The sequence below is a fragment of the Lampris incognitus genome, chromosome 2 (genome assembly GCF_029633865.1).
Source record: "Lampris incognitus isolate fLamInc1 chromosome 2, fLamInc1.hap2, whole genome shotgun sequence".
Classification (NCBI taxonomy): domain Eukaryota; kingdom Metazoa; phylum Chordata; class Actinopteri; order Lampriformes; family Lampridae; genus Lampris; species Lampris incognitus.
In genome coordinates, this window is record NC_079212.1 from 137,865,972 (window position 1) to 137,938,060 (window position 72,089).

Here is a 72,089-nt window from a genome sequence, read left to right on the forward strand (position 1 = left end):
ATAATCGTCACCTCTCCTCATAACCTAGCTTCTATTACTCTTTCCCAAATCTTCATGCTGTGGCTGATCAACTTTACACCTCTGTAGTTGCTACAGTTCTGCATATCGCCCTTGTTCTTGAAAATCGGTACCAGTATGCTTCTTCTCCACTCCTCAGGCGTCCTCTCACTTTTTAAGATTGTGTTAAATAGTCTAGTTAAAAACTCCACTGCCATCTCTCTTAAACACCCCCATGCTTCTACAGTATGTCATCAGGACCAACTGGCTTTCCACTCTTCATCCTCTTCATAGCTGCCCTCACTTCCTCCTTGCTAATCCACCGCACTTCCTGATTCACTATCCCCACATCATCCAACCTTCTCTGTCTCTTTCATTTTCTTCATTCACCAGCTCCTCTACGTACTCCTTCCACCTTCTCAACACACTCTCCTCACTTGTCAGCACATTTCCATCTCTTTCCTTGATTGTCCTTACCTGCTGCACATCCTTTGCAGCTTGGTCCCTCTGTCTAGCCAATCGGAACAAGTCCTTTTCTCCTTTCTTAGTTTCCAACCTCTCATGCAACTCACCATACGCCTTTTACTTTGCCTTTGCCACCTCTCTCTTCACTTTATAGTGCATCTCCTTGTACTCCAGTGTACTTTCTTCATCTCTCTGACTATCCCACATCTTCTTTGCCAACCTCTTCCTGTGTATACTTTGCTGTACTTCCTCATTCCACCACCAAGTCCCATTGTCTTACTTCCCCTGTCCTGGTGACACATCAAGTACCTTCCTAGCTGTCTCCCTCACCATTTCTGCAGTGGTTGCCCAGCCATCCGGCAACTCTTCACTACCAGCCAGTACCCGTTTTCACTCCTCCCTGAACTCCACACAACAGTCTTCCTTCTTCAACTTCCACCAATTGATCCTTGGCTCTGCCTTCACTCGCTTCCTCTTCTTGGTTTCCAAAGTCATCCTACAGACCACCATCTGATGCTGCCTAGCTACGTTCTCCCCTGTCAATTCCTTCAGTCTCCAATCCCTTTCAGATCGTGCCTTCTACGTAAGATATAGTCCACCTGTGTGCACTTTCCTCCACTCTTACACGTCACTCTGTGTTCCTCCCTCTTCTTGAAATATGTATTCACCACAGCCATTTCCATCCTTGTCGCAAAATCCACCACCGTCTGTCATTCCACATCTCTCCTTGACACCATACCTACCCATCACCTCCTAGTCACCTCTGTTTCCTTTGCCAACATGCCCACTGAAGTCCACTCCAATCCCCACTCTCTTCCCGTTGGGTACACTCTCCACCACTTCATCCAACTCACTCTAGAATTCATCTTTCTCTTCCATCTCACACCGAAATTGCGGGGCATATATGCTGGTAACATTCATCAATACACCTTCGATTTCCAGCTTCATATTCATCACTGTGTCTGACACTCTCTTCACCTCCAACACACGTTCCATAGTCTTCCTTTATTATTACCCCTACCCCATTTTTCCTCTCATTCGCACCATGGTAGAAGAGTTTGAACCCACCTCTGATGCTCCTGGCCTTACTCCCCTTCCACTTGGTCTCTTGCACACACAGTATATCTACCTTTCACTCACTACTACTCACCGGAAACTATCACCTATTTAAAGAGCTCCACCTCCAATTGATGGCTTTAATCAACCACCTAGAAAAAGGGGAGAGAAAACAGACCAACAGAAAAACAGAAAATGTCCATGAAAAAGACACATTATTAGAAGTAAGGAATGCTTCTATACACAAATAACAATGAATGATAAGTGTGCAAATTATTTACACATTTACAATATACACATAATGACTGACAATCACGGATATATCACGGATATATATAACCAAGTCCAGTTGCACTTGATTCAATTCCTTTGGATAATGAATGACAATCAACTTGTAACAAGGACTAGTGAATCATTACCATCTGCATCCAGCATTCTAGTCATCTAATCACACAGGTGAATGTAATTCACTACTTGGCAGAATAGAAAACCAGAAATAATAGGATTCCCGGAGGATTGGGAACCATTGCTGAGAAAATACTATACCCAAGCTAAATTCTGATGTGTCTGGGATATTGGCTCCTGGCTGACCCGGTGGGGCTTCAATGCCTCTGCTACACATGAGCTGGGATGATTTGGCCTTCCCACACTGTCCAGGCATCTCGTGTGTGGGAATGAGCACTGTCCCTGGTGCTGAATCATAGTGGGAATATCTCTCTGATGTGGGGCTCCACAGTTGCTCATTCTGGGATGGCTGTTTGTTTACACTTTAATGACAGGCAATTAAAATAACATCACTGCTGTCGGTGCGAACGGGTTATCAAATCAGTCTCATGAATTTATCAACCATTAATTTTGGTGTTTAATATTTTATTACTACTAACATTGATGGAATAATCAAATCAGTCTCATTAAATCAGTGTCATAAAATTATTAATTTTGGTGCTCAATAGTTATAACTGAACCATTCAAGTTGATGGAATAACCAATGTTGTACCGATTGGAGTACTTTGATTAGCAGCGGTCAGTAAATATCGTCACAAAACAGGTAGGACAACAGCTTACTTCAATTAAAATAATTTATTAGAACAATCAGTAAAAAAAACTGACTAATCAACACTAATTAACTAACTAATACTGATCAGGTGCATCAGTGATGAGCAGCAATGTAAAGATCAAGGAACAAAAATATTCTATGTGTGAGTGCGTGTGGTCCGAATGGGGGGAGGGGTGCACGTGGATGTGTGTGTGCTGCCACGCATTGGAGAGGGATGTGTGTGTGAGGAAGGCTGCACAGGCAAGATGGAGTGCAGTGAAGAGTTGTGTTAAGGTTAAGACAAAAAGAGAATTAGTGAAAGAGAGCGAGAGATCGCATGCACAATCTGTCTACCAAGAGAGCAAACGAGAAACCTAAATAAAAGTAGCAAATGAACAAAGGAGAAGTAGATGGTCCATCTAGCAAACTCTATGTGGATGAATGTGCGCAACTGAATAGCGAATTAATTCAACCAAAAGTACTTTTCTCAAGTAACAATGGAAGGACTCAACAAAAGAAAAAACTAAGAGGAAAACTTAAAATTAATGATCGGCCTATGTAACACTTCCTACATGAATCACAATTTTTATCTAGATCACGGATGATTTCAACTAACAACACTTTTCTAATGTGAGATAATTAGAGCAATTGCTAAAACTAACTCTGCAAGTAAAACACTAAGGATAAATCTTGCAACTACACCACTAAGACTAACTGTGCCCCAATACCGGCCTTCTTGAGATTGCTCTTCCGCAGCAATAAGAGGTGCATCCTTTGTTGTCCGGCGTCGAAGCGCGGGTCCAAGAAAAGAGTCTCTTTTCTCCTGGCAGCTGAAAATCCTCAATGCTCCTCCGTCCATCGCCTGATGATGTTGGACGAGTCTAAGATGCGCCTGTGTCAAGATTTAAGGAATAAAAAGGGATCCAGTTGCCTTCTCTTTCTGTGGAAACTGCATGTCTTGCAGCAAAACTTAACAGGCTATAACAGCTGATTAGCGGATGAGCAAGACTAGGTTGTCTTCCAAAAAACTGTGGCCAGCGGTTATATGAAGACATGTAGTCCTTTGGTCATCATTGTATTCCGCAGAAGCTATCCCTGGACGTGTGGTATGCACGGGTCCACATGAGAGAGAGGGCGAATTTCAAAATCACTGCAGTTTTGTGGGCGAAACTGTGTCACTGGATACAGTACTACTGTAACCAATAATACAACAGTGTGAAATGAGATGGTGGGTGGAGATCACCTGTGCTGTTGAGCAGGGAGTTATGGGTATTGTAGTCCACCGGCAGCATTTGTCCCTGCACCGCATTTATGAGAATGGAAGCGTTCACTCGGGTTCCAGGTGCCCAGGGCCAAAATTCCCGGACGCACAGACTGGGAATCAACACTTTTCTGAGAGGAGTTGTAAATAGAAAAGGATTCGTGTTTACCAACATTCTTGTGTCATCGGTGCGAACTCATCAGCTAATAAATACCACGGCCTGATGTGCAGTGGCGTCTTTCTGCTCAAACAATTTCCCCGCTCATAAAAAAAGGGGGGGAAAAGCCACTTTATTTTGTCATTGTATTCTTACAACGAATGTGTTCTTTGCATGTAACCCATCCTATTGTATAGCAGCAGTGGGCAGCTGCAGCACCCGGGGACCAACTCCAGTTCTTCTTTCCATTGCCTTGCTCAGGGGCACAGGCAGGAGTATTAACCCTAACATGCATGTCTTTTTGATGGTGGGAGGAAAACGGAGCACCCAGAGGAAATCCACGCAGACATGGGGAGAACACGCAAGCTCCGCACAGAAAGGACCTGGGACGGCCTGGGGTTCGAACCCAGTACCTTCTTGCTGTGAGGCAACAGTGCTAACCACTGGGCCACCGTGCCACCATATTATATTTAATGGATCTATCACCAATAATGGTAAGCATACTGGAGGGCTCAGAGGTGGACGAAGACAGAACAGGATCAGGAAAGAATGCCTGCAATTCTGGTTAATTTCGCCAAAGAATTCGCAGCAGATTCTCCAGAAGGTCTGAAGAAATTTTTTAACCCAAGCGCCAAACAGGACCCCTTTATAGATGTTTAAAAGTTGAGTACTTTCACAACGGTCATGTAAATCCCTGTAAACAAATGCTTGTTAACTTTTAATAAATATTGAGCGTTCACTGCTTCTTTAATCAAAATCTAAAAGACATCTAAAAGACCCTTCATGGCCTTTCAATACCATGGTGGCATTAATAAGACTAAGTAATGAACTTGACACACTTGTCGACATAAACAACACAATAACACAAATGAATGTCATTTTATGCCAAAATTAGTATTGAAATGTTCATACAGGAAATGGGTGAGAGAGACTACAAACATCATATGGTTCTAGGTAACATACGTAAATAAATACATATATACATATACAATTACTGGTTGTGATCATACTGTTGCACTGACTACATTATTCATGTCAAAAAATATAGCAATAGCAGATACATTTGACCAGCGAACACTTGTAGTATAATGGTGGAAAATAACTTTGCAATGCATAGAAATGCAGTTGTGAGATGCACAATAAATAACCGAACAATCAACTAACCTACCAATGAAACCCTCAGCTCAAGCGCCACACAAAACCCCCCGCCAAAAGCCATGTTCTGACTTCACATTCAGATTTGACCTGTTTACTGGTGCTTTATACATTCGAATTTTTGAGCTTTGCAGTATCGCCATATACAGCAGTACTTTCAGTTTATATGACTCGGTATGTATCATTCAGTTTGTACTATTTTGAGAATCGATTAGTTGTGAACGTGAAAATGATTCTTTTAAACATAATTTTTTCGTTTTGTCCACCACTAGTCAGGAAAGAGTTGTCTTAAGACATTTCTAACAGCTAACACTTCATGTCAAATGGTTCACATGAAAACCAGGATGACCGGACCTGCGTTAAACAGCACAGAAAGCAGCCAGTTTAACAGCACGTTTTTGCCGAAGGGCAAATATGCTACTTCCTGTCTTTGTGAGACTTTTAAATCTCACATTAGTCATGCTGGCCTAATAATTTTCTCGTCAAAAATCATTTTAATTGTTCCCATTTCTAATTGATATGGTATGGAAACAAAAATTCAACAATGATAATGACAAAAAAAAAAACCTTTTGAAAAAAAAAGAGGCTTTTTTAACAGATCACTCAGTGTTGCCAACATGTCAGCTTAACTAGTTTACAAAATGATCAAAGTGCAAAAATTGTCTTACAGTATTATAAACCGTACACTGTTTTGGTATAGTTGCTAAGTATCATGGTACAATATTTAAGTAAGCTATTAATAAATATCCAATATGCCAACACTACACTGATCAAGCACGTGAGCTCTCTACTTGACTGCTGAATGCACCCGCGTGAGTCGGAAGGATTAATGACTCATGTAGCGTATGCTGTGGAAACTGAAAACACTTGAAAGACTCAAATGTCTGAGTCATTGAGAAGTCCGGACTCACGCTAATGAATCATCAAAAAGAACAGAACCACCCACCACTAATGCTGGCTAGCCAAATAAAAACCAAAAACCATTCACACGATCCACAGATAGCTAGAGCTAACGTTTACTTAGCTCCTCAATGGCAATGACAGTCAGTGAACACTATCGTAGAAAACTTTATCGTAAAAAACTCTCTTATTGGATACAAATTTGCAAAAACTATGCATACATGTGGATTATATGTTAGAAATATGTTAGAACAACTTTGTTCCATGTTTGGGGACTAATAGGGGGGGTTGCTTAGAAAGTGTGATCGAATTCCCAAGGGGCAAATTAACCTTGAGCGACAAAAACATAGTTACATGTACTGGTAAATATCAGAATTACTTTTAAGCAATTCAGTCGTGATGTATATATAAGTACTTTCCTACACACCTGCCACCTTCTATGCTTATCACATATTTACCTGGGTTAGTCAGTTTGATTGTGAGTCAGTGCCAGATTTGATCCCAGGGTTTGTTTTTGAGTCACTACACATGCTGGTTTGGTTTGGCCAGGCCATGTTACAAAAGTCACCTTTCAGGAGCAAAATGTAAGGGAGGTTGTATTAGTGAACTTAGTTTTGTTTGTTCAATTGTCTCATCAATTTGAGGAAGTGATAAAAAGCACATTTTCCTGCAAATGCAGTAGCTGGTCTGTTTTCAAAATCACAATTCATCTTAATTTTGCATTATATGGACAGAAATAATGAGCGCTTGAATGCAAAGTGTAACCTGTAACGCCACCATTGTAAATACACAAGAAAATGTAAAGGTTGCTTCCAGAGCCCATCATCATGCAGGAGTCAAGACTACTTTCTGAGCTCTCTTTTTCAGAAATAGTTCTAGACAAAAAAGTTCAACAAAGTAATATGAAAACTAAATTAAATAGTATTTGAAACTTTTGCTTTTTAGTGTATGGTATTAAGTTTTAATTCAGGGTACAAGTCTAAGCCCTGGCCCTTTTTTGAAGATGTTGCCACTGTCGAAGGTGTTTGATTCTGGAGTTCAAATCAAGAGACTGTCTTTTAAATAGTGTCTCTGTTGAATATACATTTGCTTATGAGACAGCAGCAGCACAGCATAAGCAGCATTTTCCCAGATACTGTAGCTATGATCAGCACATCCTAGTCAGAGAGCTGCCAGCTAATGTCGCCATCTAGGATTCCTTCATGATGACTCTCGTGCAGAGATGCCCAGTTGATATCCTCAGATTCACATCTGGACAGCATGTCTAGGACCCAGAGAACAGAGGAAGACATAAAAGAAAGTTTTAATGCTTTAGAAATTCAACCCGCCACCATATCCTGTACTGCAGTTGCCGTAATTGTGTTGATTCATAGAGTCAAGAGTGAGAACTGTTCTCAGCCTTTCTTTTGGATGCCCCTACACTTCCACAACTATTCTGTATTTTACTGGACTTTGATAAAATGTTTTTTCATAATTTGCCATTTTTTCTTTTAAGATAATGAAGAGTAAAATTTTCTAAAATTGCCAACCACCTGTTTTCAGGCATGGGGGGAGTAATGGAATACAGTAATGGGCATTATGTAATAGGATACAAAAAAAAAACCAAACTAACTGTATTCCAAAACAGTTACAGAAAAAAAAGACGTAATCGGATCACCGATACAGTTTGTAGAAATGGGGATTATTTTTCAGGATTACATTTTAAACATAATATAATGTAGTGAATTTGGGGGGCACTTGGGAACCGCCGCCACAGCCAGCATGTGAACCCGTATCTCCTGCATTGCGGGCAACGTTAACCAGTCGACTAAAGGGTCCGACCCCTTAGCCAAGGGCCAACGTGTCTACTTATCCGTGCACATTACACCCCCCCCTCCTGGGAAATTATTAATTAAAAAAAAAATCAATATTTTCCATTGAAGTGGGGGTCATGGGGCCTGGGTAAGTGTTCGTGGGAGGCAAGATGGGGTAGGGTTAAGTGTCACTTATTTTTTGGAGCTAAAGGTGGCAACCCTACGGACGGGCTGCCCAAATTTGTCTCTGTGGCACCTTCTTTTACTCTGGCTTGCATGTAGGGTGACCAGATGACGACAAACCAGATATGGGACAAATAGTGTGTTTGTGTGGGACAACGTGGGAGACATATAGGCACAGCCTATACTTTAATTTGGAGTCCATAGGCCTACTGCCTGAATTTCTTTCATGATGTTCTTTCTGACAGTTCAGTAGGTGGAGACCCGATTTGTTGATTAAAAAAACACAGTGGATACTCTTAATTCATGTAGCAAGAATAGTAAAACAGTATTGTCTGTTTGCCTTTCTGCTACATGTTTTGATGCTTAAAAGCTTGGTGTCCCCATTGTCCTTTCTAAGGTTACATTGTTTTGTTGTCTCACAAAATGCACTTAAGTAAAAGTAACGTTACTGATATCTTTTCTTTTGTCTTTTTTCCATGTTTGGCATTGAAGTAATCCACCAGTAACTGAAAGTAATCAGATTACATTACTTTAATATTGTGATACTTGGAGTAAGTTACTGAATACATTTTTTAACAGGTAATTTGTAATTGTAACGGAATACATTTTATTAGTTGTATGGAATACATTTTATAAAGTAACCCTCCCAACCCTGCCTGTTTTTCTATGTCAATCAGATATGCATAATTTTGAGTTAGAAGGTAACTTTTTGGTTTTTGGTAATGTCTTTTACATCAACTGTCAAAAAGACACTCAAAGGGTTTTTATTTACAAGCTCAAAAGACTATCATGGAAGAAGAGAGGGTGTGTTTACAGACAAGGTAAAGTAAAATTTCAAGTTTAATGATGACTCATTACAGCAAAACACATTGCTTATTATATGTTAAATGTAACAACGATACATTAAAGCAAAATGAAATTACCTGATGTCGGTTTAACAATTAACATTGCTCTGGAATGATTGTGTACAAAACTGCTGTGCAATTTGCAAGAAAGCAATAAACTTAGCACAAAAAGTAAGGTAATGTGTGTTTGCTAGATTATTTCTTTGTTGTAACAATGCTTCTTGGCAATAAATCTTATATCAGGCAGCTGATTGTCAGCACCTGGGGTACTAGAAGCTCAAAACAAGAGTCAATAGCAACAGCAAAATAAGCTCTTTAGCATTGGCAGAGAAGATTTGGCAAATTTTTCATGGGTGCAACCCACACACTCAGCTCTGCTGCTCATCCCACAAATGCCTGTTCCTTACAAATGTGGCACCATTTAAAAGGGAAATAAACAGGCTTTCCAACGGTATAAGATTTATTGCCAAGAAGCATTGTTACAACAAAGAAATAATCTACCAAACACAAATTTCCTTACTTTTTGTGCTTAGTATAGTTTGAGTTTGGTAACCTATCCTTTCTGTTACTTTTAACATCTGTTGCTTTTTATATTGTCTAGTAACTCTTAAATAGAACCTCTTACACTTATCCCAACACTCATCTTAAGATAAAACAGTTACCAGAGTGTGCTGGTAGGTGCGTGGGGTGAGCTGGGAGGAATTTCAGGTACGGGTCGATGGCTGGCAAGACCACGTTGCTTGAGACTATTCCAAAGGCTGATGGCTGGGTAAGAGACAGTAGTCATTTGAGTGAACAATGGGCACGAGCAGTGGCACTCAGGTGCACCTAAGTCGAAAAGAGAAAAATGGAAAAGGATGGGAAAATGTTATGATAATGTGCAAAATAATGCAAGTGGACCAACAACTGCACAATTTGGCATAAGCTTCTCTAGAAATGTTGTTTTAGGAACTGAAGAATGGGGTTTCTTGAAACAACTGCAGTTTTGAGGTTCTTCTAATGCTATTTTGGCAGCAGCTGAAAAATGTCTCTTTTAATGCAACTGCAGAGAAACAAATATGAGGCAATTATGAAAATTAACTGTTTAATATTCATCTCAGCACTCCTTGCACGCTCCACTTCTTTGCACTAATTGTATTCCGTTTACAGTTCACAGAAACTGTTTTACCTGTATATATTCATTCCTTGTATATATTCCTGAAGATGGCTGTGTTATTATGCTGTGTAAGTACACTGAGAGCCACTAAACCGGAGTCAAACTCCTTGTATTTGCCAACATACTTGGCCAATACAGACGATTCTGATTCTAATTCTGATTGTGGGATATAAGCCATCTGAGCAATATCATGATCTGAAACCATCATTCTAACCTTGGAAAAATGTTAAATCATAGGACATTTTGGGCGTCTGGGTAGCGTAGCGGTCTATTCCGTTGCCTACCAGCACGGGGATCGTTGGTTCGAATCCCCATGTTACCTCCGGCTTGGTCGGGCGTCCCAACAGACACAGTTGGCTGTGTCTGCGGGAGGGAAGCCGGATGTGGGTATGTGTCCTGGTCGCTGCATTAGCACCTCTTTTGGTCGGTCGGGGGGCCTGTTCAGGGGGGAGGGGGAACTGGGGGGAATAGCGTGATCCTCCCATGTGCTACGTCCCCCTGGCAAAACTACTCACCATCAGGTGAAAAGAAGTGGCTGGCAACTCCACATGTATCGGAGGAGGCATGTGGTAGTCGGCAGCCCTCCGTGGATCAGCAGAGGGGGTGGGGCAGCGACTGGGACAGCTTGGAAAATAGGATAATTGGCCAAGTACAATTGGGGGGAAAAAGAGGGAACCCCCCCCCAATAGGACATTTTAGGGGCAAGTCTGTGTTACTAGCATAGACAGGAAAGGGGGAGCAGTTGGTTGCGATCAGGCTGTATCTCTCATACCTATGCAGCCCGGGATGTGACATTGACATAAGTGGCTGTGGGTTTTATAACTTGCAGACGCACTTTAGTAAATCACATGCGTGCTTTACTAAACCGCATGCACACTTTAAATCGCACACACACTTTACTAAAGCACACGCGCAACTTACTAACTCGCATGGGTGCTTTATAAAAAAGATTTTCATCCATGTCACCTCCCAAGCTCCGTACATACCTCTCATTATTAGCTCGTATTACCTGCAAACTGATATTCTACAAAAAACACATTTTATTGGTGAGATACACATGTACTAAAACTGAAACTAGCAAACGGGCCATTTACTGAAGGCTCACTTGAAGCAACTTTCATGCAGATTTGATTGTAATAAGTTGTATACTTTTCCATGTTATGTAATTTCACCATTACAGAGATTAACATTAACTCATACTCACTGACCATCCATCCATCCATTAACCTGACCGCTTATTCTGCTCTCAAGATCGCAGGGATGCTGGAGCCTATCCCAGCAGTCACTGGGCGGCAGGCGGGGAGACACCCTGGACAGGCCGCCAGGCCATCACACAGGGCCGAGACACACACAGATTCAAACCGAGGGACAATTTAGTACGGCCAATTCAGCTGACCTACATGTCTTTGGACTGTGGGAGGAAACCGGAGCACCCGGAGGAAACCCACGCAGACATGGGGAGAACATGCAAACTCCACACAGAGGACGACACCCAAGGTTGGACTACCCCGGGGCTCGAAACCAGGACCTTCTTGCTGTGAGGCGACCGTGCCAACCACTGCGCCACCATGCCGCCCACTCACTGACCAATCGGAAATAATTATATAGTCCTATATAATCTGGTTTGATATGGTTATACAGTCAACTAGCCATCATAGCTAACATGAACTACTATGCCAGAATAGCAAATGTTTAACTCTAGCTAGCAAGCTACTACTTTCAGCTGCTCCAGTTAGGGGTCGCCATAGCGACCACAGCAGATCATCCGCTTCTAGCTAATATTGTTGATTAATACTGGCTAGAAGCCATTTGGCATCTCAAAATTAAATGAATAGACTATTTGCCTTGCTCTGTGCATAACTGTAGTCCACTGATTTCCGGGTCTACTGCAGCGGTCATACCAGTTTCCTGTTTGTTGGTGTGTGCTGCTGACAATACTCATCCTCATAATTGTGGATGTAACTTGACATGTACAACTTGAAACTTTTCACCTGTTTGCTGGTATGTGCAGGTGAAAGTTTGTCGACAATTCTGTGCATGTCGTTGACATTTATCCATGGTAACCCTGGCAGGCATTGCGAAAAATACGCCACTGTCAATAGCGCACTCCAACAAACAGGAAACTGGTAAGACTGCTGCAGTGGACTACAGTTATGCCGAGTCGATTATGGTGCAAAACTTTGATAAAATTCAAAGAGCAAAGCCTCTGTGTTCTGTCCACAGATTAACTTGAGCAACAGCTGGCAAGCTAAAACAAAAAACAAAAAAAACGAGTGTACAAAAAAACCCCAAAATACATCACATGTCCAAACCATTATCTAACCACCATGCATAGTAGACTGATTAACGCACAGATTGGTTATGTGATGTTTTATGTGATGTTTAACAATGCTCAACCAGTTGCACTAATTGCAACCATGTTAAAAACAAGTCGCAGGATGATGTCAGATCAGACAACCGGAAAATGTCAATTGCAAAGACTTTTCATAACAAATTCAATTAAATTAAGTTTCCTTTATTGATCCCCTTGGGGAGATTCATTTACTACAAATTCACCCATCCTAGCTGTGATCTGTGTAACTAGGAGCAGTGGGCTGCCGCCGTCATGCTGCGCTCAGGGACCGATTCCAGTTCTTCTTTCCGTTGCCTTGGTCAAGGGCACAGACCGGAGTATTAACCCTGACATGCATGTTTCTGTTGATGGTGGTGGTGGGGGGGGGGGGGGGACTGGAGCACCCAAGGCCTGAAAGCTTATGTGGCTAGCATTAACCCAAGTTAATGCTAGCCACATTATGTTGCTGTAGGTCTGTCATCCTGAAGTGCCTCTGCCTCTTTGTTGTTCTGTGTTTCTACAGGCTCAATTTTAGCGGATCTGAAAGGCACAATGTACAATGGAAGAACTGTTTTCTTGCTTTGCATGTCTGCTAACCATCTGTATAATTATATCTAGTGATCTTCATTGATACTTCACCCTGTCCCTTTATTTACATGCCCTTTGTAACTTTATTTCCACACAGAATTATCCTAAAATGATCTATACTGGCACGGTCTGTCGCCCATCCCAGTTTGGCCTGTTTGTATGAAAGACCCTCTTTCCTTGACTCTTCGATTCAGCCTGCACTGATAGACTTGGGCCCTTGTCTGTATGCATGTAATAAAACTTCTTTCCGGATGAACGACACCAAAACAGGGCTGAGGCTCCAATTTCCTCAACAGATTGGCGTCAGCGGGATGGCAATATTATTTCCTAATTTAATTCTTCAAGTGACTGCAGATGGAGGGACAATGACTTTTCCAAATTCAACGAGGAGAAATGAAAACCCTGACTTTCTTGTCACCATCTGATGGCGTGTGGTTAAAGGCAGGTATTTTCAGATACGGACGGCGTTGATATTTTAAATGTGTTTGTTCATCAGGTATGTGAGTAACTGGGCATTTGTTAGTGGAATAAAACAGTGTAAAAAAACAAAAAGAATAAGTGAAAAATGGTCATGAAAATAGGAGTTATGTAACCAGTGCAAGTGATAAAGGTAGCCTGTGGTACAATGATGTTCACAGGTGGTTTTAAAAAGGAGGTCTGCGGAGGTCCTGTAAGAAGAGAAATAAAGAAAAGAAACGGAGAAATAGAAAGTTTAGAATCTGTAAAAAAGGTTGCATGCTTAAGACGCACACAGACAGACACACACAGCTGCTTAATGTGGGAGAAAAAGAGGGAAAATTGGATCCTTTTAGTTAATAGGCCCAGCAGAGAGGACATAAGAAGATTACGGTCCGGAGTACGCAGCAATGTGAGTTAATTCGTAGCCAAAACTGACAGAAAAATATGGTTGGATGAGATTCACTCAAAAGCAGTTTCGACTGAGCAAACTTGGATATACTCAAAGAAAACTGGGTACCCTGAAATAGTCAAAAGCACTAAAACATTTGGCTAAATTCATGGGAAACCATTTGAGTCATAGGCCGCTTCCCTGAGACAACAAATAAAAAGATCTGAGAAGAAAGAAATTACGACCTACACCATCATGTAGAAAATAAAACCAGGCCTGGTGAAAAATGTGAAACTGCATTAGATCATAAATAAAGACACAAAACCCCCCCAAAACTTTGAGGTTTTAATGTTTCTACTCAGTCAATAGTAGAAAGGTCAAAATGATAGCAGCAAATAATAATAAGGGTAATATTTTCTGTTTAAAACAGAAAATGACAAACACATAGTTTGGAGAATATACAGGGACAGAATCAGTCAAGATTAAAAAGTAATTTCCTTAGATCAAGAACCAGGAAAATGGAAAATGCAGGCAAAGAAAACCAAAAAGCAATGATTCTGAGACTTGAAATATATTTTTGGGTCAACATCCTTTAAGAGCTTATGCAGAAAATGTGGTGCATGATCAATGGTGTATTAGAGAGCTGGAAAACAACTCAAAAGGCTTTTCCCTCAGTAATTAAAAAACCTATAAAATGGGGGGAGCAACAGCGCTCTGTGTGTGAAATTTACCCTTTTGAGTGTTGCTGATGAGGTGCAATATATTTTAAGGCAATCTGTGCTGTCTGTAGTGATCACAGTGCTGGAGCTGTGATCACAGTACGTCCTGTGAAAATGGATATAATTCCATCGTCATCGAAGAACAGAAAAGAGAAAAGCCGAGGGGCTACTATAACAATGTGATGGAGCGAGCTAAAGACAAACGCGGTTCATCTGATGAGATTAATAATTTTCCGGGCGTCCAAGTAGCGTAGTGGTCTATCCCATTGCCTGCCAACACGGGGGATCGCAGGTTCGAATCCCTGTGTTACCTCCGGCTTGGTCAGGCATCCCTACAGACACAGTTGGCTGTGTCTGCAGGTGGGAAGCCGGATGTGTGTATGTGTCCTGGGGCCTCGTGTCAATCGTTACTATGGGTAAATGTGTGCGTACACATCCATGGGATTTTTTTAGCCCTGAAGTTTGTCTCAGAGACAAGTGCAGAACCTGGGTAACCCCTGAATTTAGACACCGACTGGCTAACACTGATGTCTTTGCAGGCCTGGGTGATTGCTCGTTGCAAGAGGTAGACAATAGATGTTAGGAGGAAGGAATTACAAATAACCATCATGCTTTGCTTGTGACTGTCAGACAAACCTGAGGGCTAAAAAATTCCATGGGTGTGTACGCACAAATTTGCCCATAGTAACAATTGATACAAGGCCCCTGGTCACTGCACTAGTGCCTCCTCTGGTCAGTCAGGGTGCCTGTTCTGGGGGGAGGGGGAACTGGGGAGAATAGCGTGACCCTCCCATGCGCTACGTCCCCCTGGTGAAACTCCTCACTGTCAGGTGAAAAGAAGCAGCTTGCGACTCCACGTGTATCGGAGGAGGCACGTGGTAGTCTGCAGCCCTCCCCAGATCGGCAGAGGGGCAGCAGCAACCGGGACGGCTCGGAAGAGTGGGGTAACTGGACAAGTACAATTGACAATTGGGGAGAAAAAGGGGGGTTGGGGGGGAAATAACTTTCCACCTGATTATTGGCAATAAGTGTATCTCAATGGCCCTCAGCCAAAACTCAAAAGGTTTGATTGAGTGACATTGTACATTTTAACCAATTCATGCACCAGTGTCTCACCACAAACAGGCAGTGACACTCGGATAAATGAGACACAGTGACAACACCCCGTCCTTTCTACCAAGAAGACCTACAAGACTGAGTATTGATTTGTGCAAGACCTAATGCTGCACTCACATAGAATCCGGGAGACGGTAAACGGCAGCTGGCAAAACAACGGGAAAAACCACAAACTGCGTGACGGAATGGCAGGACGGAAAAAAAAAAAAAAAAAAACACTACAGGTTTCTATGGTGATGTATTATTTACAGAAAAAAATAAATTGTACAAATGTGTTTTGTGTTTGTTTTATAATTATATACAGTGATTCTGTCGAGTCATATACCTATTAAATTAATCCGCCATCTTTTCCGTTTTGTGATGTGCTACATCACATCTGGTTATAAACTCCGCTGCAGAGAAGGGCAAAAAGTTTGAAAAAAAATCTTTGGACGGCAGTGCCGTCTACCGTCTCCATTGTCAGCATAATTTGCTGATGCCATCTAATTTTACCATCCTGCTCTCATCCACAATAATGACTTCCGGTTTGCCGTCTGCTGTTAACGGGACTCCATGTGAATGCAGCATTGGGGTGATAAATGATAATTTTATCCCTTGATTTCAACTACTTCCAAATTCTGTGACAAATTTCTCTGTCCCTCCGAATGCTTCTCATTACAATGTCATTGACTTGTGCGGTATGTTAGGAAAGCCAGTTTCTGTTTACATTCACCTATGGACCAGACCCACAAAGGGTTACAGAATATCTATCTAGTCCAGCGGCTTCCTAAATGATCTGAATGATGTCACTCTTCCAGGAGGGTCGCTACTGGTACAGTATGTTGATGGCATACCCCTAACAGGAAGGAAGTGCATGGTTGAAATGTATAAAAGCATTTCTTTGAATAATGTATAGCTGAACAACCTTGTACATGCCATATCACAAAAAAGTGTTTTTTTTAGCACATCAATGATAAAAGTACATCTTACAATAATATACCTTATGGTGTAGTAACCGTTTTTGTGTTCAGATCTATACATTTAGGTATAAAGATAGACTATATTTATTTGTGTTTGCATTTTGATGTCTTTTTTTACATGCCTCCTCCGACACATGTAGACTACCACAATCTGCAGCACTACCTGGATCGGCAGAGGGGGTGGAGCAGCGACCAGGAAGGCTCGGAAAAGTGGGGTAATTGGCCAAGTACAATTGGGGAGAAAAAAAAGCGGGGGGGAATAATGAGAATAAAACATGTCTGCACTGACACCCCAAACTGACCTGGAATAGCATCTTATTTAGCTGGTATGTCTTTTAAATTGAAAAGTAGATTGAGCATAACAGTAGGCCCTGTGATGGCCTGGCGGCCTGCCCAGGGTGTCTCCCCGCCTGCCGCCCAATGACTGCTGGGATAGGCTCCAGCATCCTGCGACCCTGAGAGCAGGATAAACGGTTTGGATAATGGATGGATGTTTTTTTAACCTATCTGAACTACCGATTCCCATTGATAGTGTCGGATGAGCCAACTGGGGAAACTTTTCAGACTTTATACTTACCCGCTTTGGCTCATCTGGTTAGTTTTTTTATGCCATCAAGCAAAATCCCACTTAACTTTAAGTCAAGATTGAATTAATTTTCCCATACCTGTAGAGATACTGTCTGAGACAGTGGTGGATTCTGGATGCTCCTTGGAAGTGTACTCGGCTTGACAGCTCCAATCTACAGGGCCAGTGCTCTCTGTCATAATGGCCATATACATCTGGATCACACCTTTGGCCTTTCTCAGAGCCTCCTTTGGGGAGCTAGTAAATATCCTCATGAACCTTTCTGGGCTGTCCTGCCATTAAATAGGAGAAGAGAGAACACAGAAAACTCAAAAACGCAGTACTTGATACACACACACACACACACACACACAGACAGACACAGACACACACACACGGGTCATCATGACATTGCTGTAAAACAGGAATGTCAGGCCCTCGCACTTCTCAACTCAATGCTTCGACAGTGTTAATAGTTTAGAGGTGAAATGTGTAATATTTCTGTTTTCTTGTAGCAAAATCGCTGGTAAATTTTTTTTCAAAAAATCACGGGTTGCTGAGTAGGAGTGACTGAAACAAAACAAATAAAATCTTTTCCTACTTCCCCTGATTTCTGCATTCAAAACCACAAGAACTGAGCTGGCCAAGTGTTTTGGTTGGTTGTTGTTTGAAGGCGTGTGATGCTCTGCCCCGGATATGACTTGGCTCACACTCATCGTCCCCAGTGAGCTAAGCAGAGAATGCAGCTAACTAGTATCTATTACAGGCTTTCAAATATGGCCTACGACGGCAAATGTGCTCAGCATTCTCAGACCTTTCTAGATGTTTCGGTTTGCCTTGAGAGGGGGCCAGGGTGCTTGCATCTTTTAATTTGTTATTCATATAACTACACAATCGGTATTATCACTCATGTCAAAATTACACAGTGCCCGTTTAACAGCTAACAAATAGGCTTAATTTGCATGTAGCATAAGATAGGAAATTGAGATATAATAAAAATAATATGTGCATATTGACTGAAAAATGTGAAAAATTTGAATTTAAGAAAAAAAAAGTCTGTTTGGCACCAACAGCAAAAAACAAAAACCCCTAATTAACTAATTTATGATAAAATAAATATTCGTTAAAATATCTTTTTACATCTTTCTTTATTTAATATGGTATAACAATTTAATTCTTTAACCTAGAAAACGCACTGATTTCAGATCAAATTGCTTCTCAAATTTTACTCTAAACTACTTAGTATCTCTCAAAAAGCTATACTGTTTTGTTTGACGGTATGTTTTACAGTAGAAAACTGTTAAAGGTGAAGTTTTGCATAGTGAACACAAAATGTTTAATTTTTATTTGATGAACTTCCATATAAAAATGGCATCACTGAAAGCATTGTTCTGGCAGAGGTGAAAAGTCTGCTCCAGTAATTACAGGGCAGTAGATTACATAGCAAGTAACTAAGGTTAAAAGATAAACAGTGGTCTAGATTGTTACCAGTGTCTGTATAATTTTCATGGAACAATTATCTGAGAGGCACACAGATCTCTCAGTTAATTGTCTGAGAGACCGGTAAAACATCCCAGGTCCCACTGAGATGTTTTTCTATTGTGCATGAATGTGCAAGCTGCAGGAAATTGTCCCCATTGACCATATATTTTACGGTCACTGTAAAGACTGTTACAGTCACTGGAGGGGAAAATCCACTACAGCTTACGCAAAGACACACACGGGTGATATGGCAAATAATTGCTAGATGGTATGTCTAGGTCTTAGATGTTTGTTTTTTTTATTACCTCCTTATTAACTTTGCCACATTATAGTTGCCCTAAGCTTATTAAGAGCATTGGCACTGTGTGGTCCCGAGCTCAACCAGGTTATGAACAACTTGTCCCGACCTGAGGTTAATAACCCCTTCAGACTGCTGTTAAGTGATCATAAAGGTTGTTTTTTTTTGGGAGGAGGGGGTTCAACCCCTTTTCTCCCTGACTGTATCCGGCCAATTACCCCACTCTTCCGAGCCGTCCTGATCTCTATTCCACCCCCTCTGCTGATCCGGGGAGGGCTGCAGACTACCACATGCTTCCTCCGATACAATGTGGAGTCGCCAGCCGCTTCTTTTCACCTGACACGGAGGAGTTTCACCAGGGAGACGTAGCGCGTGGGAGAATCCCGCTATTTCCCCCCCCCCACAAACAGGCGCCCCAACTGATCAGAGGAGGTGCTAGCGCAGCGACCAGGACATATAACCACATCTGGCTTCCTACCTCTAGACATGGCCAATTGTGTCTGTAGGGACGCCCAACCAAGCTGGAGGTAACACGGGGATTTGAACCGGTGATCCCCATGTTAGTAGGCAATGTCATAGACTGCTACGCTACGTGGATGCCTCTTAATTTTAAGTTTTAACTAACCTCAGGTGAGTTAACCTCTTAAGAGGCAATCATTAGCTTGCACTTGGGTCATTTCAGCTACTGGTAGCTAGAATAAGGAAAGGAATTTCAGTACAATACTTTCATTGACATTAATGCTAATGTAGAAATTAGAACTATTCTTGTAAAAAGCAGTCTCTTGACTTCTTTTTATAAGCCATTTATGTTCTTAGTAGTTTCTAAGAATTGAACCGCCAAGCCCTGTGTTGGTAGGCAACGGAATAGACCACCACACTACCTGAACGCCCCAAGTGATCATAAATGCCTTTATCTCCTCCCGCCTTGATTACTGCAACTCACTCCTCTGTGGCATCAGTGCTAGCTCTATCAAGAGACTTCAATTGGTCCAGAACGCATCCGCCCGACTTTCAATTTTCACCAAATCCTGGCATCACATCACCCCAGTCCTAAAAGACCTCCACTGGCTACCCATCTCCCACCGGATCAATTACAAAATCCTGGTTCTTACATATAAAGCCCTTCACAAACTGGCTCCCCCATACCTCACCGACCTCCTCTCCCCCTACCAACCCTCTCTGTCCCTCAGATCCACCTCAGCCTCCCTTCTCTCTACCCCCAGGTCCAACCTCTGCGGCTTTGGTGACCAAGCCTTCTCCAGGGCAGCTCCCAGGCTCTGGAACTCACTCCCCCCAAATCATTAGAGACTCAGAATCCCTCCCACTCTTCCAATCCCGTCTCAAGACACACCTCTTCTCCATTGCCTTCTCGTGCCCCCTCCCCCCATGTCCTCTCATCCACCCCTAATCTGAGCCAGACTAAGGACCGAGCACTTGACCTGCTGCCCCCTCCTCTTGGAACTCCCTCCCCAAGCACATCAGACACTGCTGAGATCTGCCCACATTCAAGTCATTAATCAGGACTCACCTCTTCAGACTTCATCTGTGATTTATGATGTTTGTTTTTCTACCCCTTTTGTATCCGTCTAAGTCGGAGAGTACTGCTGGCGTCGTATGTGGCTGCCGCTTCTCCCTCTCATAGCCCCCCTTCCCATCCACCCCTGTATGTCTGTGTTATGTTTATCTGTTGTCTTGATTCACCCCATTTATTGTAAAGTGACTTTGAGTGTTAGAAAAGCGCTATATAAGTTTAATTTATAATTATTATTATTATTATAAAGATTAATAAAAACACCTTTGGCACAGTGCTGTAAACTGGCACAATAGGCTGAACTTGTTAAAATAATGAAGCATCACTCACCAACTACTTACACATTTTAGTCCAGAGAATCGCTCCCTCTTGAAAAAATGATAGATCACTCTAATGAAATCAGCTATTTTTCTTCAGCTCAGCAAGCTGAAAATGGAAAAAGGGGGCCAGCGCAAGGTTCGCGACACCAAAAATCAACCAAAAATGTACTAAAGCATCACGTCAATGTATTTGTGACCATAAGTATTACTTTACCTATGTCCTCTTATTTATATCTGTTTTTATTTGATCATTCCTGTGATTACATTTGATCATTCCTGTTTGATTGTAATTATTTTAATCTCTGTAAAGCACTTTGGTTAATGTTTGAAGTTTGTAAATGTGCTCTATAAATAAACTGACTTGCCATGACCATTTAAATAAATGAAATCCTTTATTTTTATTTGCTGAGCTGAATGAACATTTGTTATAATGAAATGTACATCGTTAAGATACTTCAATTTGTGTAAATTCTTTATGATAATTATATTTTTATACCACAATTTGTTATGGTGAAAGACTAAAGTAAGTGTGAAAGAAATCTGACGACACAAAACCCTGAGACAATAGCAGAAAATTATGAACACAGTAAGACCTAACAGAAAATAAAAAAATTTAAGAAAAAAAAGCCTTACTAAACCAGCTCCTTGAAAATGACCAAGTATATTATCTTCCTCTGTCTTTGGATTGTTGTTGAATTATGATGTCAGGCTGATCAGGTCCAAGCTCTGTCTCTGAGCTCCTCTTGCATTTTTCTTCTCTCAGACAGCGTTATTTTTAGTGACAACTGAATTTTCTTTCTCAATTCTAGTTGGGTCCCGAGTACGACGTTAAGCTGCAACCATCGGGTCATCGGCAACTAAACCAGCACCCCCCACTTCAATCCTTGGATTGTTGTGAGGAGGGTGTGTGGACACCCAGCAGAACTAAAAACAAAACCTGTCAAAGGGCGGATGAGTTCCTCTGTGAACCAACGGCCATCCATACCTGGAGAGGAGATAGGGACCGTCAGGTACTTCCCCTACTGAAACACAATGATGGCTCAACTGAGACTTGTTGAGGCATCAGCTGTGCTCCTACGACCTCCATAGGCTATGGAACTGATAATCATGATGATGAGGATGATGATGATTCTAGTTAAATTACACTCTCCATTTGTTGCACAAGGCTCCTCCAACTAACTCTATGCTCAACAAATCATTATGGCGCATTTAATTAACTGATTTTATGTCAGACGATGTACCACCAGCCACTTGCTTTCTGCTTCAACCCACTGGTTGGTGGTGTTAAAATCAGCAGCATTCAGATAAATGATGTTGGGCGGAGCTCTCCAGAACATTTTTAAACTACATTTTATTCAGATTATACATTTTAGGCAGTGGAGGCAGTTCCCACTTTGGGCCAGTCTGCAGATTCAGCATCACAACATGTAAGTATGCTTTATTAGTTATGGATTTTGTTAACTATCCACATATTATATAGCAGAAACGACACAGCTGCTCGGTAACCATCATCAATCTAAATCATGGTTTAATGTGCCGTGGTTCTTTTAACCCTCCTGTACGGTTGTGAAGCCTGCACTTTCTACAAGTACCAAATCCATAAACTAGAACGCTTCCATCAGCAAAAACTGAGAAGTATTCTGGGAATTTCCTGGCAAGAACGGGTCACCAACAATCAAGTTCTCGAAAGAGCCAATCTCCTTTCCATTGAGACGACAATTGAACATCACCAGCTGCGGTGGCTTGGCCACATCCAGAGGATGCCAAACGACAGACTCCCAAAACAACTTCTATACTCCGAACTGACTGAAGGTCAAAGAAAAAGAGGTGCTCCCAAAAAACGCTACAAGGACTGTATCAAGGGAACGCTGACCACCTTCAACATCGACCCTAAGAACTGGGAAAAAGTAGCGGAAAATCGAAAGCACTGGAGAGCTGCCTGCCTGGCTGGTTCCATCAAGGCCAAAACTAACAAACAAATGCATGCGAAAGAAAAGTGCCACCGCTGAAAACTCTGCCAAGAACAGAGAGCCACAGGAATGGGTCCACCCCCTACTATCCCCTGTGCACGCTTTTCCAGTCTCTTCTATTCTCACCTTGGACTGTCAAAGCCATCTTTGTTTCAAGCACACACCTTAATCTCTGGGAAAGGATCCTCGGACACGAGACGCCAACGACGACGACGAGCTCTCTTTATTTTCCTCTGTGCTTTTTTACATGTCTTTTTCTTACGTTTCCCTTCTACTGCCCCCCCCCCCCATAGTGGGTGGTGGACTAACTACAGGATATAACATCCCTCCACCCCTCATTGAGCATAACCATTACTTTGAAATAAACTCCCACGAACACTCACAGATGAGTAAATATGGGTCTAACCAAATAACATCTAATTCACTGAAAGAACAATATAAAAGCAGCTAACTCAGAGTGGGGGTAGACTGCCCCATCTCTGGTAGACTTGGAACAAGGATTATTGTGCCCCAACAAGTTCTGGCCACTAACTACAAATCGAGTTTTTCGGGGGGGGGGGGGGGGTTCCTTGACCTACAAGAATGGCGAGCGCCCTAGTACCTTATTTCCTCCTCCCTAACATCAGGCTAAGTATCGGGCGGCTGAGGTGGCTGCTCAGCTTCACTTCCAGCATACCTGGTCCTCAGGCTCTGTATAGGGTGGCTGAGTTAACTGCTCAGCTCCACACGTGAAAATTGCTGCATTGTCTGACACAACTGTATGGGGAAGGCCATGAGTGCTGAACATCTCCCTCAGGTGCTCAATTGTTGCTGCTGACGTGACTATTCAGACAGGGCAAACTTCAAGCCATTTCAAATGCACATCTACTGCTATCAGGAACATCTCCCCCAGAAATGGACCTGCATAGTCTATGTGAATGCGTGTCCATGGTTTGCCAGGCCATTCCCAAGGTGAGACTGACACTTGGAGAGGGGTGTTGTGTACCTGTTGACATGTGGTACAGGCTTGCACTTTCAATTCTGTTTCATTATCCAATAAAATTGGATTAAAAACATTCAAATGTTTGTAAATAGGCCACGTTAATGTGCATAATAAACAGGGGAATAACATGATACAGCCTTATTTTAAAGAACCATATGTGAAGGCCCCCTAACTTTCAGCCAAACTCCCCGGTGCAGTTTCAGGGAAGGACTGTGGGTTAGGAAGCTTATAGGGGTGGTTCATTGTCAGTCATTAGCTACAGCTGCAAGCAGTTAATTAATCCACAACTAAACTATTTCTGCATCTGCTTGCACTGAAGCCAGGGACCGGTTCTGAGTGAGAATGTGAGCAGGCACATGGGCTGCAGTGGAGCTCAGAAAAAAAGCCTATTAAGTGAGTTTCCATCCACCTGTTTTAAGCACATAAAAAACCTTAATGGAAATGCCATAAATTAAACCTAAACATCGGGGAAAAAAAGGCTAAACTTGGCTGAGGTGGAAAATTTGGTGTATTGATAAAGAGAAAATGCAATAAAGGGTGATGTGGGCTGTTTTTTCTGTTTTTTTTTTAAATTTTTAATAGATCATAGTGTCAAGTTTTTCACGTTTCTTTAATAAGCTGGTTAATGAAATGCCTCTGCACAATTACCCCCCAGAACTGCTTAGTTTAATAGTGTTTCTGCCTTCATTAAATAATCAATTTAATGACCCACTGCATGCCCTCTTCGTCATCTCTGGACTGCATGTAATAGGTTGATGGGCAACAGGTAAAGAGTTATGATCACTTTTACAACAGCAAGTAATTCTACATGCCATTTTCCCATTTGGTTTGGCTGATGCTTTCAATAATGGGATCTTGTTGTGTTCATGATTTGCACAACAGTAGCTGATAGAAATGTACTGATTATTTTGCCCAATTTTTGTAAATTCACTGAAAATTTTGACATTTGGATGGAAACACAACTACTGAGTATAGTGACTGTTTTTCGGTGGCCTGATTTGTGTTTCAAGTAAACTGCTACTGTGCTTGAGCTCCCGCTGTGTGGACTAAGCATATGAGCATATGATTGTCCTCTGGGCATCCTTGGCTCCACAATCCTCAGTGTCCTCAAAGAGGCTATTAAATCTAGTTCAGAATAAGCCATAGTTGATTAAACTGAACATAAAAAAATTTTGTTTAATACATCCCATTGATGGCATCCTCTTATGAGTGAGGGACCTTCACCTTGACACACATCATTCTCTCATTCCTCTGATGTCACAACCACAATCTGCTAAAATCCTGTCAACTTGCAACAGATTGTCAGAAAAGCGTTCTTCTACATCAGTTTTATCACCAGCACTCGAGCCCCAGTCCTTAGAAATAAAAGAGGCGGCTTCTTGCAATGTGATATCAATGAGGTATTTCATGGTGTGATGTTTTTAGTGCTGAAAATATTTGCCCTTTCTTGCAGATTTGATGGTCTTTTCATGAAGACACCGAAACAGTCCAGTTACCACAATATGGTTTTCAAACACCTCTAAAAACTGGTTAGGCATGCTGATCCACAGACTCTCTGTCTTGCCAACAAACCAGTGGGCTTGGGCTTGCATACAAAACAGATGTTGTCAATAAATGTAGGGGAAAGTGTTTTATGATCACATGAAAGAGGTGGGCAATGTGTTGCACTGGCAGCTCCAGCCTCAGGTGCATGAAAGCCAGGAGAAGCATCCGAAAAGCTGTTGATACTCTCCACCCTCGAGGTAAGTAACCACTACATGGGTGAATGAAACAAATTGACTTTTTTTTTTTTAATGGCCGCTGAGCTATGATAGCTTCTCTGCTATCTGCTTCTCATGCCATAAGCAATCATGAATTTACATGGATGGAACATATATGGATGATTGCTTATGGCATGTAAAGTGCTTTGAGTGGCTGTTGCAGCTAGAAATGCGCTATATAAAATGCAACTTGATTTACTGATTGATTGATTGAAACAAGCTTGTACTGTCTCAAGAATTTACTTGACTCACTGGATTATATATATACATATATATATATATATATATATAGATTGATTGAAACAGGCTTGTACTGTCTCAAAGAATTTACTTGACTCACTGGATTTTATATAATATATACACTACCGTTCAAAAGTTTGGGATCACCCAAACAATTTCGTGTTTTCCATGAAAAGTCACACTTATTCACCACCATATGTTGTGAAATGAATAGAAAATAGAGTCAAGACATTGACAAGGTTAGAAATAATGATTTGTATTTGAAATAAGATTTTTTTTACATCAAACTTTGCTTTCGTCAAAGAATCTTCCATTTGCAGCAATTACAGCATTGCAGACCTTTGGCATTCTAGCTGTTAATTTGTTGAGGTAATCTGGAGAAATTGCACCCCACGCTTCCAGAAGCAGCTCCCACAAGTTGGATTGGTTGGATGGGCACTTCTTTGAGCAGATTGAGTTTCTGGAGCATCACATTTGTGGGGTCAATTAAACGCTCAAAATGGCCAGAAAAAGAGAACTTTCATCTGAAACTCGACAGTCTATTCTTGTTCTTAGAAATGAAGGCTATTCCATGCGAGAAATTGCTAAGAAATTGAAGATTTCCTACACCGGTGTGTACTACTCCCTTCAGAGGACAGCACAAACAGGCTCTAACAGGTACTATTTAATGAAGATGCCAGTTGGGGACCTGTGAGGCGTCTGTTTCTCAAACTAGAGACTCTAATGTACTTATCTTCTTGCTCAGTTGTGCAATGCGGCCTCCCACTTCTTTTTCTACTCTGGTTAGAGCCTGTTTGTGCTGTCCTCTGAAGGGAGTAGTACACACCGGTGTAGGAAATCTTCAATTTCTTAGCAATTTCTCGCATGGAATAGCCTTCATTTCTAAGAACAAGAATAGACTGTCGAGTTTCAGATGAAAGTTCTCTTTTTCTGGCCATTTTGAGCGTTTAATTGACCCCACAAATGTGATGCTCCAGAAACTCAATCTGCTCAAAGAAGTGCCCATCCAACCAATCCAACTTGTGGGAGCTGCTTCTGGAAGCGTGGGCTGCAATTTCTCCAGATTACCTCAACAAATTAACAGCTAGAATGCCAAAGGTCTGCAATGCTGTAATTGCTGCAAATGGAGGATTCTTTGACGAAAGCAAAGTTTGATGTAAAAAAAATCTTATTTCAAATACAAATCATTATTTCTAACCTTGTCAATGTCTTGACTCTATTTTCTATTTATTTCACAACATATGGTGGTGAATAAGTGTGACTTTTCATGGAAAACACAAAATTGTTTGGGTGATCCCAAACTTTTGAACGGTAGTGTATATCGTAGGTCATGTCAAGTGCAATTAGTTCAAGTGCATAAGGGCTAGATCCCCAAGTGACATGAATGGTAAGTGATTCAAAAAAAATAGCTGGGCAATGCCACAAATCAGTATCACAGTCATGCTTAGAAAAGAATTCATTCGACCATTTTGGGACAGGATGAGAGAAAAGTACAGACTTTTAAGTTAAGCCCTTAATGCTTAGTCTGTAAATCACGAGGTTCGTGAACACCGTGAGAAAAGAGAGGAAACGGATCTGGTGGGTTGGGGGAGGAGGGGGATTGCAGTCCGGTGGGGGTTGGGGTGTAAGGAACAAATTAGGAAAGTGCCTAAATCATGGGTGTGTTTAGTAGCCTGTGCCTTAATGAGAAGCCCAGTGGCAAAAACATAGGCATTTCCTCAGCATTTGCTGAGTACTTTTGGAGAATGATTGGACTGAGCATCAACATCAGTTTGCGGGTGAGCAACATGTATGTAGCATTGCAGCTACTCTAGCAAGCAGTCAGATACCACGCTACAAAGCTCATCATTATCATTTATCCAAAACACACCAGAGAACAGAAAAAAATACACATGTTCTTATCTTTCTGTTTAGTCATCAGAAACAGCCCATAACACAGACATGGAGCCCTCTTCCTTTTCTTTATGCCGTCCTTTGCTTCTGGGGTCCTAGGCAGTCCCATGTCCCTTTTAAACGCATGACCATTAAATCCATGTGTTCAACAAAAATGTTTTCAGATGACTATGAGTGGCAGCTTACTTAAACTGAGGGCCTCGTCCAGCAGAAGGCAGATTTTAGAAGAATAATCAACTTCCCTTTCAAATAATTTCCTGTTGACTTCTGATGAAATATGCTGTTGTGTGTTTGAACATGGTAACATTAGAGTGGAGAATTCTCCCCATGCCCAGAATGTTGAAATCTGTGCAGTCTATTTCATTCTCAAAGCTTTCAGCATTCCTGGGCACATCTCGTCCAACCCTGCACCTTGCAAATAATGAACTTTTACTCACCGCAGAATCCTCTGCGTAGGAGATGGGTTCTGACTTTCCACATTCTTCCAGGCTTGACTCCTACATGGGGTGTGTCTATTGGATTTAAACGTATTGCATTCCTTCCACCTTCCCACAATTTCCCTAGTCAAGGTGCACATTCCACCACCTTCGCTAAAAAACAGCCTGAGTGATGTCCTACAGGGATAGAGGTGCTGGGTATATGTGGGGATACTCACAAATTTCTGGGTGAAGGTTGTATTGTTGGAGTTTGTCCTAGTGGATGAGAGGATTTCTAAAAAGTGACTATGAGTTGCTGAGAGTAAAACTGACTGATGTTTGACTGTGTGTGGCCTTATAACAGTTCAGAGCACTTCTTGGAGAAAGTGTGAGGAGTGCTGGTGAATACTTCACCTACCAACGTCATGGTGCGCCTGGGAGTCTTTGACACATGTTGACAATGACTGGGAACCTCTAAGGGGTGTGATTATCGGGTATGGCCTGTCCAATCTGAGCCTGAGTGATGGGATGTTTTTGGACTTCTGTTCAACTATGGACTGTCTATTATGAACACCGTGTTCAATCATGTCCATCCTGAGCATGATCATGACCATTAAATCTAATCTAATTCTGTTACAACATGAGCTGGTACAAAACCTAGCACACTCGAAACACAGTCGAAATTGTGAAATGCACCTTCAGGGCGTGTATAGTGTGTTGCCTAGATATGACAGAAGCAACGTCATCAGACAGTGCCTTGTATTTCTAGCATTAGTTGGGTGGCACACATGCTAAGAACAGATGCATACTGTCGAGCTCCTACTTCTTTTTGCCTCTCGACTCGAGAGTAACGTTTAGGTTATGTGGCCTCTGTTTTGTTCATTTCTGATAAAATAACAGCCGTACATCTGGGCTTGGTAAGGTTGATGTGTAGTAATAAACGACAAGCGTCATGGGATCCATATGAATTTTTGCCTTTCTTAATCCCTTACACTCTCCAAGCTACCTCAACCAAGAAACCTGGCCCACACTGTAACAACTTCTCACAACAGCGCTATATTAGCCCCAGCACCTGACACTGAATAGGATGTTGGTAGTTAGACTAGTTCCTGAGGGAAAAAAAGTTGAATATTAGGTTACTCTTCTCTCTTTTACAATGTACCTTGACTGCTATGAAAAAAGGGCAGAGTTTAGGAATTGGTTAGTTGTTATTTTAATCTCAGATGGGGAGACAGCTCATGGGCCTGTGAGTTTGTGCAATGATGCAATATTTTTTTTCAGTCAAATTTCTCTAAAACAGAGCATATGGTAATTGGATGTAGAAGAGCACCGTCACATCATTCTCCTATCCGCTGGGCACTGTTATCAACAAATTTTGACATGAACACAGATGTAATCTGCAATGATTGCTCATTGAGCCCATGTTACTATCCGCACTCATTGTACTCAGTTCAGTAACCTCAAAATGAAGAACAGATATTGATTGTACAGACCTGTCAGCAAGATCATTAGCAAGCAATGGTCCTTCGTAGCAGACATTTTAGCACAAATTATGTTATCCTTATCTCCCTTTTTCTGGAGGGATTATAGCCCCTTCCCCCAGGACAGAGGGCCAAGCTCCCACGGACTAAGTGAGTGAAAGAGGTACAACAACCCCATACACCCATGTCCAAAAATGTGCTTACATTTCCCATTATTTAATCTCTGCAAGATCACCTTAAACCTCTGCACTTTTGCATTATTACTTTAGTGGACTCTATTTGTTTCTGCTCCATATTCGGTTTTATATTATTGTTTCTTGAGTTATTTATTGTTTTATTTTATTTTTTATATTTATTTTTATGATTTATGCTTGTGTGTATGCACTGTCATGCCACAAGCCAAGTTTTTCATTTTAAGGACAAGGCACTGAACAAAAAAAAAAAAATCAACCACAACATGTTTTATGATATCACAATCAATCACTCCACACTTGTATTTCTTGTGTTAGCTGATGAATGTTGTAGTAGAAGTGATGCTAAACTTCTGACTCACCAACAAGTCATCTTACTACACAGTGTTGAAACCCTATTTCCTCATTCATACTTTGCACTATGTTTATTCATTGATTTTATATTACTGTAGTAGCATGTATTGTAGTTTCGTATTGTAGTAGCTTATACCCAATAGTAGTAGCTTATTGGCTTTCAATGTTTTGTGCTTGGGATGATTACTCAGTGTCCAAAAGGTCATAGGTCAATACCACCAAGATGCCAGTGTCCTTTTGCATGACACTGAACTTCTGCCTGGTTGACCCCACTTGTTGTGAGTTGCTCTGTATGAAATTGTCCAGTACAAAAAAAAGTTACAAATAGAGATAGTGTCAGATTTTTTTTTGCGTTTTAACATGGTGTTGTGATACGACTGTAAACCTACCTCAATCTCTTCATTGATTTCAGGTATACATCTTTGAGAGTAGAGGTTGAAGATGACCCTCTTCAGTGTGTTGACGTGTCTTCTGTTGTCTGACTTCCTTGCATACTGGAAATGCATGTTCAGAAGCTCCAGGATTTGTGGAAAGGCTGCTTTGATATAACAGACTTTACTCTATAAAACAAAAGGTTAAAGAACAGCTTCAGAGAGAATTCTGCATTTCAAATTATGAGCAATATATGGTCTTTACTAATCTATGTGTAATTATATAATCTGTCGGCACCGAACATGATTTTGGTATTGGTTTGGGTAGGCAGTGAGTTGCATGTTGGTAACGGTCCGCGTGGGGAGCGAAAGAGGCGGAACGCATTGGCTAAAATGGCATCTGGCTCTAAAACACCTACAAGAAGTATCAATATTGGTGTATTGTGTGGAAAAACGTTTGACTACTTGTGAAACAATCGAGTCGCAGAAGTCTCTCAACTCCAGCTCCACTCTTGCGTCTTAAACTACTAATCCGACCGTAAACAATGACGGGCGCATGGAAGAGGAAGTGTTCATAGGAAACGGAAGCGAGCACTGGAAGCTCCGAAATATTGGCTGTTGTCCCCAGAGCTAAATTGTCGTCAGACGATTTAACCTCTGAGTTACGAGACTGTATCTTTACAAGAAGGTAAATCATCAAGCATGGTCGAGTTTCTGAGTTTCTGAGATGAGATTTCTGTGGCGAATATTGGCATTTTAGTTCTTTCATATCCAGTTGGGCCTGTATGAACTGAGCGCACAACTTCAAGCTTTAAGGGAACAAAGAAGGCGCATGGACACATGGAGTAGATACTTAGATATTAAAAGATAACAGAATATTACTGAGTAAAAAAATAAAAATTATTAATGTAGTATATAGTAGTAAATATCCACATAGGTTTTGTTTGCAGGCTCTAGTTATCTTTAGAGGTATAGGGTCTCCAGCAAATTTCATCAGTGAGCAACAGTAGGGAAAACACAAACACCCTCAGGAAAACGAAATCGACACACACTTTTTCTGGTCGCTACAGAATCGATGGAAACAGATTTTGCTGTCTTTGCTACTGTAACCCCACAGAATTTGAAAAGCATAAGAAAGGGTTAAATTTTCATATGACTGCCAACAGGGAATAGTGTTAACAGATGTGATGGGCTTGCTACATTCTAGCCACAGTGCTTCCAATGACTAGTGCAAGGTCAGTATTTCAGCTGGACTACTGCAGTTTTTCTTTGACAAAATGTGGACTGTTTTAAGAGTTATCTTAATTATTTTCTCTTAATTCAACTTTGACAAGATTCTCAGGTGAGTTATATCCTCTTCAGGAGCTACCGTTATCTTGTGCGCGCGAGTCATTTCAGCTAGTGGTAGTAGTCAAAATAAAGACAAAAGTAAATGAGAGACTATTTCATTGATGTTAATGCTCATGTTGAAATTAGAACTACTCTTCTGAAGCGCAGAGATTTATTTATGTTCTTGGTAACTTTTAAGCATGGGTGTGAGAGAATGTGTTTTGATTAGCCAATGAGAAGAATTTTCAAACATGATTCATTTTCAAATATGCATGTCATGGGCTTGCTACGAGAATAGAACATTCTAGATCCTCAGTGTGGTTGCAGCAACTGAGTGCTAGGTCAATATATTAGCTGGGATATTGCAGTTTATCTCTGAGAGAATGTGAACCTTATTAAGTTATCTTTTTTCAAGTGTATATTACTTAAGATGCAAATGAGAAGTTTCCTTTTTCTTAATTTAAGTCCCCCCCCCCTTTCTACCCAATTGTACCTGGCCAATCACCCCGCTCTCTGAGCCATCCCAGTCGCTGCTCCACCCACTCTGCCAATCCGGGGAGGGCTGCAGACTACCACATGCCTCCTCCGATACATGTGGAGTTGCCAGCCGCTTCTTTTCACCTGACAGTGAGGAGTTTCACCAGGGGGATGTAGCGCATGGGAGCATCACGCTATTCCCCCCAGTTCCTCCTTCCCCCTGAACAGGCACCCCGATTGACCACAGGAGGCGCTAGTGCAGCGACCAGGACACATAACCACATCCAGCTTCCTACCAGCAGACACGGCCAATTGTGTTGGAAGGGATGCCCGACCAAGCCGGAGGTAACATGGGGATTTGAACTGGTGATCCCCATGTTGGTAGGCAACGGAATAGACCACTACACTACCCGGATGCCTTTTAATTTAAGTTTTAACTAATCTCAGTGTGTTAACCTGTTACGAAGCAATCGTTAGCTTGCACTTGGGTCATTTCAGCTACTGGCAGCTAGAATAAGGAAAGAAATGTCAGTACAAGACTTTCATTGACTTTAATGCTAAAGTAGAAATTACAACTATTCTTGTAAAAAGCAGTCAAGAGACTGCTTTTTACAAGCCATCTATGATCTTAGTAGTTTCTAAGAATGGTTTTAATTCCCTTAGCCAATGAGAATAATTATCTAACATGCTAGTGAATGGGCACACATAGCTTTGAGCACTTTAACATCAGTGTTTTTTTCATGCATTCAATTTGTTCTTAATACATTGTGTCTGTGTCTCTGTACCGGGGAAGCCTGTCTGTGGCACAGAGACATGGAAAAAGATAGTCAATTAGGGCACCACAGTCCGTTTATTAAATCCAAGACTTTTAAAACGCCAGAATTAAGACCATGTTAAAAACACTAAAAACAAATGTTCATTAAAAGTCTTTCGGTGGGGAGAGAGCTCTGCGGGGCTGTCCCTGGCTCTGGTGTGTCTTCATTTGGGTTGTGGAACCAATCCACAGCACTCTGCCACAACATTATATCGAGAACATGAGAGATGTTTGAATTCATAAACAAGATATACCCATTGTGATTTTTGCATGTATGCAGGTTGTTTAGTTGGGAGGGGGGTGAACTTTGAGCCAGTAAACTGACATCAGCGCATGAAGACAGAAAGATTTCACTGATGCAGTTTCCATTCGGACGGACTGGGCTCCTTCAGGCTGGTTACAGATAAGCAAAATTAATAAAAAGAAATCTTCTAACTAAACAAGCATGAAACTGTCCAGACCCACGGTGCACCTGATGGAAAAATAAGTGTACTTTCTCAATTGCTGTGCTGTCACAGTATAAAAGGTGGTGCACTCTGCACTGTCCCTCAATACACTTTTCAGACCGCTGTTTTGTAGACTTCAGGTCTGCTTTTAATACCCTGCAGCCACATATCCTTCTCAGTAAGCTCAGACAGATGTCTGTTAACCCATGGACCATCAGGTGGTAGCCCTCATTTTTGACCAAGAGGACCCAGCAGGTCCGAGTGAACCAGACATTACCTGACTCTCAAGTCATTAACACAGGCGTTCCTCAAAGATGTGCGAGTTCTCCAATTCTGTTAACATTATATACAAATGACTGTACAAGCAGTCATCCAAACACTTTTGTTGTCAAGTTTCCTGATAATACTGACATCTTGGGACATCTTGGGACTTATGGATACAGACACTGGTATTTCTGAATGTAGTTTAAAGGTTGAAAAGCTGTTTTTTTTTAAGTTTCCCCCCTTTTTCTCCCCAATTATACTTGGTCAATTTCCCCACTCTTCTGAGCCGTCCCAATCGCTGCTCCACCCCCTCTGCCGATCCGGGGAGGGCTGCAGACTACCACATGCCTCCTCCGATACATGTGGAGTCACCAGCCACTTCTTTTCACCTGACAGTGAGGAGTTTCACCACGGGGACGTGGCAAGTAGGAGGATCACGCTATCCCCTGACAGTCCCCCCCCCCCGAACAGGGCCCCCCGACCGACCAGAGGAGGCGCTAGTGCAGTGACCAGAACACATACCCACATCCAGCTTCCCACCCGCAGACATGGCCAATTGTGTCTGTAGGACGCCCGACCAAGCCGGAAGTAACACGGGGATTCGAACCGGAGATCCCCGTGTTGGTAGGCAATGGAACAGACTGCTACACTACCCAGACACCTAGAGGTTGAAAAGTTTGTACAATGTTGTGATGACCATAATTTCATTGTAAACATTAAGAAAACGGAAGAAATGATTTTTGAGCCAGGAAATCTGGGGGATCATTCTCCACTACTGATCCATAATGCTCATATTACCCAGGTTCATTCTTACAAATACTTGGTGTACATGTTGACTGGAATCTGTCTTGGAATGTCCATGTGAAATCTGTATGTACCGGGCTCCAACAGAGACTTTACCTTTTGTGCACACTCAGGGTGTTTGGGGTTCAACAGAGGGTAATGGTGTTATTTTATCATTCTGTGATAGAGAGTATATTACGTTAGAGAATCTCAGCTTGGCTTGGTAACGTATCAGTTAAGTTAAAATCACAAATAAACAGACTGATCCACACAGCAGTGAAAATGATGAGGGTGAGGGAGCGTCCCTCCCTCCAAATGCTCTTTGAGAAGACAATAGCTAAACAGGCTAGGAAAGTTATTTCTAACCCCTCTCATTTCCTGCATGCATAATACAAACTGCTCCCATCGGGTAGACACTACAGGGTTCCTATTAAATACAGGAAAAGATAACTGAGGAGGTATAAAAACTCTTTCATCCTTCTATCAGTGAATCTCCTAAACTCAGGATATGAGGAGGAGGTGAAATGAGGAGCTGTGTTGCACGTATTTGAATGCACTTTATGTCTGCACGTCTCTGTGCTCTGCACTTTATGTCAATTACTGCACGATAATGGATGTATTTTTATGAGGCAGCCTTTATGTGCAGAACAAATTCCCCTCAAGAAAAATAAAGTAATCCTGAATCTTGAATGGTCTCCCTCAACACATCAGAGACTGCACCGATCTGTCCACATTCATATCATTAATCAAAACTTAATATGTGATTAATGTTGTGTGTTTTATGCTTTTGGTCTGTTCCTTTTATGTTTATCTTAACAGGAGTAAAGCATCTTTGAGTATTTTGAAAAGCGCTGTACAAATAAATGTATTATTATTTATTATCATTTGCCATTAGCGCCCCCACACTATGGAACGCTCTTCCTATTGTACTCAGACAAAGTTAAGTCTCTAGCTTCTTTTAAAGCTTGTCTATTTTTCCCATTATCCAAACTGTTTATCCTGCTCTCAGGGTTGCAGGGATGCTGGAGTCTATCCCAGCAGTCACAGGGCCGACACACACATTCACACCAAGGGACAATTTAGTATGGCTGATCCACCTGACCTACATGTCTTTGGACTGTGGGAGGAAACCGGAGCACCCAGAGGAAACCCATGCAGACATGGGGAGAACATGCAAACTCCACACAGAGGACGACCTGGGATGACCCCCAAGGTTGGACTACCCTGTGGCTCGAACCCAGGACCTTCTTGCTGTGAAACAACCACACAAACCACTGTGCCACTCCTATACATTTTATTTATTTATACTATTGATTTTTACTCCTACTTATTTCATCTTATTCTTATTTTTGCCTTGTCTGATTTTATTTCTTTGTAAAGCACTTTGTTTTAGAAAAGTGCTATATAAGTAAGTTATCATTAGTAGTAGTAGTATTAGCTATAGACTACCTCACATGTTTAATTTTTAACCAAGCATTGCATGAATGAATGTGACAAAATAATTCAGTAAGTAATTTGTGAATGAATGTGTGTGAAATGTTCTGTAAAACAAAACAATTCAAGAATTTCTCATCCAAAAAGCACAGAATGTAAGCCATTACAGGATTGTCGTATGCGTGGACTAACATATAGCAGCTGGTAAATTTGATAGTTTTGCAGTATCTCTGTCAAGTTTGCAACAGGTGGATAACAAACAGTTCCTGTGCAGTACTTCGTGCATTGGCATTAGGCAGCCTTTGCCATTTTCAGGCATGTTTTAAAAACCAGAGACGCTCCTGTACCACTATTCTAATCAACCCCAACATGACTGCACACCAAACCATCTTATAAACAACTCAACAAACAATGGCATGCAACTGAAATCACTTTTTTAATGTCTTATATTTTCTCAATTAGAAATTTACAACCTTCAAGTGCAATGCACGCTCGTGAACAAACATGCAGCCTAACAACAATGTCCCTGACTTCCCTCCGATATGCACCCTTCAGCACGGCATGGACAGCCAACGGACAGGTCTTGAGAGCAAAAGGGAGGGAAAAAGGACATGTAATCTAAATAAGAATAAAAAATACCGATTTAATAATAAAGGGATTGACTACCATGGACAACAAGGTCTTTAAATTGAATTTTGTGTTGCTAAGTTGCTTACACTGAATGTCATGCAGTTGCTGATGGTAATTGAGTGTTTTATGGTCTTGTTCCAATCCCGCCCCACCACCTCTATTTCCTGCTGCCCTGTTTGGAAGCAGCACTCAAGTGTTGTTGTCAGCTCAGGGCTTCTGGATTACTTCCGGATTACTTCCAGTTCTGTTTTTTTTTTTTTTTGGTCATCTATGACAAAAGTGAATATGACTTCTGGTTCCAAGTTACTGAACTTCTCACTCTTTTAATATGTAAAACTAAGACATAAGAAATACCGAAGGGTGAATTCCTTATACATTTTATCAACATAATCTAATTTAAAACATATATCTGCATCAAAATAAGTGCGAATGTGTGTCACAAAAGCTGCCATTTAATTCAGTCCTTACCACCACAACAGCTATCTCTTTGCTAGAATGCCAGATCAGGGCCCCCAGGTCTCAACCAGCCAAAAATTCTCAGTTATGCAAATTTGGTCCTACTTTTAGACATAGGTATAAGAGCATTTTATCAACTTTCTTAAATTAGGAAAGTACTCCCATCTCCACCAGGATTTAGACGAGCTCGTGAACTGTCCTAACTCCTTAGGCTTTTCCATCAGATGGCGTTCAGGCAGAGAAAAGTACTCAGTCTGGGAAGAGATGCACTGGGAACCTTTGACAAGATTCAGTTTAGTTAACCTTATTGTTCGGACAGAAATGGTGGTAATGCTTTAGATTACAGCCTGCAACACAGAGCATAATTACTCCAGAGTTACAGTAGAATCTTTTGTACTAATGGTGTACCAGTACAGTATTTATCAATACATACACTATGTACATACTGGGAAACAAGATGTGAAGTTATGGAATTAAGGGGGTAACAATTTAGGATCTTACAAAGAACATATTTATTTTATTTTTCTCCCCCTTTTTCATCTAGCCAATTGCCCTACTCTTCTGAGCCATCCCGGCTGCTGCTCCACCCCCTCTGCCGATCTGGGGAGGGCTGCAGACTACCACATGCCTTCTACGATACATGTGGAGTTGCCAGCTGGTTCTTTTCACCTGACAGTGAGGAGTTTCGCCAGGGGGACATAGCGCGAGGGAGGATCACGCTATTCCTCCCAATTACCCCTCCTTCCTGAACAGGCGCCTCGACCGACCAGAGGAGGTGCTAGTGCAGCAACCAGGACACATACCCACATCCGGCTTCCCACCTGCAGACACAGCCAATTGTGTCTGAGGCAACACGGGGATTCGATCTGGCGATCCCTGTGTTGGTAGGCAACGGAATAGACCGCTATCCGGACGCAGTTATTTTTACAACTACTGGGTACCTATACTATTATTACAAGGTATGTATGACAACAAATTCCACCAAAGTGGGCCTTCGCCTTAAATGCCTGGCCCCCAGCACCACTGCAGGCCCAAAGTGGCCCAGAAGAAGATGATGACGTGCTGATGCATCGCCATGTGAGAAAGTTATACTGCAAGTTCCCTGGTCAGTGAACCACATTGTTCTGGTCACCAAGCACGTTGACTTTGGCACAGCTTACCTTCAGACTACTTCCCTAGTTGATGCGAGACTTCAAGACACAGCATACTGACAAGCCCCCCTGTGGTTAGTGCGCCCTCATCCCGAACGTTCAGGTTCATATATTTGCACCCTTTCTACATTTCCAGCAGGCTCGCTAGAAATCGTCAAACACATTTCAACATTTAACACAACTGCTCACAGACTGAACATTATACTGTACCTCAGAAGCCATCATTTACTTGCCCAGAGGAATATACTGAATTGCCCTCTGGGATAAATTAAGTTGTCTGAATCTGAATATATGTTTTTAGACTTCCTCTTAGTACATTCTTTGAATTGGACCATTGAGCTCACCGAGTGAACAAACAAGTGTGAACAGGTAAATTGTATTAAATGGGCTAGAAATCAGTTAAACTATTTGTTGTCAGTTACCCCACAGACGCCCCATACACACAAAAAACTGTTTGATGATATGCCCCAGCATACTAGGAGAGAACTATGGGGTGATATATTTGGTACGACGGGTTTTCTAAACTCTTTGGCTAATAAACTTTTGTTAGTTAAAAGTTTAACTATGGTGGCAGTGGAAGTGAATTTGTAGTTTCAAAGTCCATCCTGCAGACTATGGCTACTGCTAATTTGTCTCTTTATGCCTCTCTCCATCTCTGTCTCTCTATTTCTTGCTTTCCAGGGCAAATTTTCTTCCTTTATGGACTGTTTGATGACCATGGAACATCTCTCTCGCTCTCTTTCAACTGCCTGATGACTTTGGAGCCCGTTTGTGCTGCGCCGTTTTTCCTTGGTCACCGTCCCACCCCTCCTGGAGATTTATGCTATTGTTTGCGCCGTTCTTGTTTAAAATTGCTTCTTTATACTATTTGTTTTAGCTATGACAACTTTGGCACCGCTCTCGTCACTTCTCCTGTCTCTCTCCGTGCAAATGCCGTGTGGAAGTCTGCCTCGGCTCTCGTGTGTATGTGAAGTCCATTCTCTCTGCGGGGCCCCGCTGAGCAGAGCTGGTTTTGTGGCGCGGGGTTCTGCCAGCTCTTGACTGCATCTGTGGGGGTTCCCAACTCTGTCTTGGATGGCCATAGATTCACTAAATTTGCCTTCCACTTTCTTTTTTACAATTTTATTGCCCAGCACATCTAAATTTGCTAAATTTCATGCATTAACTATGTGTATTCTACATGACCTTACCCTGTGTAAGCTATGATGTTACGTTATAACTGTTATTTTTGTGTATTTTGTGCGTCTGACACCTATCTCATGTCCGTTCACCCTGGAAGAGGGGATCCCTCCCCTGTTTCTCTTCCTGAGGTTTCTCCCATATAGATTTGTTTTCCTAACAAGGTTTTACTCGTGGAATTTTTCCTTATTCAGCTTCAGGGTTTATACTGTCATATATTGTTATATATTATACTGATTGTAAAGACCTTCAGGACTACCTTGTGAATTTGGGCTGAAAAATAAACCTTACTTGACGTTCCTCCCTTTTCGCACAATATACTAGGAGCACTGGATACAACTATCTGTCGTCCAATATAAAAATGATGTATACTTTGTCACTCTGATCATTACCATCAGTCTTTCAAATAGATCCCAGGTGCCACATAAACTTTATAAAACACTGCTATAAAAACATGTTTCAGTAATTGTAAAAAAAGAAAAAAAAGAAAAAAAAGTGTTTTAAAGTTAAACTAACTTGCTACACGCTTAACTAAACTGACTTCAGATTGTCTTGTCTGTCCGAGAGAATTTTTAGCACTCTGATTTATTTTTTTCTCCCCAATGTTTTTGCACCTCGTTTCATGATCTTTAATATGAAGTGTGTTTGAATTGCTGCTGAAATGCTCCAGCCCGACTTGAAGACATCCTCTTATGCCGATTTGAAGAAGAAAAGAACCCAGAAATTATTTTACGGCGATCTGTTTCCCATAACATTTTAATATGTCTTATGGATTTTGCTGGATGACGCACTACAGACAGACAGACAGACAGACAGACACACACACACACACACACACACACACACACACACACACACACCAGCTCAATATGCAGGACGCATTAGAGACCCTGACCAAAAAAAACATCTGCATTTTACTTACCAAACTCTGGCGCTCAATGAACGCATAGATTATTGAACAGCCATTGTCCAACTGGTTGTCAATCTGCGAGGTAAAAAAGAGGGAGGGAATGATTAGCCAAAGGGTTCGAATAAAAGAAATTTTGTTTAAACTGCCAAATGTTTTCATTGCCATGAAATGCTTGCCCAACTAAATCATCATGTAATAACAAAGATAAGTTACAGTTTTACGTTTAGTATTTGGATTGTAACTCAGATTTTGTAATGATGAAGTTGTGCTGGGAGCAGTCTGCCGTTTCCACAAGCTTTCAGGCTGCCATCAGTAGCGTATTTTTTTCTATGCTTTTGATCAGATGTGGTTTTGTGTCCTCCATAGAGGTGCTAGGGCACCATCAGTTGCATTCAAACAGCAACATTATGAAGTCTGTCTCCTTGGGCGTCCTGTGGGCCCCGGGACCACGGCCCTGCCTAGAGCTGTGCCCGAGGCGGCAACACCCGAGGGCGGTCTGACAGGATGCGGAAGCGGGGCGGACTAAGCTAACTGCTAGCCCATGCCGACCGGCAGTTCTGATAACACCAAGGGTGGTCTGGCGGCGGCCTCGCCTAGCCTTGATTGTGTTTTTAGTGTCGTCGTGTGGAGTGTGGGGAGGTGTGTCGAAGGTGTCTGGCTGGGACAGCTAGTGTTGGATTGGCTGAGGGAGCTTGGTCTGCTGTGTTCTGTGGGCCCAAGGACCACGGCCCTGACTGGAGCTGTGCCCGAAGAGGAAACACCTAGGGTGTTCTGACAGGATGCAGAAGCAGGGCAGGCTAAGCTAACTGCTAGCCCATGCAGACCGGCAGTTCCGACAGTCATCCTGGCTGGCGTTCGTCCTCCTGGAGAGTGATTTTTTTTTTTAATAGTTTAGATAAATGGGTAAGTTTGGATATATGTGTTCTTGTAGTTTTTGGATGTGTTTTTGTCTTTGTGTTGCACTGCACTTTGTCATTTGATTTCATGTACTTGTGTACATGAAAAGAAATGACAGCGTTTCTGATTCTGATTTTGATTCCTGCAGTTCCTACAAGGCATATTGAGTTAATGAGCTCTCACCAGGCGATTGAGGCTCAGGAGGTGATCCTTTGTCACCGAGTGTCTACATGGACCAGGGACACCACACCACACCAGGCGCAAGCCCAAGAGGAGCAGGAAACCCAGATGCTTAGCCTAGAGTGAAATGAGACAAAGGGACAAAAGGTTACCATGCATTTCAAAGACCAGAACCACAGAGTCCAACACCTGGATTCTGAACCCAATATATAAAGCTATGATGCAATCAGTTGACATTAGTGATGTGTGGGTCAGGGTCTCTGAATACCCTCGCCAACCTAACCTGCTATGAGAGCCCGGCCTGCACCACCCGGCCCGCAAACCTCCAAATTTAGCCTAGGCTACAGCAAACGTGAGCGGTGTTGCACTATTTGGTTTTTGGGCAGTTTGCCAAGAATAATACACTGAGCAGTGTTGCACTACTTCGTTTTTGGGCTGTTTGCCCAGCATAATACACTGATTGCAAGGCATAGCCTATTGTATATTAGCCTAAGTTGTCTGGGTTTAGGCTACTATGATGTTCTTTGCTGATATAACAGAAAAACATGTAACCCTTCATTAAAGACATGAACTCTGTCTCTCTCGCACACATACATGCACACACGCACAAGTGTTTTGGGAGTGTAAACAAAAGCTACGGATACCACTTGGGGGAAAAAACTCGTAGGTGAAGGCTCAGCACTTACACATCAGAGGGAGGATCACGCTATTCCTCCCAATTACCCCTCCTCCCTGAACAGGCGCCTCGACCGACAGAGGAGGTGCTAGTGCAGCAACCAGGACACATACCCACATCCGGCTTCCCACCCGCAGACACAGCCAATTGTGTCTGAGGTAACACGGGGATTCGATCTGGCGATCCCTGTGTTGGTAGGCAACGGAATAGACCGCTATCCGGACGCAGTTATTTTTACAACTACTGGGTACCTATACTATTATTACAAGGTATGTATGACAACAAATTCCACCAAAGTGGGCCTTTGCCTTAAATGCCTGGCCCCCAGCACCACTGCAGGCCCAAAGTGGCCCAGAAGAAGATGATGACGTGCTGATGCAGTGCCATGTGAAAAAGTTATACTGCAAGTTCCCTGGTCAGTGAACCACATTGTTCTGGTCACCAAGCACGTTGACTTTGGCACAGCTTACCTTTAGACCACTTCCCTAGTTGATGTGCGACTTCAAGACACAGCATACTGACAAGCCCCCCTGTGGTTAGTGCGCCCTCATCCCGAACGTTCAGGTTCATATATTTGCACCCTTTCTACATTTCCAGCAGGCTCGCTAGAAATCGTCAAACACATTTCAACATTTAATACAACTGCTCACAGACTGAACATTATACTGTACCTCAGAAGCCATCATTTACTTGCCCACACACATTTAGAGTGAACCTCCCCAACATTTCTAACAACTGCCGTCTGGGGGGGGGGCAACATGGACTATTTAATGTAATTGTACCCAGTGCTTCAGATTAGGCAGTGTTCCGATCAACTGGTAGTCACAAAAACTATATTTGTGCCAAACACTAAAACAGATGAAGCATGGTTAATGGTATGTGTGTGAAATGAATGAGGATACTGTTTGCCACAAAACTGACCTTAAAGCTACTCCTCCAGTACGTACTTATTTTGCTGTTCTTGATAAATTCATCCCTGAAAATATCACCTGTACAACTATTTGGCCCCTTCCACCCTACAGGATTTATTCCTCGAGGAGAAGGCGAATATACTGAATTGCCCTCTGGGATAAAGAAAGTTGTCCGAATCTGAATCTGAATATATGTTTTTAGACTAACCTCTTAGTACATTCTTTGAATTGGACCATTGAGCTCACCGAGTGAACAAACAAGTGTGAACAGGTAAATTGTATTAAATGGGCTAGAAATCAGTTAAACTATTTGTTGTCAGTTACCCCACAGACGCCCCATACACACAAAAAACTGTTTGATGATATGCCCCAGCATACTAGGAGAGAACTATGGGGTGATATATTTGGTATGATGGGTTTTCTAAACTCTTTGGCTAATAAACTTTTGTTAGCTAAAAGTTTAACTATGGTGGCAGCGGAAGTGAATTTGTAGTTTCAAAGTCCATCCTGCAGACTATGGCTACACATACATGCACAAACGCACAAGTGTTTTGGGAGTGTAAACAAAAGCTACGGATACCACTTAGGGGAAAAAACTCGTAGGTGAAGGCTCAGCACTCACACATCAGTCGCACATGCATTGAACAAAACCACAATCGCAAAATGATGATAAAGCTGCTTGCATGCGTGCATGCGTGTGTTTGAGAGAGAGAGAGAGAGAGAGAGAAAGAGGGGAAGAGAAGGTAGTAATGCACAGCCTAGCTTATTGCACGCAATGTTTCTGCAAGTTATTTATAACTTGCTCGGAGCGCCACTCTGTCACTTTTTGACCCGCCCGCCCTCCCGCCCGCCTGCCCGAACCGTGATATTTTCTAGCAAGCTTACTTGAACCTGCAGGTCGACCCCGCGCCTCACTACGTGATTATATATTATATGGGGGGGCCTCGAAGTTGATGAGCTGTTCCTCCATTGTAAGTCAATTTCTCGTTTTTTTGCGTGACAGTCTGCCCCTGTGAAACAACTGAAATATTTCCAACTGCAACTCAAGATAAGATCTCAAATAAATTCATGTCTGTTGAGGCACACAGCAACATTCAAGTAAAGGGAAGGCATTATGAGTGGAGGAAAGGTAGTCGTGTGGGAGAGGGAGTATATATATATAATCATGTCCTAACCCTGTATATATATATAGGGTTAGGACATGATTTATTGCAGCTCAGCCCACATGTGTTTCAGGTCAACAATTGCAAAGCCTCAAATACTAGCGAGCTGTTCGCTGTAAGCAAGGTATCTCGGCGCTCACTGCACACAGTAAAAGTTGAAGTATTTACAGGTTACGAGTGATTTCCTCCTTCAGTCAAACGGACTAAAAAAGGGGGATTCTCATGAAGGACGGAAAAAAAAAGAAGACAAAAGGCATCCCTTTTCCTCCTAAAAGGATTTTGGCGATGTCTCAACGCCGACTACTTTTTTGCAAAACAAAAACAAATTGGTGCAAGTACAGTGTGGGATGAAACTTGATCTGCTTGGGGGGATACGCAGCCCCGGATTTAATCACTGCCTACCACAGCAGCTTGCTTTGTGTGATCAACAAGGCAACTGAGAAATGCAGCAGAGTCAAAAGACGGTTGGGATATTTAAGAATGCCTTTCATGTCAAACATGCATATGGTCTTTCCCCCTGGGACTCATAAAGTTCCCTGCCGGTCTGTCTGTCTGTCTACTCACATAGACACACACATGCATACAGAAAAGTTTGATCTCAGAAATCCATATCACAGAAAATACGTAATGAGGTCAGAGGAGCAAAACTATGTAAATTCAAAGCCCTTTTTTCTTTTTTTTACATTTCAGCAAATACCCATTGACAGCTGCTATATAGACGCCCCGTATGTCTATTCATATAGACCAGGGGTGGCTAACCATGTGCCATGGAGAGCCATGTGTATGGTTTTCATTGCAGCTGGACTCCACACCAGGTGATTTCACTGATTAGCAGCCCTTCACCCAAAGGGGAAGAATGTATCAGTGAAATCACCTGGTGTGGAGTCCAGCTGCAATGAAAACCTGCATACACATGGCTCTCCATGGCACATGGTTAGCCACCCCTGGTACAGAAGAACGGACTGTCATTCTTCTTAACCTAAGGTAATCATCCATCCATTATCCGAACCGCTTATCCTGCTCTCAGGGTCGCGGGGATGCCGGAGCCCATCCCAGCAGTCTCTGGGCGGCAGGCAGGGAGACACCCTGGACAGGCCGCCAGGCCATCACAGGGCAACCTAAGGTAATCTATCATTAATTATTTTTCCACGTAATCAGTCTCTATCATGTGTCTATATCTGCAGCCATCTTCAATTTATCTCAGCACATTATTAAACTCGCACTTTAACGCCTAAACAAACAACTGTACTAGCTTCCTCCATCATACATACTGAAGATTTCATAGGAGGGCCACACCATAAAGTTCCTAGAAAGACGTGTCTTTGAAAGAGATACCTCTTGGAAGTTAACAAATTAGAAAAACCTCATACAAGTGTTTTATAGGTGTGTGCATTTGAATGTTACGATGGTTATAAATAGGATTATTATGTATGGGCAAGCACTTGGCAGGCACTTTTATCTCCCAACAAAAGAGTGTGAAGTTCCACCCGAGCCTATTTTGTCGAGTTATGCACTCCCCTTTGCATTGGTTTTCTCTGGGTACTCCCGTTTCCCTTCCGCAGTGCAGTTGTGTATGTCAGGTGACTATGTTGCCACTCATTACCAGTAATAAAGAATGATTTGTGCGTGGTTGTATATGCAGGCCCTCGTAATGAAGTGGTGACCTGTCCAAGGTGTCTTCCTGACTTCTGCCTTGTGTTAGGGGATCTAGCCCCCCCCCCCCAATCTGAAACTAGATAAATCAGGTAGAGAGAACAATGATGTCCCAGCACACTCTACAATGTGTCTACACTGCCGTTGGCTTGGTGCTGAAAGCGTACAAATAAACAAAAAAATTAAAAATAAATCTGCATTGTAATACACGCCAGACACACCAAATTGGTTTCAAATTGTTGAGGAACAAAAGCTTGAGGGAAATGTACGATGCAGCATTTTTGATTGGTCCCCATAAAATTTCAATAGTGTTTGAAGCATTCTGACAAGTGTCCACAACAAAGCAACCAAGATGTATCCAGCCTCTAGTATGCTTGTCCCAGTTTAAGTGCTGTTTTAGGGTTCTTTAAAGGGGTAGCCAAGAATTCATTTGAGTATCCTGAAACGAATAGTGTACCCTGTGTTTTTACATGGACAGGCTGTCGGTATTTGACCTTTTTGACAGCTTTTAAAATACTCCTTGCACAGGTATCGTTCCTCAGACCTCCTCCTCTGTGTAAAGAATATCTAAGGCGTCATTATCCCAAATCTTGTCCATGGTTCAGATACTGTGGTCTCCCCAAAAAGCAGGGTTTTATTTCAGCTGTATCCTCTTGGATCCTGTTCCAGGAACTCTCAAATTAGACAATCTGCATTCTGGGAACTATTTGGGTGAATCCAGCATCGTATGGACTAACTGGCATGTGTCATGTAAGTACTATGATATTCACAAGCAAAACAAGACTAGGTCAAAACCAAGGGCCGTGTGTGGTCAATGTTCGAAACTGTTGCCAATTTGTTAAAGGGATAGTCAGTGGTAGTGTCTATAATGTGAATTCCTGGATATTAAATGTTCATCTGCAATTGTAGTGGTAGTAATAGTAGTTTCTGCAGTGGTCCCAATAATATTTGTTGTTAAAAGTGTACTGAAGTAGCATATCACGACACGGTTAAGCTACGTTCGATTAAAAAAAGGTTATAAATGCAGTTGCAAGCACAATACTTTCCACTCACATCTTGGGATGTTTGATTTAAAAGAGAAAACTTAATTTAATTGTGCGTGTGTGTGTGTGTGTCCTGTGATGGACTGGCGGCCTGTCCAGGGTGTCTCCCTCACTTGCCGCCCACTGATTGTTGGGATAGGCTCCAGCATCCCCGCGACCCTGAGCACAGGATAAGCGGTTTGGATAATGGATGGATGGAATATATCTGTTAACTCCCCCTCCACCTTCCACCTGTTTCTATCTACAGATGTCTCTCGTTTTTCCAAGACTCACTCCGTATTGACAGGCGAATTCACAAAGAATGGATAGGCGGCAGCTGACGGCACCATGATTTGCACATCACTTGCAACCATTACCTGGCCTGTCTCAAGGTCCGATTCACAAAAGATATTGGTGCTAACAATATTACAGCGCAAACACGCCCATAAAGTGTGCAGCCCTTGGTTTGCGTCTGATTACAATTATTCATGTAGCAAAGTATAAGTGTGGCTTTGCGCCAAGAACACAGTTGGCAGGCTCAATGTCATCCTTGACGTCATCAAGGGTAGCAAGAATTGTTTGACCTGGCAACCTGTACCTATCTGCAGATGATTTCGGTCTCAGTTAAATCAAAAAGTGATATTCTCCATCGAAATATCCGCTCATGAGCATGTCTGGCATGAAGATGTCTTTGACTGGCTACAATCACCGCTACCATGATCACTGGAAAGTCTGGGTGTCAGTTACCACCAACTCTCTGAAGACACTAATCGATTTCACTGTAACTGCGTGTGGCTATTAGTGCTGGTGATGGTGAATTGGACGTTGTTTTTTTTGCAATGAGGCTCATTTGCATAGAAAGGGGCTAAATGTATGCATATTACCTAATGCTTGGCAGCACAGTTAGGGGTGCATTTCACTCTTAGCGGGTGCTTTGAAAATTACAGTTTCTTTTTGTCTTGTTTGTGCAGGTTTAGCGGCCGCAAAAGCCACGCAATCCTTTTGTGAATTCACCAGCAAGTGTTTTGTCAGAGTGGTTGTTATTTGGGGTGCTTCAACTGTGCGCTCTTCCTTGTACCTAAGCTCTCAGCTGAACAATCGTGTAACTTCAGTGACAGTATGGTCCCCTGATCTAGAGGCCCAATTGTGTCAAACATGATCACTCAGTCAGTCAGTCAGTCAGTCAGTCACTCACTCACTCTCTCAGTCAGCGAGTGAGTAGGTGAGTGAGTCACTCACTCAATCAGCGACATTCACGTTTGTAGGGCTGGCCTGCTGGTCCGGCCCAGCCAATAAAACCATTTTCACCACTCATTTGCTTTCCCTCCCCAAATTCGCTAATTGGGCCACCTGATCTGGCATGTCCCAGATAGCATCCGGATGTGGGCCACTTCAGGCAATGACGCGGCACTGATGGCCTTCTTCTGGCCCTGACAAAATGGATGTGAGCCTGAAGTGGCCCACATGTATAATAGCAAATATGGCCCAAATATGCCAAATCAAATGTGGGCCTTTTTTTGGCAAAGATGCGGTGCTCTCGGCAACATGTAATCTGGATGTGACCCTGAAGTGGCCCGTGTGGTAAATGGTGAATATGGCCCAAATATCACAAAACAAATATGGGCCACCTTTGGCAAATATGTGGCACATGCTGCATTGCTATGGCTTGGTTCTGGCCCACTCAGATCTGGCAAACAGCAGCGGACCACCGAAGTGCCATCATTCCACGTGGTATGTGGGCCGGATGAAAGTGTCAGGTGTGGGACGGGTCCGGGCCACAGCAATTTTGCTATCTGGGCATCCCAGTATTCATGGACTTGTGCCCATGCCTGTCACACTGGACCATTATCACTACAGTATTTTTTTAAATACAAATATGCTTAAATAAGCGCTATGTCCTGAAGTAATCCTTCACATTTCTGTGAGTGATCGCGCTGTATGCCATACAAGATAACATTTGTAAAACAAGACTTACAGTGAATGGATTTGAACTGCAGCTTTCTCACCCTCCCATAGCCATTTGACAATGTTAACAGCATTTGGCTGCTTACCAAACTCCCTGTTCAGTTGGCCGTCAGTAGACAGCTCACTTTCCCTGGAGTCACTACTGAGCTGACTGTTAGTGTGGAGAGTCGATTTCTCTGTCACGCTCATCCCTCTCACGTCATTCCCTCCTCTGACAGTTAACATTTTTCAGACTGTCTTGTCTTTTTGAGCTGATCATCTGTGATAGACGTAATTCTTGGCTGTTCGACGGATTTTCTCCTTGGTTCTTTTCTGCAGTAAAGACGTCTGGAGGCGCTAAGAACTCCATTTCGCTCGTCATAAACGTTATTTCCTCTTTGGCAGCAAAACATGTTACAGCAGCGTTCAGAAACTCCTGCATGTTAAACTGGACTAATGAAACACTTTCGGTGTTTACTGACTGAAAGACTCACTATCTACTACTACTACTACTACTTTCGACTGCTCCCATTAGGGGTCGCCAAGAACAAGAAGAACAAGAAGTGACTGAAAGATTCACTATGACGAGACCAAAAAACAATCGCTAGCCTAGCAACAGTAAGGCTACAACAACCCATAATGCAACACTGTAAAATACCGTAATTACTCTGGTACTCCGCTCAAAAAGAATATTTGTTGAAATAAAAGGCAATCCCCACTTTTTTCTTTAAACCTAAAATTTCAGATATAAAAAAAAGTCTTATATTGGGGCCAATACGGTATCCTTCCTCTCCAGAGCGGGAGAGTTCTCTCTCAGCAGTTTTCCCAGTTAAATCAGGTTAGATGCTGCGCACAAAAATGCTCAGGCGCTGCGCCTAAAACCCCGCACTGATCCCATAAGTGCTTCCCGGTAAATTCCTGGGATAACCTTTGCGCCTTTTCACATATACCACGGCAATGCCGGAATAGATAGGGCAAGGGGCAGTCCAGCAGATAATAATAATAAACAAACTTTATTTGTACAGCGTTTTTCAAAAACAAGTTTACAAAGTGCTTCAAAGACATAAAGAACAGAAAATACAATTCAATCAAGAAATAGAAACATCGTTGAGACAATTACATAAAAATCTTAAGAAAAAAATGAATGAATTTAAAAAAATGCTTAATACAAAAAGAAAACTAACTAGAAAAACGCTTTTCCACAGAAAAAGCGTGTGAATGCTGAGCTGCTGAAAGAAATCGCGAAAGCATTGCTGAAAATGGATAAATAGGAAAAGTCAGAAAGTCACTAGCCTACCTGAAATACCTTGAAACTGAAATGTGAAATGGCTGAATATTTTAAAAGTTTTAAAGGTATAAAAACTGAAAAATTTGCCATAATGTGCTAAATACATAAATAGTTTGATTGTTGGAAACTGAAATGTGTGTAGAATGAGAGGAGGGGTTGAATGAGAGGAGGGTTAGTGATGAAGATGAAGAGTGATGAAGGTGAAGAGTAGCGACGAAGAGGAAGGGTAGTGATGAAGATGAAGAGTAGTGATGAGGAGGAAGGGTAGGAAGGAGGGTAAGAAGGTTGTAGGAAGGAAGGACAGCAGGGAGGTTGTAGGAAGGAAGGTTGTAGGAAGGAAGGTAGGTAGGAAGGAAGGTAAGGTTGTAGGAAGGTTGTAGGAAGCAAGGTAGGAAGGTTGTAGGAAGGATGGTAGGAAGCAAGGTAGGAAGGTTGTAGGAAGGAAGGTAGGAAGGAAGGTAAGAAGGTTGTAGAAAGGAAGGTAGTAAGGTTGTAGGGAGGTAGGAAAGACGGTAGGAAGCAAGGTAGGAGGGTTGTAGGAAGGAAGGAAGGAAGGTTGAAGAGGGAAGAAGAGCAGTTAAGAAGTGGCAGAAGCTGATCAAACCTACCAGGTGTTGAGAGTTGACAGTAATTAGGCTGGCAGTTGAGTTTCAAATTGATATGTGACGTCACAATAGGACAGAACATTCTAACAGGCAAAGAGTATGGCAGAATTGCTAAACTTTAGAGCTGAATTGTTCAAAAACTATACGATATTTTTAAAATCTGAATACGATTCTGAAAGAGATGAATGTTCTGAACGGTTTAAGCTTCAAATGGGGTTTCTAGCTCAAAAAATGAAGGAGGAGATACAGTTCAAAGGTGATGAGGGTTTCAACCTTTCCCCATTGTTTTGAAAAGGTAGAAAAAGCTGCTCCTTTAAGGCAGACATTCAGAGTGCTGACGTAGGCACTGCTTAGACTTTCCGGGGGGAGCCACGATTGCAGCAGCCTAGCGGTTAGCTGGTTGCCAGGACAGATTGTGCTGTATCGGTGTCGTTTTGTGTGGCGAGTAAACGGAATTGACTCGACTCGATCGCTCCGTCTCCTCATTCCTGCACTCCCACGTTGATGACACCTACGTTCTCGTCAGCGGTGGCCAAGCACGGCGTGGAGCACCATATTGCCACCGACGCCCCCCTCCCCCGGTCTACGCACGTGCTCGGCGCCTCGACTCTGCTAAGCTCGCGATCGCCAGGGAGGAATTTGCCACCATGGAACGCCTCGGCATTGTGCGCCACTCGGACAGCCCGTGGGCCTCCCCCCTGCACATGGTTTCTAAGGCTGACGGCGGTTGGCGCCCCTGCGGCGATTTTCGTCGCCTGAACAATGCCACAACCCCTGACCGGTACCCCGTCCCGCACATACAGGACTTCTCCGCCCACCTGGCGGGGGGCACCATCATTTCCAAAGTAGATTTGGTGCGGGGCTACCACCAGGTACCGGTCCACCCTCAGGACGTGCCCAAGACAGCGGTCATCACGTCATTTGGACTCTTCCGAGTTCCTGCGGGGGCAGCGCACACATTCCAGCAGCTGATGGACTCCGTGTTGCGGGATATGCCGTTCTTGTTTGTTTACTTGGATGACATTCTCGTGGCCAGCGCATCCGCGGAGGAGCACCTGACGCAGCTCTGGCAGTTGTTCGAGTGGCTCAGTGCACATGGACTTAAAGTCAACCCAGCCAAGTGCCAGTTTGGCCTGTCGTCCATCGACTTCCTCGGCCACCGCATCTCCCCACAAGGAGCCGTTCCACTTCCTGCCAGAGTGGACGCCGTCGCCAGTTTTCCACGCCCCCGCACTGTGAAGTCCCTGCAGGAGTTCTTGGGTATGGTGAACTTTTATAACAGGTTCATTCCCCACGCAGCTCACCGCATGCGGCCCTTGTACGAGGCCCTGCGGGGCAAGGAAGCCAAGGGTGAGGTAGACTGGTCCCCGGGGATGGACAAGCTTTCGACGACGCCAAGGCTGCGCTGGCCAATGCCGCTTTGCTGGCGCACCCGTTCCCCACTGCCCCGATTGCCCTCACGACCAATGCCTCTGACTATGCGGTCGGGGCGGTGTGTGAGCAGTGGGTGGGTGGCGCCTGGCAGCCCCTTGCCTTCTTTAGCAAACAGCTTAAAGACAACAAGTGGAAGTACAGCACCTTCGACCGGGAGCTCCTGGGTCTCTTCCTCGCCTCCTGACACTTCAGGTTCCTGTTGGAAGGCCGCCGTTTCACTGCCTTCGTCGACCACAAGCCGCTGACTTTTGCCATGGCCAAGACCTCCGAGCTGTGGTCTGGGCGCCAACAGCGTCAGCTCTATGCCATCTTGGAGTTTACCACGGACATCCGGCACGTGGCTGGCAAGGACAACTGGGTCTCTGACTGCCTCTCCCGGGCGGTGGCAGGGTCCATTCACTTGGGACTCGATTACGCTGCCATGGCTGCAGACCAAGCCGCTGACGTGGACATCCAGGCCTATCGGACGTTCGCTACGGGGCTGCGGTTGGAGGATGTGGTGTTTGACAGCGCCAACGCCACACTCCTCTGTGACGTTTCCACGGGCCAGCCCCACCCCATGGTGCCCACCGGCTGGCGGCGCCATGTTTTTGACGTTATCCATGGCCTTTCCCACCCGGATGTGAAGGCGTCCACTAAGCTGGTGGGGGCCAAGTTCGTCTGGCCCGGCCTCAGGAAGGACGTCAAGGCCTGGGCTGACTCCTGTGTGGCGTGCCAGCGTTCCAAAGTACATCGCCATACCAAAGCCCCCTTGGCGCCATTCCTGGTGCCCGAGAGGCGTTTTGACCATGTGAATGTGGACCTGGTGGGCCCCCTGCCCCCCTCCCACGGGTTCACTCACCTTCTCACCATGGTGGACAGGATCACCAGGTGGCTGGAAGCTGTTCCCCTGTCATCGACCACATCTACTGAGGTGGCCCGGGTGTTCATCGGTCCTGGGTGGCCCGTTTTGGCACGCCGCTGACCTCAGCTCTGACAGGGGCCCGCAGTTCACGTTGGAGCTCTGGACTGCAGTCGCGGAGGGAATGGGGGTGAAGCTCCACCGCACCACAGCGTACAACCCGCAGCGCAACGGACTTTGTGAGCGGTTTCATCGGTCTATGAAGGCCGCTCTTCATGCCAGCCTCACGGACAGCAACTGGGTCGATCGCCTCCCGTGGGTCATGCTCGGCCTTTGCTCTGCCCCCAAGAAAGACCTCCAGTCCTTGTCTGCCGAGCTGGTTTACAGCCAGCCGCTGCATGTCCCGGGTGAGTTTCTCCCAGACGCTGTGGCCCCCTGGTCAGCAGCTTCTCATCAGGCTGTGGCCCGGGACAGTGCCAACGTTTGGGCTCCGATCCCTACATCTCACCACTGCCTCCCTTAGTCCTACATCCCCAAGGATCTGCTGTCGGCCAGGCACGTCTTCATCCGCCACAACAGCCACCATACCCCCCTGCAGCCCCCCTACGATGGGCCCTTCCGCGTCCTGGAAGCGGGGCCTAAGAACTTTGTGGTGGACATGGGGGTCAAGCCGGAGCGGGTCTCGGTGGACCGTCTCAAGCCTGCCCATTCGGACCTGGGTGGGCCGGTCGAACTGGCCCTGCCCTCGCGGCGTGGACACCACCCTTCTCAGGCACCTGGCCCAGCCTCAGCCCCTGCCCAGGCTCCAGCTCTGTCCCCTGCCCCTGCCCCCGCCCCCATACCCATTCAGCTCAGCCGTTTTGGCCGCCTGGTCCGCCCCCCGAGACGTTGACTGTTTCACTGAGGACTGTTCGCCTGTTGGCTGTTCGTGTTTCGCTGAGTACTTTTGTGTTGCATTTTTTCGTGATGGTGAATTATGGGGGGGCCTGTGTGGTGATACACAAAAGAGGGTAGATTCACCAGGGGCTGCTGCTCGTTGAAGGCAGACATTCAGAGTGCTGACGTAGGCACTGCTTAGAGTTTCCGGGGGGAGCCATGTTTGCAGCAGCCTAGCGGTTAGCTGTCTGTGAATGTTCTCATTCATCCAGGTCATGGTTATCCAAAGGAGTTGAATCAAGTGCAACTGGACTTGGTATATACCCGTGAAGACGTTTCGCCTCTCATCCAAACATCGGATCACAAAGAGCCACGCATATCAATAGCTCTGACAACGACTCCTCGAGGATAAATTCTGAGTCTCATCACCAGCCAGTCAGACTAGCTTGGTCTAGTCAGAAAGGCACGAACTGAGGAAGCCTCTTGGATGAGAGGCGTAACGTCTTCACAGGTATATACCAAGTCCAGTTGCACTTGATTCAACTCCTTTGGATAGCGGTTAGCTGGTTGCCACGAGAGATTGTGCTGTATCGGTGTCGTTTTGTGTGGCGAGTAAATGGAATTGACTCGACTCGATCTCTCCGTCTCCTCATTCCTGCACTCCCACAAGGTAATACATGGCCTCTCTGGAATCCAATAGACGAAACCCTGTCATAACATTGGAGAACTTTAATCCCTATGAACGGCTGCTCTGCTGATTGACTTTCATTCATAAAACAGCGGTAAGAAAACATAGCTCAACCATCTGAAATGTTTTACTGTAGCTACTGAGATGATTTCCAACTGTAACTGTGATTAATCCTACTCTTGAAATTGTATTTTTGTGGAAGAGTATTAACATTTTAGATTATGGCATTGTCATTTGGCAGCGAATTCATAAGGCAAATTATTTTTGGTTCAGCCAGTGCTCCTCCAGTTGTCCTGTACTGAGATCAGCAGTGAATGAATTGCAGACTTACGAAATACGATTTACTTTTCGTTTACTTTCAAGACTCATACCTGAATACATAATGTTTTGATTTTGACACTGTCGCTCGCTGCCTGATCTGACGCAACCGTAGATACGAGTCGCGCATACAGTGTTGACTTAGATTGGGCAGCGACGGAGCAAGCCAGAGAAGGAATAAGGAGAGGGAGCAGCGATAGCGAGAACAAACCGTTTTTTTCGATGGGTTTTAATCACTGCAACCACAAGACGTTCTTCATCATACAGTCATAACTGTGCACAAAACATTTTAGGCTGATAAATACACATACACACACACACACACACACACACGCACACACACGACCAAACGCATAATCCCCTCCAGGCTACTGCCTGGCAGAGATAAATATGTTTGCAGTGCTATGTCATATGCAATATAGCCTGCCTATTTTATTAAAAAAATATGCGGTGCTCTGGTGCTGAAGTCGATTGTCTTCCAACACAACAAACGTACACCAACAGCCCAAGAGAAATTATTAGGCTATTCTTTATCACTGCTGTTCTGTATATTTACCTGAAGGCCAATAAGGCCCTGTTTACACCTGGCATTAACATATGTAATGGGTGAATGCACCCAAGATGAATTGATGACCCATTAAGAGCCAATTGCTCAAACTGTATTTGGAGGTGGTCTTGCCTACATATGGCCAAGGACTGGCTGCTCAACTGACATCCTCTGTGGTAGATTAGATAGATAGATTGATAGATAGATGACTTTATTAATCCCTGGAGGGAAATTACGTGTCACAGCAGCCAGATACATTAAAATACAAATGACAACAGATAAGACTAATAAATAATAAAATAAAAAGTAAGTTTCAACTGTTCTCGTAAAGGCGAGTTGGTCCACAAGCAGTTCATTGTCAGCAGGCCTGGCAAAGGCAGATGGATTATAAAGTCTGATAGCACCCGGCAGGAATGACCTCCTGTATCACTCCTTAAAACACCGGGGTTGATTTAGTCTGTTGCTAAAGGGGCTCTTTAGCTTGGCTAGATGTTGTGTAGGGGGTGGGAGGTGTTGCCCAGGATCACCAGTACTTTAGCCAGCATTCTGTCATCTACCACCTCCTCCAGTGTGGCCAGTTTAGACTTGATGAAAGACCCAATCTTCTTTATGAGTTTATTAATGTCTGTTGGTATCCTTTGATTTGATGCCTTCACCCCAGCATGTCACAGCATAGAAGATGGTGCTTGCAACAGACTAATAGAACATCTGAAGCATCTTATTGCATACATTGAAGGCCCTGAGACTTCTCATGAAGTAAAGCTGGCTCGTGCCCTTCTTGTAGGCGACCTTGGTGTTTGTGGACCACTCTGGCTTGTCGTCCAGTTGAACACCCAGGTACTTGTAGGTACTTGATGAGCTCCACTTCACACCCACTAATGCAGACTGGAGAAGGTGGGGACTTCTTCCTGAAATCCACCACAATCTCCTTTGTCTTGGCCATGTTCAACTGCAGGTGGTTTTCTCCGCACTACTTCACAAACTGGTCCACCAAGCCCCTGTATTCCTTCTCCTTGCCACCCTACACACTCCCCACAATGGCAGTGTCATCCAAGAATTTCTGCAGATGACAGGATTTGGAGTTGTACCTGAAGTCCGACGTGTAGAAGGTGAACAGGAAGGAAGATAGCACAGTCCCCTGGGTGCCCTCGATGTTACTCACCAGACGTGCAGACAGACACACAGCTCTGTAGCCTCACAAACTGTGGCCTACCCATCAGGTAGTTCTCGATCCATGAAACCATGGGGGCATCCACCTGCATGTCCTCCAGTTTATCCTTCAACAGTCTAGGCCGGATAGTGTTGAAGGCGCTGGCAAAATCAAAGAACATAATCCGTACCACACTGTTGGGTCTTTCCAGGAAGGAGCAGGCCCTCTGGCCTTCTCTTAATGACTTTTATGTTTTATGTAAAGTACTTTGAATTGCCATGTTGCTGAAATGTGGTATATAAATAAATGTGCCTTGCTGTGCCTCTGCAGCAGGTATATTCAGATTCAGACAACTTTATTTATTCCAGAAGGGCAACTCAGTTCCACAATCTACCCAGACCATACACAAACTCACAGACAATCGGCAATCAGCAGTATGTCAGAGACAACAGACAGATCAGTACATGGGGAGGAGATGCATACTGTCACCCTTGTGTGGCCATGCATGCAAACTCACACAAGGACCAGACGAACGATAAAAATTCACGTAAGTTAAAATAAATAAATAAATCAATAAATAAATATGCATCCTAAGATGCATCATTATTGCATCATTTACACCCACATGTGGCTGATGCACAAACTGCAAGGGGTAAGCGAAAGTATACTCATTTGCGTGCCTACAGTGTCATATTAAAGTTCAAAACAACTTTGTCCACGACGTCGGAAAATTTCGAAAAGCCCATAGAGATATATTACCAGTGCAGCAAACATATTGGGTGATTTGGTTTGCCTGCAACACGCCAAAGAATAGACACAGTCTGTATTGTTTTGATTTTGCCTCCTCGCCACAAGGTCTTTGCCAACCTCTTCTTTTAATTTCCGGCAAAACTAGGCACAGGAAGTGCATTGCTGCCCCCCCACTAGTTAAAAACAACAACACATTTTTTCGTAGCAAACAGAAGTGATGGACGTCTTTATTTATATATAGAGCGGGGAAGTGAGAGCCAATCACAAGTGGTCACTCGAGACACATGATGTGGCGATGCATTCTAATGCCAGGTGTGAACTGAGGTACTTAGAGCTAGCCACTTGTCATCAGATCACTCAAGATACATATTAATGCCAGGTCTGAACAGGGCCTAAGTGTATCCACATGTCGGAGGGATAACAGCCGCTGCTAAAACAACAACAATGAAAAATTAAAAAACCTGGTGTGTGTGTTACACGTTCCAGCAAATCTGAGCCTGCACGGTCGTATACTATCAATGGGACCTCAGTGTTTTGGCAACTACTGATTTACAAATTAAGCATTGCCCAAAAGCTGCATTGCCTGCATGCATGCAGGTAGCATAGGACTGGGTGCTCCAGACCAAACTTGAAACTGTCAAGACTAAATGAAAAGAAAAGATTGAATAAACATTGAAATTGAAATGATCAACATGCAGATATGGACGAATTTCTGGTGTTGTCACGTTATTTGCATCTTACTACATTACAATTCTGGTTTATTAAAAAGCACATTTTGTTTCATCAAGGGTTTTCTTTTGGGTTTTTTTTACGTTGGGCAAGTTACAAATTAAATATTTTTGCAATTGTCCTAACCAAATCTGAATTAAAGTTAAGGAAAGGTATTGAGTCAGACAAAAGGGCATGGTTTTTATTATTCTACATAATAGGAGCCAGAATATTTCTAAACTATAGATATTAATTTGTGATGAATGATGGCATGTTAGCAGGACATGCACATATACTCGGCACTAGTTAACACGAGGAATTACTTTTCCACGTTCAATAAATCAACCAGTTGACATGTTGTTGTAGTTTTATAGATAGATGTATTGATAATATGTGAAGAGTGCATAGCTCCCTGTTAAGCACTTCACAGTGGAGGGTTCCATTACATTAACTTTATGGTGCTGAAAAAAAAAAACATGTGCGTGAAACTCATTTATCGAAACATAAGCCTGGTTGTGAAATTTAAAACTATTGGTTTTGGGAGTGTGTCACATCCCTTAGGAACCCTACATCATTGCCGAGTCGGCTCTTAGGCTCACTCACACCGATCTGTGGCTCTGATCTTTCGTGGTTGGTTAGCCCCTTACTGTTACGAAGCTAGATGGTTGATAATTGCAGCTTTGCCAATACGCGTCGTTTGCTAACTAGGTACAAAAAGGACTGTACATTTCAAATTGCCACATGGAGTTCCCAAACACTTTAGAAAACAAAACATGTTTTAGGCCATGTGTGGTTTTTCCTACACAACTTGCCATGTCAGTTCACATACATTAAACTCAATGGAATTCTAATGAGAAACTCATGTATCTGCCGTGTCGTCTCCCCTGAAAAATGAGTCAATGTAATTTAATGGGAACGCGTGTGTGTGTGTGTGTGTGTGTGTGTGTGTGTGTGTGTGTGTGTGTGTGTGTGTGTGTGTTGTATTCCTATCTTTGTGAGGACCAATTTGAAATTTTAACCATCAGAGTGTGGACAACTTTGCAAAGTGAGGACCTTTTGGCCGGTACTCCCTTCTGTAAGGGTCTATTTTTTGGGGGGGCTCGGCCATAGGTGAGGGTTAGGGTTAGAATTAGGTTAAAGTGGGGCACATAGTACTGATGGTTAAGGTTAGGGTCAAGGGCTAGGGAATGAATACAATCAATGAGGGATCCTCACAAAGATAGAAATACAAGTGTGCGTGTTTGTGTGTGTTTGTTTCAGCACAGTCAAAGATACGTTCAGATGGCTGCAACATGGATTTCTTGCAAGTCTTTTCAATCTCTCTGTTGTGAGCCCTAGCTGGCTAAAAGCCCCAGACTAAATTCTGCACACCATTTCAACCGGTTTCACCATGTGGCCAAGTCATGCAACGAGTCTTTATAAACCAGTTTTCGGTGAAAGGTTATAGCACAGTCCAAGATATTGGCAACTGTGCTCAGTAAAGGAATGGATATAAACAAGAGACAACCGAATTAAACTTGGCAGAAGCCAAAAATTGAAAAAAGTCCAAGAAGACACTTAAAACGGGAGTCTTAAAACAAATACTTTGGTAAACAAAGTTTTGAAATTCTCTCACTCAATAATTGGCCGGTATTGTAATGTCATCAGAAAAACATTTACGCTCCATGTCAGTTTTTTTCAATCTGGCTCTCCAGAATTTTTGATGATGAAATCCTGACATCTCTTACAGCACAAGGAAAAGCAACTGTCTCACAGACTGCCTCAGGAATCCTCCCATCGACAATCATACAACAAATGACTGGGGGCATCCTCGTGGCTCTACCGGTGATAGGTCTACTATGTAAGCTCCGGCCTTGGACTGTCCAGAGTGCACATCCAGTCACTGGACCTTTGCTGCATGTCTTTCCCCCTGCTCTCTTCACCCTGTTTTCTATCTACAGCCCTATCAAATAAAGACTAAAAATACAAAAAGTGTATCCAAAAGAAAAAGAATGCAAATCCGCACTTACAAGCTAATCAATGCAGTGAGGTGATGGGGGTGGGGGTGATGAATTTTTGATGTGTGCTTCAAATTCCGTTATCAAATGAACGTGACTTAGAGAAGAAAAAAAGGTGCGATTTACTAAGCAATGAGTTTAAGGCACACACACGAATAACAATCAAGTAACACAAGTAGGGTGAAGGCACATCACAAGCATACAGAATGAACTGAAAAACGACTCGCTAATAGCACTGGAGGTGGGCTGAAGTGATACTCACCTTGGGTGTAAGTTCTAGTTTGTGTGTGTTCATCTGGCTGACCTGGGCAAATAGAAAGAAGCAAAGTCCACTTTTAGAGTCATTGGCGCAGAGATGTTGTCAGTTGCAAAGACAGGCTTATATATCACGCCGATGCTGCTCACAGATGGGAACATGGGAGTGAAACATTTTAGACTGGAAATGACAAAATGATAAATGCTCAGCTTTACTGCTTAGCCATCTCCATCTAGAGTGTGGTGGAGAGAGAGAGAGAGAAGGAGGGAAAGAAGGGGAGGGTAAGTGTCTGTGTAAATGCCCCTCCTCACTGGTCCTTCCCCTTAACCTCCTCCTCCCTCTGCTCCTCTCCTCTCTCGGTTAGAAACACCGTCTCTCCGTTTCTGTATCCCAGTCTTGACTTCCACTATCTCCTGCTTATTATCTCATGGATTACTGTAGTGTCACTTTTTCAAATGGGAACTTTTTCATGTTGAAATGAAGTCTTTAGGGCGTCCGGGTAGCGTAGTGGTCTATTCCGTTGCCTACCAACACGGGGATCGCCGGTTCGAATCCCCGTGCTACCTCCGGCTTGATCGGGTGTCCCTACAGGCACAATTGGCTGTGGCTGCGGGTGGGAAGCTGGATGTGGGTATGTGTCCTGGTCGCTGCACTAGCGCCTCCACTGGTCGGTCGGGGCGCTCCCCGGATCGGCAGAGAGGGGGCGGAACAGCGACCGGGACAGCTCAGGGTAGTTGGCCAGACACAATTGGGAAGAAAAAGGGGGGAAATTAAAAAATATGTATATATTTTTTTAAAAATCCAACTTCTGTAGAAGTGTGTTGACAAGCAGTGACATATGGAGGTTGACGAGGGGGCATGAGTCAACAGGATTATTTGAGGGGGGCTGTTAAAATGCGGTAAAGGGGTTCCCAAACGTTTTCATGCCGTGACCCACCTGTGACGATAGTTTATGGCCCAGGACCCACTAGATGTTTTGTGCAGTAAAATAAGCAGTAAATTCTCATCACCTGTCAGAAAGCAAGATAATTATCGATCATCTCTATATTCATCAGCGCAATCGTCCCCTTTTCGGTCTTCAACCATGGCCTACTAGCAATCAACTGAGACACACAAAGCATCTTAATATTAAACAGTATTTTGGTGGTATTTTGGAATCCAGTTAAGTCGGCCTTGGTCAAAAAGTATAAAAACATGTTTGTTCTAATCTTAAAAAAATCTTGGAAAAAAAAACAGGTATTGAATGACACAAAGAGAAAATAAGCATGCATTCTTCTTCTCTTTCTCCAAACAAAATCTGTTTACTGTTGACACCCTGTGACCGACCTGGCCTGCTGCTGTGACTCACTTGTTTGAAAACCACTGGGCTAGTCTTTGTTTTATCAATGCTTTAGTTTTGATCAAGTTAGACGTGTGGAAGCACAACTTAAAGGGGAAATGCACCAGTTTTCAACCCCATCTCAGTCTATCTGCAACACAGATAGCATATGGAAAACACCTGCAGTCGTTCCCCTTGGTCTCTGTATCTCTGGGCCGGCAGTGAAACAGTTGTTTCCTGGCCACCATGTGATGTATCGTGACATAGCAGGGTATCTAATACTCTAATCTACCCTAACCACACTTTTCAAAAAAACACATGCTCGTTCTCTTGGCTAAGCAACATTTTGAGCAGCACAGAGGCCAGGTGGTTAGCACTGTTGCCTCACAGCAAGAAGGTCCTGGGTTCGAACCCCAGGCCGTCCCGGGTCCTTTCTGTGTGGAGTTTGCATGTTCTTCATGTTCATGTTATGTCATGTTGCGTGTTCAGGTTAATATTCCTGTCTGTGCCCCTGAGCAAGGCAATGGAAAGAAGAACTGGAGTTGGTCTCCTATACAATAGGATGGGTTACATGCTGAGAACAAATTTAATTGTAACCTGTACAATGACAAAATAAAGTGGCTTTCGTCTTCCTGATGGTGGAAATGACGTCCCACAACGCTAGCTCAGAGGATTTTACGGACGGCGATAAGAGAGGCTTACGTGCAATGCATTCTGGTGCATGTAGGCACGGTGGGAAAGACTATGAGCAGGACAACACCGGTTTCTCCATCAACACAGTACACAGCGAGGACTTTGTTGCTTCAATCGACCACATTACCCATCAGTACTGACTGCACATACACAAAGCCATTGGCGAAATTTCCCTTTAAAATGAAATCAACTTATTTTTAACTTTTGCCAACTGTTAAATTGCCCAATGTTGCTACCACTATTCCGTGTAATGATATGCAAGAAGAGAACATTTCACATGAGGTTTACAAAACAATGGTGTTTTATGACTGTTGGCACTACCACAGTTTAAACGTGATCAGGATGTAAAGGTTTTGTCATACATCCTTATTTGTGAACTAACCACTGGCTTTGCTCATCGTTTGCCATGGGCTAAATTCAGAGTTATAAAACGGATAGCTCAAACCAAGTAATCTGATTGGTTGTTACCTTTGGTATAAGAACCGTATACAATGGCGATGGCGTCCAATTCCTTTACACAATTCTGTATCACTCCGCTAGTACGTTGTACAGCAACCACCTTGCACTATGTGCAGGCAGCCAGGAGGGCCTATTTCTTTGTAAGAACAATGCTAATGAAACAATGCTAATGAAAATAAAAATGGTCTTTCATATTGCTATACCTGGTAACCCTTGTATTGCTGTTATTGCATTGTTGTTGTAGCTCACTCCAGGCTGTGCTATACTGTGATTATATCACAGCTGCTGTCACACAGGTGAAAGGAATATACCATCCATCCATTCATCCATCCATTATCCGAACCGCTTGTCCTGCTCTCAGGGTCGCGGGGATGCTGGAGCCTATCCTACAAGTCATTGGGTGGCAGGTGGGGAGACATCCTGGGCAGGCTGCCAGGCCATCACACAGGGCCCACACACACACACATTCATACCTAGGGACAATTTAGTACAGCCGATTCACCTGACCTACATTTCTTTGGACTGTGGGAGGAAACCGGAGCACTCGGAGGAAACCCATGCAGACACGGGGAGAACATGCAAACTCCACACAGAGGCCGACCCAGGCCGACCCCCAAGGTTGGACTACCCCGGGGCTTGAACCCAGGACCTTTTTGCTGTGAGGCGACCACACTAGCCACTGCGCCACCGTGCTGCCAGAATATACCGTACAATCAGTTAATTTTGTGCCACATACGTCTTCCCAGATATGTTTACCCTGTTTATGAGTAGCTGGTAAGCATGCCATAAGCACAAAACTAAACTAACTTGGGCTAAGAGTTTCAAAAAGAATTCATTCAGTTATTTCTATTCATTTATATACTTGTAATGGCAGGAAGATAGATGTTGGGTTGGTTACTGTTTGCTTCAAGTGTTGTGACATCCTGGCCTATTTATAAGGGCATAAACCTAGCAAATGACTAGGGCGTGTGTAATTCCGTTGGCACAGTTTACTGCTACAGTTTGTGCTTCAGTTGGGAAGTGTTGGGAAAAAGTTGGGGAAAAAGTCAAACTCTTGGCAAGCAACACACCTTAATTTGAGTATTTCCTTCACCTGCTGTTGATTAACATCAGATGTTACACGCCACGCTCATGGCGATTCTTTGATTCAACCACGTTTGAACGTTCAAAACCGTCATTTTGAAAGTTGTGCTCATACCGAAGAGCCAGTTTGGCTCGTCCCCTTGCACCTGGCAGTCGCATAGTAAATTGCTTTCATAAATACTTTTTGCTTTTCAAAGTAATCTATGCGTTAAAAAAAAAAGCGCCGTGCATTTCAATGCAGTTAAAAGCCCGCGACCCTGAGAGCAGGGTAAGCGGTTCAGATAATGGATGGATGGATAAAAGCTTGTGAGTTGTGACAACAATGTATATCACCGTATAGAATACGCACACAGCAACATGCAGTATACCGACATATCAATAATAACCACCTGTCAGCCTAGCAGTTAACTGTACACACAGACACAATTGAAAACATTACAACAAAGTAAAGTACACATCAACAAACACCAACATACAAAAAATTACAAATTGGAGTAGTAGTTAAAACTTCACTAGGGGCGGCATGGCTTAGGAGATAGAGCATCTAGTTATCGGAAGGTCGCTGGTTCGATCCCCAGCTCCTCCAGAGAGCGTGCCGAGGTATCCCTGAGCAAGACACCGAACCCCTAACTCCTCCTGGTGAGCAGATTGGCGCCTTGCATGGCAGCCTCAGCCATCAGTGTATGAATGAATGAATGTGTGTGTGAATGGGTGAATGGGAGGCATAGATTGTAAAGTGCTTTGTGTGGTCGGTAGACTAGAAAAGCACTATTACTGGCTGTTGTGAGTCTTACTGCCTAAGGATAAAAGTTTTTCCTAAAACGAGAGGTGTGTGGCCTCATACTACGATAATGCTCTCCAGATGGCAAGAATGTGAATAAATGATAGTCTGGGCGAGTGTTGGTTTTGATGAACCCCTGTGCCCTCTTCCTGCAGCGGATGGAATACATCTCTTAGGGCTGTTTGCTGTATTTCTGCACCATCGCACTTTATTGCCTCTTATTTTGCCCGTATTTCTCTATATAGTCAATCCTTGTGTGTATGTAGCTGAAGATTGTTGTGTTGTTATTCTATATTAAGTACACAGAGAGCCATGAAACCAGAGCCAAATTCCATGTGTGCAAACTTACATGGCCAATAAATCTGATTCTGATTATAACCTAGAAGACAGGTTAACATTTTTTCTAGAAACTTTCATTTGTTTTTGCAGATAGGATACCGTACCACATTGCTAAGCCTCCATTACGAGTGATTTTGATGTTCCCCCACTGTATAGACATAACTGGGGGAGGAAACCATCTGGAGCACTCCTCTCTCTCTTCATTCACCAGCCTTCTAAAGGAATGTCAAACTTCACCTGCTGTTACGTTAACTCACACTTCAGTTTATCCATTTTATTGTGTTTCTTCTGTTGCGCATATCTATACGTCTTGACTGTTTACATTTCTACTGGGTTTTATCTTTTATCTTTTGTCAAAATGAAATTATCTATTGCTTTCGTTTCTCACTTAAGATCCTTTTTGAGTTTAATTTTTTTCTCTCCGTCCCCTATAAAGGTACGGTCACACTTGGGCGACATGAACATTGGTGAACATTCGCCTCCCATTCACTTCCATTCTATGCGAGCGAAGGGGCAAATAAAACATTCACTTCCGGCAGTGAAGGAAATTCGCATCTTCGCTTCGTGTGGAGCCGAACTTAGGTGAACTTTGAACGGCATGTGTGTAGTTGGCCCCACTTGGCTGTAGCTTTTTTTTTTAGTGAGCCAGGATGGAGGAGACTTTGATTGCTGCCAGTTGCGTCTCTGGCACAGAAAGCCTGGTGGGGTTAGTGGGGTACAATAAACTCTGTATGGGCAGCATCCGATTAAAAAATTAAACTACATGTAAACCTACTTGCTCAATGAATCCACACACAAACACACCTCATCAATGAATGAAATCAAAAATGCACCCATTAATGTAACAGTGCAGGAATTAGCGGAAGTGGAGACAGGGATATGAGTGACATCATCAATAACAGCATTTGATCTCACAACTGGAATACTACCTTGTTATACGGCATCACAGTACAAATCCAAAGTTACCAAGCAGCAGGGGTTGAATTGGGATTTGTTATGTGTGTGTGTGTGGGGGGGGGGGGGGCTGTGGTTTTGCGGTTGCCATGGGTACACGTACACGTGTGTGCGCATAGACTAAAATATCTGATTGATAACATTTGAAAAACTGTGAACAAAATATAACAAGGTAAGACAATGACTGCCGCTCAATGACTGCTGGGATAGGCTGCGGTATCCCCGCGACCCTGACGGCAGGATAAGCGGTTTGGATAATGGATGGATGTTAGGTGAGAAAACCCTCTGCTCTGAAAACTAAAACACCATTCTACAAATGCTGTTGGCAGTGCGCAAAACTACAGCTGGCAATAAAATCTTTCTGTAAGTGTACTCGCCTGTGTATCTGTATCAATGGTGCTGTTACCACTAAAGAAGAGAATAATAATCCAAAGTAATATGCATAGAACAGTCTCTTTAATAGTTACATTAATCTGGGTGTAATTTACAGTTTACAAATATACAAAGGCTACCAACACCTTTTCAAATTTCCAAACCCTTCCATGACTTTTGGCTACCAAAATATTGAATCAGCACAGTGGCCCAGTGGTTGGCACTGTTGCCTTACAGCAAGAAGGTCCTGGGTTCGAACCCCAGGCCATCCCAGGTCCTTTCTGTGTGGAGTTTGATTGTTCTCCCATGTCTGCGTGGGTTTCTTCCGGGTGCTCCGGTTTCTTCCCACCATCAAAAAGACATGCATGTTAGGGTTAATACTCCTGTCTGTGTCCCTGAGCAAGGCAACAGAAAGAAGAACTGGAGTTGGTCCCTGGGTGCTGCAGCTGCCCACTGCTCCTATTCAATAGGATGGGTTGAATGCAGAGAACACATTTCATTGTAACTGTACAATGACAAAATAAAGTGGCTTCTTCTCTCTTTCAAAAGATTGGAGGCAAGCTAAGGCAAACTATCTTGCGTTATTATCATTTTGTAAAATTGAAACATTGTTGAAGCGGAATATCAGAGCAATTTACAGTCTTATTAAACCTGTCACTTTCTGACCTATATTTCGCCCTACCTTGCCATCCACCTATGCCACACACTGGCCTCCGGCCTAACTTGATTAACGGGATGGCTCATATCAATTCAGTCACAAAATTAAGCCTAGCAAAATGGCCCTGGCTGCTGACATCACTGCCATACCTAGCTAGCTAAAATAACTTACTTGGCTGTCTGAGGATGAATTTGCCTTGATTTAAAACTAAAACACTTGATAATGAATCACTGTGGTTGCTGGTTTGTAGTTAAGTTTACAGCAGTTTGCCAACATATCAATGTTGATAGAGGAGACATTGTTTAGTCAGAATATCAGACGAACTGCATGGTATACTCACTTGCGCCACGGTGAGGAAATTTCATTAATTCAAACCGCTTATCCTACGTAGTGTCGCGGGAAGCTGGAGTCCATCCCAGCAGCCATTGGGTGGGGAAATTTCCCCACCGGTTAATAAACTCATGAACTCAATACACTGAGCGGACATTTTCCCCTGGGGTGTGCCTTCGCTGGGTCCCGCATGAGTCGAGCGTGGCAGCCAGTGGATACGACCGTCAGCTCACCACTAACCGTGAAAGTGATGACGCAACGTCATTTTAAACTTGAAAAAAAAACCTAAATCCTTACTTACTTGTATGGCCAGAATGTAATATATGTATTCTTTTAAAAAAGAAGGCAGAATAAAAATGTATGAATAAAATTAATTGTTGATGGAAGATGTTTTTTCTTGCCAGTGCTCAACTCCACCTGATGACGTTTGAGATGTTATGTGGCGGTGCTGAACCCCGGACAACCCCGGCCCAATTTAAGCCCTGTCAAGCAGTGTACAAACATTGTGGTCTGCAACTGTAATAATACATCTAAAGCAACACTTCAGAACAGAGTAACCCATTGCCTTCTGGACCTTAACCTACAGCCAAAATGACACGCCTTGTAATAATGCAAAATATACTCACCAGTGATGTTCATTGCTTGAAAAGAAAAGATGCACGACAATCTTTCATCTGGGCAAACTTGTCAATAACTTTTCTGTTGCAGTCTACCAATCCATGAATGAATTCACCGAAATCCAAAGGAGTTGAATCAAGCGCAACTGGACTTGGTATATATCCGTGAAGACGTTTCGCCTCTCATCCAAGAGGCTTCCTTGGATGAGAGGCGAAACGTCTTCACAGATATATACCAAGTCCAGTTGCACTTGATTCAACTCCTTTGGATAACCATGACCTGGATGAATGCGAACATTCACAGACAATTCACCGAAAGTTGAATCAGTTCATCTGGATACAACGTTTATTGAGAGAAATGTTTCATCACTCATCTAAGTGTCCTCCTTCACTCTCAACTGACTGTAGGTATCCCCGTCCTTAAAATCATCGGCAGTCACTCGGGGTCAAGTATGACCGTCCTCCCTCTGGGTCCTCAGGTGGGTGTAGAAGCCGATCCTGGTGCCGCATGATGGGAGGATGCCTGCGCGTGACAGCTTTTTACATGGAGTGGCTGATGCACCTTGCAGCCACCACAAGGTCCTTGGCAGGGGGGTGGCCAGAGTCCAATGGCATGGAGAAACAAGATGATTGGGGACCACCCTCTGTTGCAGCCTTCATCCACCTTCACTGCCATTGTGACCTGGAGACATCTTCCGCCAGTTCCACCGTTGAGCTTTGTTGGCTCGTGCTTCGTCTGGAATCTCTCCCTTGACCTATCCACCTTGGGTGATCCTACCAGCAGCCAAGCTCCGGACTGCATAGCTCTTGGAATCATTGGTGCATGCAAGCTTCTCCACCACGACAACGTGGCGATCCTGGAGAAGACCCTTATAAACAATACTGGCATAACGACTGAAAACAATGATCGGTGTTATATGCAAATTGCCGTGACCATTAACTAAAGTTACAATGGCCATGTGTACTATTCACAGAGGATTACGGAATGATTGCAATCACAGCAGTGTAAAGTGGCGACAGATGTACTCCTAGGCACTCCCCCTCAGTTCAGTGATGGTCGTTCCCTCTTCACGTAGACAGCCTCTTTGACGCCCTGTTCAAAGCAGCATTCTTCCCTGTCAAGGATGTGCACATCTTCATCCTTGAAGGAGTGGCCACTGACTGGTCGATGGGTGTAGACTGCGGAGTCCTGGCCTGACACGTTAGTGCTTGTGTATTGTGTATCATTGTATCAGTGTATCATTTTCTTCATCAACATGCCCACTGAAGTCCAAACCAATCAACACTCTCTCCTCTGAGGGTACAGTCTCCATCACTTCATCCAACTCACTCCAGAATTCTTCTTTGACTGCCATCTCACACCCAACTTGTGGGGCATAGACACTGACAACATTCATCATCCCACCTTTGATTTCCAGCTTCATACTCATCACTCTTTCTGACATGCTCTTCATTTCCAACACACTGTTGACATACTCTTCCTTCAGCATTACCCTTACCCCAAACTCTCCTCCAATCCACACCATGGTAGAAGAGTTTGAACCCGTCTCCAATGCTCCTGGCCTTACTCCCTTTCTACCTGGTCTCTTGCACACACAGTATATCTGCTTTCCTTCTCTCCATCATATCAGCCAGCTCGCTCCTTTCACCAGTCATAGTGCCAACATTTAGAGTTCTGACTCTCACCTCCACACTCCTACCCTTCCTCCTCTTCCGCTGCCTCTGGGTTTGCCATCCCCTTCTTCTCCTTCGCCAACAGTAGCATAGTTTTCACTGCCACCCTGCTGACCAACAGTACTGGTGGCTGGCGGTCATTAGTAAACCAGGCCTTGACTGATTTGGTATGGAAATCTGATTTATGCATATTTGATTTGGCAAATGTTTTATGCCGGGTGCCCTCCCTGACAGAACCCTCCTCATTTATTAAGAATGCACTGACTTGTGCATCCCCAGTGGCTGGATTCCTTATTTTACTAAATCTAAAACACAAATTAAAGCCAAAATTGAATTAGTTTTTATTCTGTCTGTGGGCAAAGCAATGGTCTTCCTGTGAGAGTATGGTAGCTTCATGTGTTGAATTACAGTAACCCGTGAACAGCCTCGGGCAGTTTATGAGCAATCATGTTTTCATTAAGTTAAATATCCCAGTGCTGGGGGGGGGGTCCACAAACACAAACCTGATTATTCTGGGGGGTGGCAACTCGAAAAGGTTGAGAACCACTGCTTTAAAGGGTTCCACGTGTGATCATAGAACAAGGGTTACAATGCGTAACCTTCGTTATCGCCCGTGTTTACTTGCCTAAACCATCCTGCCCAGCTCTTGCTTTACTGACACTCTTTATTGCTGTTGTGACAGAATATGGCACTGCCCTCTTTAAGTTGTATTTTCATTGGTGTTATTTTCAGTAGCCCTATACTGTTGCTGAACTCATTGGACACCTTATCCTTTTAATGGACATGGCTGCTGTCATAGGCTGTTAACTGCTGGATGTTTATTCAGGAATATATCGAATCGGTATTCTTTCTCCTTGCACTTCGCGATATCTATGAAATCTTCAACACGCTAGAATCACTGTTTCCTATTGGGCTAGAGCTTTGGATGACCAAAGTTGAAGTTTTCTGTTGGAGGGAACTTCGCCATAGCTTTCACTTCTGACACCACGCAATATTATGTTGACTCACAAGGAGGCAAATATGCAATATATATAAATATATATCCTAACAATTAGGGTAAGTTAGACTTTGACGATCTATGTAAGAAAGTTGAATGTTTAATGTTCACAACAGCGGAAGAAAGTAGATTTCAAATACATTTGGGGGGAAAAAGTGTGAAGATTAAAAAACAAACAAACACAGTATAAAAAAAATCTAGATGCTTAGAACTTCGGATAATATCAAATTTTGAAAACGTGTAGTAAGTGCAACGGGTGCAAATATGGCATGGCACCTGTTGACATTAAAACACTAGCATTTGCGCACTAGCACATGTTGAAGACATGTTAGGTATATGGAAGATGAAACGGCTTTAGGAAAATTACATCATGTGTGTTGTTTTCCAGCATTAATACACACTGAAACAACGTGCTCATAGGAAAGACTGTTCTGTCTCAGTCCATGTACTTCTTAATATGTTGTAGGGTTGTATATTGCTTTTCACTTCATCAAAATAATATTAACGCTTTGACATAATTATGATTCTAGCAAGAGTCAATGAAATATGGGACTGTCCGTCTCAGTTGACTAAAATAGTTGAACGGCAGTGTACGTTGACTACTTGCCATCAATATGTCCAAGATAACTACCAGTAGGTTTCAGGACTCACATATATTTGCGGTGTAACCGCAAAGGTGAACAAAATGTGACATGTATCTTGTTCGCTAAGTCAGATTCTGCTTGCACTTGTGTCATTCAAACGCCACCTGTTCTCTGGAAAGGGAGACCTCGTTAGTGCTATAAATATTTGCAATTTTTGTAAAATTATTTAACTGGGTATAACTGGTTGAATTATTCTCCGCCACTGATCTGTAGTGTTATTTTAATGAGTTAATAACTGTGTTTCAATTTGGATCAGGAGTTGATCAAATTCAAAATGCTTGTTCTTTTGCTGACAGGATGGGATCCCAAATGAGTAGTCTGTTCTAGACATTTTGTAAGTGTGAAGTTTGTAATTTTTCTTTCATTATTCAAAATCATATGAGCTGTGTAGTGGCTGTAAGTTTGATTCAGTGTATATCCTTTCTTGTGTTCCCTGTCTTTTCTGTGTGGTTCATATCTGTAACCTGATCAGTGTCATGCCATGTGTGTACGTGTGCATGTGTGTGTGTGTGTGCGTGTGTGTGCGTGCGTGCGTGCATGCAAGTGTGTGTGTCTTTGTGTAGTGTTGGACCAGGGTCAGAGTCCACATTACCACTGCTGTGAATGAAGTGTTGGGATGGTCCCCCACACACTTAGGCTTCTCTATGGCTTCTGTATTTTGCAAAAAGTTTGAAATGTTTAGATGAAAAAAGAATAGCGAGGGCAACGTTGGTCCAGTCTTCTAACAAGCCAACTAACAAGGTGCACTTGCACCCTCTCTGTTTCACACCAGTGTTTAAACAATCCTTTCCTGATAACTTTTTTTGTTTTGTTTTCTAGTTTATCAGAAAATTCTGAGGCAAGAATGATGTAGGCTGTACAAACACTGAAACTGAATTGGATTGTGGTCCAGGAATCTTATCTTTCCTTCTGCCAAGGTTGATCCTGGTAAACCTGCTGCAAGGGATTGATATGTAAATTATGAAAAGTAGTCT

The 72,089-nt window shown here is 43.2% G+C and overlaps 1 protein-coding gene across 1 annotated transcript; it reads right to left on the reverse strand.

Moving 5' to 3' along the window:
- Positions 1–4,843: 4,843 nt before the first annotated feature.
- csf1a (colony stimulating factor 1a (macrophage)) lies at positions 4,844–60,433 on the reverse strand. The gene is made up of 7 exons (XM_056274653.1): positions 60,203–60,433; positions 41,373–41,486; positions 40,305–40,367; positions 30,438–30,608; positions 17,231–17,423; positions 9,511–9,676; positions 4,844–7,291 (listed from the first exon to the last, which is right to left on the reverse strand). Coding segments are annotated over exons 1-7 (741 nt in total). The 5' UTR covers positions 60,236–60,433; the 3' UTR covers positions 4,844–7,290.
- Between the last annotated feature and the right edge of the window lie 11,656 nt (positions 60,434–72,089).

Excerpts from the sequence above, each read along its gene's own strand:
- csf1a (XM_056274653.1), bottom strand. The coding sequence starts at position 60,235 with ATGAACACACACAAACTAGAACTTACACCCAAG. Across the intron at positions 41,487-60,202 it reads AACTAGAACTTACACCCAAG|GCTAAGCATCTGGGTTTCCT; the intron begins GTGAGTATCACT and ends ATTTCACTCTAG. Across the intron at positions 30,609-40,304 it reads TCATTGAGCGCCAGAGTTTG|AGTAAAGTCTGTTATATCAA; the intron begins GTAAGTAAAATG and ends TTTGTTTTATAG.